Source organism: Atractosteus spatula, chromosome 4 (assembly GCF_055471065.1).
Source record: "Atractosteus spatula isolate fAtrSpa1 chromosome 4, fAtrSpa1.hap1, whole genome shotgun sequence".
Classification (NCBI taxonomy): domain Eukaryota; kingdom Metazoa; phylum Chordata; class Actinopteri; order Semionotiformes; family Lepisosteidae; genus Atractosteus; species Atractosteus spatula.
In genome coordinates, this window is record NC_142709.1 from 43,989,937 (window position 1) to 44,062,025 (window position 72,089).

A 72,089-nucleotide genomic window follows, 5' to 3' on the forward strand; every position below is an offset into this window, starting at 1 on the left:
CCTTAGTGTGTGCGTTGTTTGAGTTATGTCGCATGGTTGGATTCTAAAGCCATCAAAAAAATCAACTTTGTGATTTACTGCTACAATTGATAATTGTCTCAGTAAATGCCCAAACCCTACAGAACTGGTGCCTTCAGAGAGCCACAACGTTACATATTTGGCGTCCCTGAACGGCTATGAATCATTACACTTATAATTACGTATCTTTAAAAAATGTATATTTTTGTATGTATAATGTTAACTGTATGTATAAAGGATTTATATATTTATATATTATATACAGATGCAGCCATTCAAAGTGCGCGTTACAGACACGTACCGGAGGTAATTGGCTACGGCGTCGCGCATTGTGACGCAAGATGACGCGCGGTACCGCGGTACGTGATTGGTTGACCGACAGGGGCACTCGTGGTCCGTTGGTCTGTCGTAGAAAGACTTACAGTAAACGTCTTTGCTGTGCCCGTTGTAGATATTGAATTTTACCACTGAAGGGAAATCTTAGGAGCTGAGCATAAAAAGAATAGGAGCATACTGTAACGCGTGTGAAGGCCAGAAACGATATTAATTTTGGAACATAAACATACAGTATATGGCTGGTCTTGGTACTTTAAAGAAAAAATACACACCAGTATTCCATTTCTCCCTAAACATTTTAAGCATCGAAGTCTTTAACTAAAGAGATACCGGAGTCAACAAGCATACTTTTAGAATTTGATTAAAAGGGAATATAATATGGAATCGCGTATCTAACGAAATTAATAACGATATAATTATATTCATGTACCGCAACACAAGAATAGTACACGCTGTACATTGTCTGTCGGTAATGTTTCTGTAGTGCTTTTTCAGCAGTCTGCATGTGACTGTGCCGGTGGCGCTGTGGGTTAGGTTCCTGACTCCCATGTCACATGGTCTGTGATCGAATCCCACTGGAACCATGAGTTTTTTTTTAACAAACATTTCTTTGAAAAAATGAAACGTTTCCCTTGGTCAGAGATTAAATAAAACCTCACTCGCACCAAACAAATTTATATTTCTAAATATCACAACATGATCGAATTTAAGTCTTTTTAATAACAATGAATAGTCACCTATGCGTTACAAAATAAACATTTATATTGATTTGAATCGCGTTTTGATTTAAATCGTAAACGCGTGTTTAAATATATGTGTTTAAAGGCGATATATAAAAGCGCTGATTCTTATGGAATGTGTTCCGCTGGGGATTCAAAAAATTTATTTTTTTTAATCGCGTATCTAAGGAAAATAGCAGTATAACTTTGTTCATGCACATCATTATACAGTATCTCATTTTGTATTTCTATAAAAAAAAAAATCATTTGCCCAGCCACTATTATTGTTATTGTTTTTATCCTGTAAAGCGCTTTGAGGAGCACAGCTTTCTCACCACTTAGATTACTTTTTGACACCATCCTTACACAAAGCAGAAACTGATTGTATTTTCCGATGACATACTGTACAAGCGCAAAGATTACAGATTTTAATCGTCTTTTTTCTGAACCAGGGAAAATCTGATCATGTTTCTCTATAACAATAATAAATAACTTTATTTTAAATATCACCTTTAAAAGTGGCATCTCAAAACAATACAGTAGATGTAAACCACAGATTACAAGGTAAATACCCTTAATCGTTTATTAAATTTAATCGTCTTTTTTCTGAACTGGTTTCACAGCGAAAGACACCTCCCCCACCTCAAAAACCCAGTAAGTACAGTGCTAGTTAAGAAAGGCTAGGCTCCTCAATGAAATCGCTTTAACATGCTAATATGTTGGTGTAACAGTCCGGGCGTGGCAAGCTTCTAATTTCAACCCGACCACGGCGAAAGGAACCCTTCTTTCATTTGAAGACAATTAACATATTTTAGCCCTGAATGAATTAATAGCAAACATGGTTTACATAAAAGACATTTTTACAAGAAAGTTTAGCCATTGTCACTAATGAAACCACTAAATAAAGACATAAATATAAAAATCTTAAGATTTTTAAAATACATGACTTTGCTAAAATTTATTTGAAAATAAAAACGATTACAAACGCCAGGGGAGAGAGAGAACAGGGGAGGGATGTTGGTTTTGCATAAGGGGCGGGGCTATGGAAATTAGGTCTGTTTGGGAATGTGGAGTTACATGTTCTGGCTGTTTGTGAATTATCGTTGTTGAGTATGGAGTGTTGAGGTATTGATTTTGTGTAATGCTTTATGTTGAAAATTGAGGTGGATTCTGTTTATGATAAAGAAGATAAACTGGGATGGGAGGAGGGTTTGGTTTTGCATAAGGGGCGGGATTATGATAATTGGAGGAATTTGCGAGAGTATAATGAGGAATCAAAAATATATTTGATTTCGTATTGTGGTTGTTATCTATGTTTTTGGTTGGTATTATGTTTAGATGGTTGTTTTTGTTGGTTGGTTGTTATTATGGTTATTAATAATACGATCTATAGTTGAAATCTGAGCCTAAATAAAAAGAAAAAGCAAGTGATTAGGTTTATGAGCAATCTAATTACTTATTCGTTTAAAACGCTATATAAAATAAAGTTTATTATTAATTTGCTGGACAGAGCGGTGAACATTATTATGCATAAGACAAAGATAACGATCCTGATCAGTTTAGAAATCTGTGTACGCTGTAAGGTTTTTACTTCTTAAACTTTTAAAATACACGTTTCGAATAGAAAGAAATCCTCTTCCTGGTACAGTCGCATGAAGAGAGAGGCAAAACAGCCCTACACAACCCTGTCGCAGTACACGAATATAATCATATCGTTATTAAATTCTTTAGATACACGATTCCATATTATATTAGCAGAAAAGCTTAAAACTACCACTTTTTCACACGCTATTTCACATGTTAGTTAAATACTTCGATGCTTAAAATGTTTAGGGAGAAATGGAATACCGGTGTGTATTTTTCCTTTAAAGTACCGATTCCTGGAATCTGACTGGCTGACACCCTTCTGAAGTGGTTCCATAAGATCTGGTATACGGAAAAGAAAGCGTTGATAAAAAACCTGGATTCCCATGTATCTCAGAGAGCGAGTGATCAGCTGTTACACCCAGGTTTTACGCTCTCTCTCTGTTGAATGAATGAAAGCATTTTATTAAAAACGCGTTTGCGTTTGTCTGGGTATTTACCTTGTAATCTGTGGTTTACATCTACTGTATTGTTTTGAGATGCCACTTTTAAAGGTGATATGTAAAATAAAGTTTTTTATTATTGTTATAGAGAAACATGATCAGATTTTCCCTGGTTCAGAAAAAAGACGATTAAAATCTGTAATCTTTCCACTTGTATGTCATCGGACATTAACGAGTACAACCCCCTCTCTGCCGGAGTGCTGGCTGTGACGAATTAAACCGGTTTCACAGGTATTTTCAAAGTAGGAAGTACAGCGTTAACTAGTAGCTAGGCTCCTCAATGAAATCGCTTTAACATGCTAATGCGTTGGTGTAACAGTCCGGGCAAGCTTCCAATGTCAACTCGACTCGATTGGAAGACAATGAACGTATTTTAGCCCTAAATGAATTAATAGCAAACATTATTTACATAAAAGACATTTTTCCAAGAAAGTTTATAATAATACGATCTATAGTTGAAATCTGAGCCTAAATATAAAGGAAAAGCATTTTCAGAGAGCAATCACGCTGTGTTTATGTAGAAAAAGCGATTAGGTTTATGAGCAATCTAATTACCTATTCGCTTAAACGCTATATAAAATAAAGTTTATTTAAAGATGAATGATAAGTGTCGCAGTTTAAATAATTTTCGTAGTAGGGCTTGGACAGATTCCAAGTGCATTTTTGCAATTTACGTTGCATTGTCCAATGTGCTGTTGTAATACAGTTTAGAATACAGTAAGTCTAAACTGTATCAGCTTTATTTATGGGTTGCAATTTAGAAAAAATCAAAAACCGCACTCAAAATGCAATTTAGAGCTTTCTGGCAAGAGGAGACACCCAAATTAATAATGTAACATGCCACTGTTTGTGCATGAACAAAGTTATACTGCAATTTTCCTTAGATACGCGATTAAAAAAAATAAATTTTTTGAATCCCCGGCGGAACACATTCCATAAGAATCAGCGCTTTTATACAGTATATCGCCTTTAAACACATATATTTAAACACGCGTTTACGATTTAAATCAAAACGCGATTCAAATCAATATAAATGTTTATTTTGTAACGCATAGGTGACTATTCATAGTTATTAAAAAGACTTAAATTCGATCATGTTGTGATATTTAGAAATATAAATTTGTTTGGTGCGAGTGAGGTTTTATTTAATATCTGACCAAGGGAAACGTTTCATTTTTTCAAAGAAATGTTTGTTAAAAAATAAAGTCATAGTTCCATGAGATTCAATCACAGACCATGTGACATGGGAGTCAGGAAACTAACCCACAGCACCACCAGCGCGGTCACATGCTGAGGGCTGAAAAAGCACTACAGAAACATTATCGACAGACAGTGTACAGATTTGATAAAGCTATAAAATAATGTAATTAGGCACAGAACAAGTTTACAGCACAGTACAATAATAAGTGCTGACCATGACTTTAGAAGCATAAATTACCTTACACTCAATTTAAACACAAGCTGTCTTTAGCCCTCTAAGCTGGTTCATACAGAAATGTAGAGAACCAGGCTCAGAACACACAGCTTCATTAGCGAATACATATGCAGGACAACTAGAGAAGACGTTTTACAGAGGATGGATTTTTAGAAACATCCAATCAGTGACATCACTGAAGTCAACTCCTAGGTACTGAAACTGTCGTGTGGATAGTTTCACAAGAATCAGACAAAGGTTTAAGCATCGCTTGTTCTAGATAAAACTGCAAAAAAAAACAATAACCCATAATGTACTTCTTTGCGGCTCTGTTTGCCCAAATCATATATTCACAACGTGAAATTAGAAAATAATATTACGTAACCAAAATCCGCAATATGGAAACAGAACCTGTGTAATTGTTGACAGATGATGTACTCGTAACATTTTTACAAGACGAACTACAACATTTAAAAAATGACTTGTATGTACTTGATATCTCTAATCAATCCACGGCGATATAGTTAAAGCAGTCCCCGCACAAAACGAAACTAAAACGCCCTGGGCATACCGTTTGGCGCTTCTTATCAGTTGCTCAAAAGTAATTTGACTGTATGAAATGCATAATATAAACCTAGAAACATATACGTGAGCAGTATTTACAGTACGTAGTATCGGTGTCAAGATATACCTCTCAAATACTGTAAATCAAGTTAAAAATATCTCATGACCGATTCTGGTCATAATGAAACCATGTTTCGTGTATGTTTTCTTTAAAGTACCGAGACCAGCCATATACTGTATGTTTATGTTCCAAAATTAATATCGTTTATGGCCTTCACACGCGTTGCAGTATGCTCCTATTCTTTTTATGCTCAGGCACTAAGATTTCCCTTCAGTGGTAAAATTGCATATAAATATTCAATACTTAAACGGGCACAGTTAAGACATTAAATATACATATACATACTGTATACAGTACAGTTTGCATACGGTAATATGTTTATGTTCCTAAATCAATCTCTTTTATGAGCATGTGAAAGGCATGGTGAATCGATTCTCAAAAATTACTGTACTTTGCATGATTGGAAAAAAATGCGTGATTGCGAAATGCTGTGGTGTTACTTTTACAAAGACGGTCAATGAAAAAAAGAATGTGGACCAGGGCAATACTTTGAGTTTACAGCTTGTCCAAGGTCATTTATTATTGATACTATTAGTAATATCTTCGTTAAAGACTTTGATGGCTACAGCTCAAACATGAGGGGTTGAGCTTTATTAGCTCCACCTTGTGGAAATTCCGGATACTATTATTTTGCTAGCGGTATTTACCGGTAACTCGCGGTAGACTGCGTACAGCGTACCGGAAAATAATGCGGTATCGCCCGCGCATTTTGAATGGCTGCATCTGTATCCATGACAATCCAGGTTGGTATAAATGGTCCCTGAGGCAACAGTTTAGTTTTGATTTTGTTAATATTGCAATCTTCACAAAAGTGAACTATGATATAATTTAATTATAAGTAAACTTTTTATAGGTGATTAGTTGGGGGTGGCAATATAAAAACCTATTCAATTTAAGGATATGATTTATCCACCCAGTTATAAATAGTTGAGTGTAGACATTGTACAAATTTTACAAATGTGTTGTAAAAGACCCTATACAGGAAGGTATAATCCGGAAGTGACTGGCGAAGAGCATCAGAGAAGACACAGCGAGGAATGGACGGGATAACGGACAGGGGGGTGGTAAAGACTGTGATCCAGTGCATGGGGGGAGTGCAGGCAAATGGGTCCGAAACGAAGTCCAATGGGGAAAAACAGGGCGCAGTCCAAGGTCCAGGTGCCGGGAGATCCATCTGAGACGAAGACGATTAAAAACAGAAACAGGGAACTGGGACCAGGAACACAAAGGCTTAAAATCCTAATGGGGCAAGGCGCTCCGAGTGTCACGCTAAACACTAAGGGCTAGTGGAAAAGGTGATCGGACCCTATGCGGCGCCGGAGGAATAAGTGTCCAGAAATCCCAAGGGCGAAAGACAGAATACGAGGTTGGGTAGCCAAGCTAGGTCGGGTGCCAGTAGTCAGGTCGGTAAGGTTTCCAAATCCAAATCCACTAAACAGAGACGAAGACGTAGCCGAGGTGAAAACAGGGTCGGTATCCAGAAGTCAGTTTAGAAGAATGCGTACAAGAGAAGGGTTAGACAATCTTAACAGTGAGCGAGGACTGAGAGGAGGGAACGGGTTTAAATGGAAAAAGGGTGAGCACAGTGCTAATTGCTAACTAGGGCCCAGGTGTGAACGCCGAGAGGTGCACGCGGGGTGTGATTAGTGACACCGAGCCCCGGACTCAGTGGGTCAGGATAGCCGGGGAAAAGGCCTTGCCCTTGGACTGCTCCTAAGCCCTTTGGATAAGCGGGCCTTCAGCTCCAAAGCTGAGCCCAGATCTACGGAGAAGCCAGGCTTAAATAGGGAAAGGGAATTGGACACAGCTGGGACAAATAAAGCTGGTGACAACGAAAAAGGGTAGGAGCACCCTCTAGAGGAGGGATGACGATCATGACAGACATGAAGCACATATTGAATCAGAAAGTAGTGACACAAAAACAACATGAATAAAGTTGCAAAAAGTGCAGTCATTACTAGGAAGCACAAAATTTTACATCTCTTTCTGGTCATTTCAAACAGAATTGTATGGAGCAATAAGAAGTACTAATCACCATTTGAATCACTTTATGATTGGAAGTCTGTAGCCTCTGTACACTTAAATTAACACTTGGCTTCTTAAGACATCCTCACTTGTACCTTTTAATTAATTAATTTCACGTATTAATCGCCCAACCCTAAGATTGCACAACTGAGGTCCTCAAGGGCTACTATTCAGCCTTCTACTTTACCAGATAAATAGGTAATGAGTTCAATTAGGTAATTAAGGGCTAAGGAGACAATGCATATCTATATATTTATCTAATGCATAAAAATGCTTTTGTTTTATTCTTGTACCATGCATTATAATTAATTATGCATACAGCAATAAAACAACTTCAGTGATGTCATGATAGTCTGGTCCAACAATATTGAAGATTGTACTAGCACAACGATTGTGTTGGTTCAAAGAGAAATTCTAGGTTTTTTTAATCTTATATTCCAAAATAAATCAAACACAGCAATGCATTGAAAATGTTTCAAGACATTATTACAAAGATTACAATTAGTCAGACATAGTTTGACATAATTTTCCATAGATTTTTGTACTTGTGTAATGACTGTACTTAGTTTATCTACTTTGATGTAGTGTAAGCTGCTGTGATCTGTGGGTGTTTTTCCTTTCAACTCATCAGAGAGTATATTGATTTCACTGCACTCTGTCAGGTGATGCTGTTGATTTTCCAGCTATTGAACTGAATGAGAAGACCTTGTGCTGAAGGTGTCTCCTTCATTCCAACTTCTGTTTTGATTTGGTTGAAATAAAAGGTCAGAACAGCTACTGAGATGTTAAGACATTACATAATTCTAATGCTTTTCTCTAATTTGTGTAAGTGCAAATTTGTATATATTTTAAATAATTGTGCTTATAGGAAGACAGGTTATGGTAAACTGTGTTGTAATTTGGTTATATTTGATGGTTTGTATTTAATTTTATTCTAAATTAGAAATATACTGTATAATTAACAATCTATTATTTTTTTTTCTGATTGCGGCACAATTATTAATATTTTTTGTGTTCTGCAGATGTAAAGCCTACAAATTTAATTTCTCAACCTCATCTCTCAGTGACAGCACAGCTTGGAGACATTGTCACTTTGGAGTGTTACATACCTTCAGGCAAAGTCCTTCAATTGGTTTGGTACAAGCAGTCTATTGGAGGGAAACCTATCCACATAGCCACAGCTTATTCCAATTCTGGTGAAGCTACAATGTATGAAGATTTTAAAAATAATCTGCGTTTTAAGGTGGAAAAATCAGACAGCAGTTTTAACTTGACCATTTCAAGTCTTGAGCCATATGATGTTGCAAGATATTACTGTGGAGCATTCTACTACAGCTACGTGAGCTTCGGGAATGGAACCCTTCTGATTATAAAGGGTAAGTTGAACAGCTAATGCTATAAACAATCTTGGTTTTTGAAGACTTCACATATTCAAAAATAAAGGAGATACATATTGTTCATTTACAATGCACCAGATGATACAGGAAACTTTTGTAATGATACATTGTATGGGTAAGCCTACTTTAAATTACAGATGATTCATTCAAATAATAACTCAAATAATGCACCAGCTGACGGTAAAAACATGTAAAAGTGTAAAGTGCTTTAAGAATTCAATTTAATGTAAAACATTTAATTAAAGCATCTGCTTAGTGTACTGACTCATGAATTTCTCAGGACAAGAGAAATGGGAAAGATAGGATGATGCAGAAAATTAAAATGTACACATTACAAGTTAAAACAATAATTAAATCAAATATCTTACATAAATAAATTTTTGATTACTATTGAAGCATTTGAAGTCTTGTAAGCTTAAATGTTTTTAAAAAAATAATATGTAAAACTTTCTTCCATAAAAATAAGGATATTCTGTTTTTCATTTTATTTCTAAAATAGGATTGTTTCCCAGCCAACAAAATTCTGAAAGCACTCAGACTTTGAGAATAACCTGATTATATATATACTGTATATAATACATATTCTTATACTGTATATCACTTATGATAAGAATAACTAAAATACTGCAGTTAAAATTCACACCATTCAATAGATTCTTCAGAATAAAAACTTTAGAATCTTTATAACAGTAAAATAAACAAAATTGCCATACTGTATATCTAGTGAAAATGCTATAAATTACAGTATTGAAAATGGGCTATATTACAATATATGAGAGACATGAAAATAACAATATTGTTTATAGCAGGTAATTATTTAGAAAGATAGCACAATTCTTACTTTAGAGTTTGAAAAGTGAACATCAAATCAAATATTAAATACAATGTACAGTAACTGCTTAGCAATTGCACTTTTATTCATAGACATACACATACTATAAATGGAATGGAACAATATTATAAATCATTGCAATGTACTCTACATAATGCAGAATTACTTTAACTCTTAAAGTAAACTCTTAATTACACTTTGGCTTTAAAATAATTGTGTAAAATCACTAATTGTCAGGTTAAATACACAGCGTATACAGTATGTGCAATGCAGTGTAAATCCAGATATTGCACAGATACAGTGAACTGTATGAAAATAATCTATTTTGGAAATCTACAAAGTTCTTCATTTTTGAAGTTGACAGGAAAAGTTTATTGCTAAAAACAAACAGAACACATCAACTGAACTTGGTGCAAACCAAAACTGCCTCAATTATTGGAAAAAATAATAATTTGTTCATCATATTTTAAAAGTCTCCTAAAAGAAATGCAAGAACTCCCTTATTTACATGTAAGTTTTCTGCATTTAAAATTTTTGAGAAGTCTGTGAGGTGGTATGTTTTATTTATTTAGCGATAGCATCAATGAGCAGGAGTCACAAGTACTTTAATTCTCAGCTTGTTTAGACCACAATAGGATTTCTAAAGTCTTTTGTTATGTTAAAAAAAAACATACTTTGCTTTTTTGTTCAGCCATGTGATCACAATGCAAGTTCTAACTTCAAAATGTATGCATACTATTATTATGTCATTTCTATGGATTTAGGATCAGAGACAAGGAACGGGAGTATTGTGCAGCATCCTGTATCTGTCCCAGGCAAGCCAGGAGATGATATGACTCTCAAGTGTACAATACAAATTGTGACCTGTGCAGGAGAGCACAGTGTTTATTGGTTCAGATATGGCTCAGAAGAATCCCTTCCAGGAATAATTTACACGCCTGAAAACAGGAGAGATCAGTGTGAAAAGAGCTCTTGGGCTGGGCTTCCAACAAATAGTTGTATTTATAATCTCCAAATAAGGAACCTCAGCCACTCTAATGCTGGGATTTACTACTGTGCTGTGGCAACATGTGGAATCATTCTGTTTGGAAATGGGACACTGCTGGAAATAACAGGTAGTTTGCAAAATTAATTAAAGTTCTGTACCTTCAGGTAGTATCAATTGTTATCTATAAATTTGCAAAAAATACAAAACCAAAGTGATTGTATTATAAAATGTTAATTATGTAGGTACAGTTATTTTATTATACTATTATCACTACTACTGCTACTACCAAAAGAGTATTCCCATTTATTGATATTTAATTTGGGACACTGCCCTTATGGAATAAATGCTAATACAGTATAACACATCAATTGTTGTGCTGTATACATTATCCTGATTCCAAAATGGGGAACAGTGTCTTTCTACGAATATAAAAAATAGTTGATGAATACTGATTAATTATGTAGGGATGCAATGTTTTCTTTCCTCATTCATAACAAATAAAATATATTTTTCTGTTTTGGGCTCCAATTTACCAATTTAATGTATACTACACTTTAGAAGATTTGGTTACTCAAGAATGCCAGTTAATGCTGTTTTTATTAATATTTATTACATTGTTCAGTGTTCAATAAAATGAAACGTTGCAGTGCACAGATGTTTTTTTTCCTGTTTTATGTAAAAATATTTGGATTTTTTTTTCATAGGAGTTGATCACCAAATCTCACTTAACTATATCACTCTAGTTTTGTTGGCAACAAACATTGTGGCAGTGCTTGTAATCACATTCCTCACCTGCTGGCTGATAAAGAATAACAGAACAGGTGCGTTTTGGATTTACTTGTGCTTGATTAAATTAAAGTACAGTATGTAAATGTATTTCTCACAAAAGTCTAGTAAATCATAAGATTTGTTACTGACATAGAACCTGCTAATGGGTTCAATTTGAACCTTATTTTAATGCAAAGAATTTTTGATTTCTTAAAAAGCTTATACATTGATATAATATATACTATACAGTATATGTTGTTTACCCATCCAATCTGGTAGTGCCAAAAATTTTAAGAGATTAATCTGCAGCAACTCTTTTTCTTGCTTATAAGAGAATGAAATACAGTATATAGTAATGCTCCTCCATGTACACAATACACAATTGGAATATTGTTGGAAAGCAAAGAGTTGACATCTTGTAACCCTGACTCAGGAACTCCTTACCAATTCTATTTAGCTTTTATGGTAAAAACCTTATGGTCATCATGCATAGCAGATACTTTTTCTTCCAATGCTTTTTTCCTATGTTTTCTCTCTAAAGGTACACATCTTGGACTATCTTCAATCAGCACATAAAACAAACCTCAAAAAACACACAGGTACAATATTTATTGTTAATTATTATTTATTATTCTATATTATAAACTCTATACAGTATATCAATAATTTGACATGTATTTGTAACTTTGCAGTAACAATTTGAGAATATCCAACATCAGAAGGCTTCACAAAATATAAATGCAGATACATTACACAAAATCAAACAATTATTTAACTCATTTGTCAACTCAGTTGGTTCCTTTTTCAGAACCAGGACACAGATGTGCTGAATTACGCTGTCTTGAGTTTCACTGACATTGATGTGAGGCCTGGGAGGAAGAGGACAGAGATAGACAGACAGGCTGTATATTCCCAGGTGAAATACGGTAAAAGCAGTGTGACTGAGTACTCTGAAGGTTATTCCTCTGGATTTCCCCTTTGAGGAACAGTTTTGATATGATCTACTGTAATTACCCTCTTCTTTCAAAATCATTAACTGATCAAAAAGCTTAATCTATGATATACAGGGGTTGGAGGAAGAAGACACATTTTTTAAATTACCTCCTTATTTAAAATAAATGAACTTTGATTTGTGATATTTCAATTTGAAAGTGTTATGAATAAAATGTTAAACTCTTCATTGTTTGTGTTGTTTTTATCAATGTTTAGGACTTGGAGGACATATTGTTGTCCTTAGCACATTAAAAGAGCAATGAAATAGCTAGTGTAATAGTGTCGGGTTATCGAGTACTGCCAGGGAGTGAGCGGTGTGCCGGTGTGTAGTCGTGTCATAAGGCGATACTTCTTCGTTATACACGATGACGGGTTTTTCATTAAAGGGAAAGAATAATCCTTCCGTAGCTGTTTCGCTATTTTTCGGGTTCTGAGCTTGATCTTGTGGGGATCTTAAATAGCAACCTTATGAGCCTCAGGTACTGTAGCTGTGGATTTCCACGTGCCACGGAGAAGGGAGTGCAGTGGGAGGTGTGCTCTACTGTCATACTAGTTAAACTCCTTAAGTTGCTATTTTATTGAAATCCAATGAGAGAATAAAAGCAAGTACTGTACACAGTATTGCTTTTATGATGCATTGTGAATGATCTATATTTTTACACTTCTTAAACTGTCAACAAAATGTTTTGACCTGCAAAACAGAATATCAGAAAAAAAATCATTATATCCCATAACAAGACAATACAAAAATATGGGAAATTAACACAGATAAGAACATGAATATTTGTCATCAAGAAAGAAATTATCAATATCCTTCATGAGTTAATGGCTGAAATGAATCAGCACCTCATGATTCTTTGCTCTCAAATTAGCTGGAAACTAAAATACATGATTTCCTACATACAATGTTAGTTTCTGATGCCAAAAATAAAGCTTTTGTATGCCAAACTCTTTCATTGAACGCTGAAGGATGACAAACTTATTCTGCTTGGAAAATTCAATGCCTGAATTGCAAGTGTTGAGTCTGTAATTTGACCATTGTTAAGGAAGAGGTTGGAAGTGTCAACTCCTATGGCATTTCTCTCCTTAACAAATGTACAAATCATGGAGTCCTCTTTATCAACATTCTGCTTCACCAGAAAACCAAACACAAAACATCCAAGGACAACCATGATGAGACATTGTCACCTGATTGACATTGTCATTGTCCAGAAACACAAAGTGTTCACATCACCAGAGCAATATCAGGAACGCATGATTGGTAGATTGGATAACCATGCTATTTTTTCAGTTTTATTAAATCGACTCCCAAACATTGCTTGCAGAAGAAGTGATCAGCACTAAATGATCCAACCTAACCTTTGTGCATGAAGGATTTCATAGAATCTGGAACAAGATAATTCAAGGAATGCCGGGATGAAATTCTATTATCAATTAAGTAGTAACAGTAAAATATTTAGATGGGCTGAAAAGTTTTGTTTTATTTGCAGCCTTTCATAAGTTTATTTTTGATCTCATACACAGTTTTTCTCAAAAGCTGCTTTTTTTCTGGTGAGGGTGATTGCAATCAATAGGTCAGAAGCATAGGGGTAAGGATGGAACTAAATTCTAAGTGTGCTGACATTTCATCACAGGATACTCTCACAGACAATCCTCTTGGATTGTCAGGAAGAAAGCAGAGAACCAGGAGGTGAGCGCCACAAAGAAAGCACCCAAGTCTGGGTGAAGCTGCACTTTCTCTAAAATCTGATACTTTTTTATGAAATATTTCAATATGGTGCTGGGAGTGAGGAGACATCTTGCATGCAGCTCCTCACAGATTTATTTCATGTCGTGTTGTGTGTTATTATTGTGAACTTTATACATACAAACTATTCCTGCAGTAATCTTTTACGGCTAATGTGCTCTTTTGAACATTAGATCAAGAGTTTCAGAAATATGTTTTAGTTTTTTGGACCTAGAACAGCTATCTGGACTACTTTCTTTTGTTTACCACCCACCCGATGCACCTGAGTCAAGACAAAAGCACTGAACATGAACCGAATGATGCAGAACGCGGAAGCAGGGTGGAGGTGGATGCCTCCAGTTAAGGCTGAAATGCCACGGTTTTTGACCTTCACTCCCTAGCATTCTTCTGGTGAATTCTTCTGGTGAATGTTTAATAGCTGGAAAATAAAGTAGCATTAAAGTAAAGTAGCATTCTTCTGGTGAACATCTAATAGCTGGAAAATAAAGTAGATCAGAGTGAGACAGGAGATGTAGATCAGAGTGAGACATCTCAACAGGAGATGAGGGACAGCTGTGTACTTAGTTTCACAGAGACATGGCTCACCCCAAACCTGCCATCCAGCCCAACATATATGGAATATAGTTTACCCATATACCATATGGATCACACAGAATTCTCCAGAAATGGAGAAAGAAGGTGGTACAGTATATGTTTTCTGATAATCATTTCTTGGTACTCAGATGTGGCAATCCTATCTCACTTCTGTTCCCCCGATCAAGAATACCTGATGGTGAAATGCTACCCTTTCTACTTACCAAAGGAATTTTCTTCAATCATCATGACTGCAGTTTACACACCACCACAAACCAACACCAAACCCACACTCAACAAACTATAAAATGTAATTAACAAACATGAAATCGTAAACCCTGATGCTACTGTATATCCATCTTAGCCAGGGATTTCAACCAGGCCAATTTTAAGAAAATACATTCAAAATACTACCAGCATGTCTACTACCCCACTAGTGGTGCTAATACTCTAAACCACTGTTACACTGCAATAATGGATGCCTATTGCTCTTTCCCTCAATCAGACCACCCATCTGTGTTCCTACTTCCTGTTTGCAAGCTGAAACTGAAGCATGAGAACCCATAGTGAGAACAGTACAATACTGGTCCATGGAGACAGAAGACATACGGTACTGCAAGAGAACAAGGTTTAGTCAGTGCTGAGACTGCTTTTGTAGTGGGCTAAAAATTAGATGTTTGAGTTAAAAAAGGGGCACCCCTCTTTTTTGTTTATTTGTTTGTTTAAACTTATTATTTTTTTTAATTTCATGATAATACACACCATGAAAACTCCTAACAGGTTGAGAACAAGCTTAAATGCTGTTTTATAGTTTATCCTGTAGATGAAGTTTGGCACTGGCAGTGATAAGAATTTCACGGGTCTGGCAAGGGTCAAACATCAAAGCAATTAAAGGCACCGGCAGAACATTTTGCACACTAATACGTGTCTGGTTTCCTTATCATTTTCCAGTTCACCCTGACTAAGATGACCTTGTCTGAGACGGGGTAACAATTTGGAGGCTCATCCAGGATTAGCACCACCAAATTAATTGGTGCTAATAATTGAAGAACTGCCGGAACCTGACTGCAAGTTCCTGAGACCAACAAGCTAATAAACGGACATCAGTTATTCAGTCATGGCTATACTACAAGAGCTACGATGGGACATGCAGAAACAGCTTAATCAGCTGGTCAGCTCTGCAAACACCAATGTGCTGTATAGGCTTGCAGTGTCTTGCCAGGAAGAGGTGGGAGAGGATTTGCCAAGTATGGGTGCGACAGAAGTGGAAATCTTTGACTTCCTTGTTGACTTCTTGAGAAGTGAACAACTGCAGAGTCTGGAGGACCAAGGGATGGCCCGCTTGCTTGCCTTCTGTGACCTCATTGGTGAACTGCAAGCACCAAATACAGACACTGTGCACCATGGAAAAGAGAACACAGTGCCAGTGGTGGTGGTAGAGCCTGTGGTTTTGCCACCAGCAGGGAGCATACAGGTAGAGCCAACACCAGTAGTTGCAGCATCCTTTGAGACTGGTCAGACCACTTTCACAATGCCTCTGTCAGAGGTAGCTGAACAGGTACAGTACCTGGTGTGGTAAAATGCTCAGATGTTGTATCATGGTTGCCCCATAGAGAATTTAAGATACATGGAGGTCACATTTCTGATTTTGATTCTCATTTGAGTTACAACATTTGCAGACAGATTGATGAAGGGTAAGTAGAAAAGTTTACTGAGACAGAGGTCATTAGAACAGTGTTTAATCAAACCTGGTACATTTAAAGAGATGCTTATTACCAAAGACAGCCTCAATGTAGCTGAGCTGAAGCATTACCTTTGAGCTCATCTCAGAGACAAAAGTAGCACTGAACTATTTCAGGAGTTGAGCAAATCAAAACAACAAGACAAGGAATTCCCTCAGCAGTTTTTGTACAGGCTAATGGGATTAAAGCAGCGACTTTTGTTCGCTTCACATCAAAGTGGGTCTCAGTATCAGTATGACAGCAAATTAGTCCAAGGCATTTTTTCTTCACTCCCTATATCAGAGCCTGACTAAAAAATGTGCCTATGGAGTGTCAGGAACAGTTCTTTCCGGGCCCTATGTGGACGACACGATCCGAAAGGTGAAGAAACAATAAGGAAAAATATCAAGCAGGAGTCAGTCAGGAGACAGGGGGGTGTGTCCGAGGTGAGCAGGTGTCCAGGGGAAGTGAGTCCGGGGCAAACAATCCAAGCATAAATCCAAAAGGGAAATCCAAAACGGGAGGCAAAGTCCAAGACCAGGGTATCCATCCAAAGAAATTAAAAACCAGAACCGGGTCGGGACCGGCGGAACAAGGAATCAGGAACAGGAAACTAAAACCATAACGGAGCCAGACGCGGCAGGACCCCGGGCTCTCACGAAACGGGATTCAATGAGAGGCGCCGGGCAAACGCCTGCGTCTGGCTTTAAAGGTGGAACTATAGAGGGGCTGGAATAAGGAACAGGTGTGGGGAATAGGACAGAACGAGGAAGGGCTGGAGCGCCCTTAAGAGGAGGAGTAACGATCGTGACATGGAGAGACATTAAATCTGTCATATCGAACTCGAGTATTACTGATGACTTTATCCTAGAGCTGATAACCCAGTCAGTAAGTGAGGAGGCTGAGAGACAAAAGCATCTAGGTCAGACACATTAACCCAAAGTAGCCAGAGCTAGTGCAACACAGCAGGATGATGGTAATGGGCAAAGTGATCTTCAGACTCGAGCAGAAGTTAAAACTAATCGTGACACCATACATGAAATGACTGCACAGGTGTCTGCCTTGGCTAAGATTCTAGAGAAAGTCGCCACTCCAATTGGAAGTAGGGCTCAACAACACACCCTTGCAGCTTCATCAAGCAGCTAGCCAACAAAACAGCCTTTGAAACAAAGGGAAAATGCAAGCAGTGTGAATCCCAGAGCAATGACAGTTGCACTCACTGTTTCAGATGTGATCAAACAGGTCACAGAACAGTTGGCTTTTTCCTGAAGAACACTCAAGTGTTAAACGTGGTGAGGTTACTGGGGAGGGACCGCCAGTGACTGCTGTGCACCATGTATCCCAAGCTATTGTAAACTACCTCAAGAAAGAAACACCAGCAGCAGAAAGACCACACAGACAAGACCATATAACTAAAAATAAATGTGTTGCCCAGTTAATTGGCAGTAGGTGTATGGTAACTTGTCACTTAAATGAAGTCAAAGTTCAGATGCACTTAGTTAGCATAGTGGGGAAGTCATGGGTTGAGCAAACCTTGCCGTGTGTCAGAATCCAACCCCTTGAGGGCTTGAAAAAAATGGCACCCACCTGTTGATCTTGAACATCTCAGCGAGCATGAGCAGCAGGTAGTAAGACAACTGCTGTATGAAGAATCAGATGTGTTTGCTTGCAAGGATGGAGACATTGGCTGCATACCCAGCCTGAAGCTGAAAATCAACCTTGCGGATGACACTCCTGTTCAAAAGTGCTACAACTCTATCCCAAAACCCCTTTACAAAGAAGTTAAAGACTATGTGCAAAACCTTTTGGATAGAGGTTTAATCAAAATATCTGTATCAGCTTAATCCTCGCCAGTGGTCTGTGTATGATAAAAAGACAGCAGCTTGTGCCTGTGTGTTGATTTTCGAGAGCTGAATCGCAAGACTATACCTGATTGGCATCCCCTGCCAAAGATACAAGACATGTTGGATAGCCTGGGTGGCAACTCTTGTTTTTCCATCTTGGATCAGGGTAGTGCCTATCATCAAGGTTTTGTGAGTGAAGAATCCAGACATGTTACAGCTTTTAGCACCCCCTGGGGGCTATACGAGCGGGTCCACATTCAATTTGGACTGACTAATGCCCCAGCATGATTTCAAAGATGTATGGAAGGAATGTCGGAGGGCCTTAGAGATCAGTGCTGTGTCCCATACCTAGACGACGTACTTTGCTACTTTACCGAACATGTGAACCACCTAAAACAAGTGCTGCATAGTATGCGCGAACATGGCATCAAACATCGCCCAAAGAATTGTGAGCTCTTTAAAAGGAAAGTGAGATACTTTGGTTGCTTGGTGTCAGGGGAAGGAATCCAGGTTGATCCAAAAGAGATCCGGACATTGCTTGGATTCTTCAGTTATTACAGATCGTTCATCCAAAACTTCTCCCGGCTGTCAAGGCCTCTGTTTGAACTGCTCCAAAGTCCATCCTATGTAAGTGGAAGTACCACCAAGCCTCAGTCCCACAATGGTAGAGGTAAAGTTCAGAAGTGAGACATCGGTGGATTAATGAACTAACAGATTTTTGCTTTCATATAAAATACAGGCCTGGAAAAATGAACACCAATGCTAACACACAGTCAAGGTATCCCTTAAAGCTCCAACATCATATGAATGAGTATACAAAAACATTGTCAGCAGAAATTGTGTCTGCTGTGTGGCAAGGCTGTAAAGCAGTAAAAGATGACAATATTCTATGATTAGCAGCCTAGCAAATCAACACTAAGAATGAAGATGATGTACTGATAGGAAACATCTCTGTTGTTACCCCAGAAAATGATAAAGAAGCACAAAGAGAAGACACTGCCATTTCACTGAAAGAGAAAGAATGGATTCCAAATGGAAAAGACAAAAAGCACATGAATAGAGAAAGATGACTACTATATGAATGGAACACATTTGAAATGGAGGATGGCGTTCTATACAGGAAAATGGGACAACACAAGCAGCTAGTACCCCCTCAAAAGCTTAAAGGGCTGGTGCTAAATAATCTACATGATGACATGAGGCACGTGGGAGTAGATAAAGTGAACCATCTCACCCGAGAAAGATTCTACTTGCCCTTCATGCAGAAGGAGATAGAGGAATATGTGACAAAAAATGTGCGCCGATGGGCTCCATTTCCATGAGTGCACTGTTTGAGCTTGTGAATGTAGACTACCTGCACCTTGAACCAAGTAAAGGCGGATATGAACATGTCCTAGTCCTAGTTGATCATTTAACACGTTTTGCCCAAGCATATCCAACAAAGATAAGTCTAGAAAGACAGCTGCAGAAAAGATATTCTAAGACTTCATTCCTCGATTTGGTTACCCTGAAAAACTTCACCATGATCAAGGATGTGAGTTTGAGGATAGCCTGTTTCAAAGACTACAACAGCTGTCAGGAGTGATTCGCTCGCATACCACCTCATATCACCCACAATACGATCCAGTGGAAAGATTGAATAGGATGTGTCACACCCAGTACACCTAGAGGTTGCTCTACTTTTCTCCTGTTCCTAGTTCCCTGTGATTATTCATGTCTTTCTGGTGTGTCTTGTTGGTTAGCCTATTTACTTCCTGCTTCTGCTCTGCTACTCGCTCAGCATTGAGGTTCAGATGTCCTGAGACCCTCCTAGCACCAGGTCACATTACACTAACATGTAAAAGGAGCTAAATATGTTAAAAATAAATTGACATTTCTTCTGTATTGATGGATTCATACCCACTCAGTGTGGAAAAGACCACCTCATATCACCCACAATACGATCCAGTGGAAAGATTGAATAGGATGTGTCACACCCAGTACACCTAGAGGTTGCTCTACTTTTCTCCTGTTCCTAGTTCCCTGTGATTATTCATGTCTTTCTGGTGTGTCTTGTTGGTTAGCCTATTTACTTCCTGCTTCTGCTCTGCTACTTGCTCAGCATTGAGGTTCAGATGTCCTGAGACCCTCCTAGCACCAGGTCACTCCTGTCCTTGGCCTGAGGGCATAGGTTTCTATACGGCAATTCCTGAACAGCTGAGCCTGGGCTAACCCCTGTCTCGCCACTACGCATAGGGTCTCTTTCGCTCTCCTGCCATTCCACGGTTCGTCCTTTCCAACGTATGTGACAGGATGCTCCTTCAGATGTTGCGGATATTAGAAGAGAAGAAGAAAAGTGAATGGAAAGACCACTTGCTTCATGAGTGGTCATATTGTGCAATGACAAATAATATAATCAAAGACCAAAACTACCCTGGGAATGCACTTTTCTCTCTTCTTCCTTCTGCAAGAAATTTTAGGGGTATAAAAGCTAGGAACTTTAGGTTCTAAGAAAGCTTCTACCATACAGCCATAACACTCCTAAACTCCACCTTAAATCCTCCCACCCCTACTTAAATCCCCTCTGTTTTTCTAGCTCAAAATTCTGCCACCACTTGAATTTTTCTTTCTGAACTGAAAATACTGCAACTGTTGAATTTTGCATACAGCTGCTTTCTAAATGTTGGTTAAAATTGTAGCTGCTACCCTGTTACTGTCTCCAAGAATTATGATGTTATTTGTTATTTAATTTTCTATGCCAATGTTATGTCATCTTTTATGTCATTTGTCATGTGAGGAAAACACGCAAGTAAGTAGAGTATTTCATTGTACTCAGGTACATATGACAATAAACGTGAACTTGAATATTTCTTTAAAAGTGTTTATTGTGTTTTGTTTCTATTGGACAACTTATTTAGAAAATTAAACTACCTTAACTAACTAGCTGATATAAGTTTGAAAAATGAATCTTTTAACTTGAGAGTTAACTTTCATGTTAAAACAGTATCGAAAACATGCTTCCTGCAGTTAAGAAATATTGCAAAACTAAGGCAGTTTCTTTCCACTCAAGACACAGAGAAATTAATACATGCTCTTGTATATAGCAGGTTAGACTACTGCAATGCCCTACTATCAGGGAGCACCCACCACTTACAGTGAATTCAGAATGCAGCAGCTAGAATTGTTACTAGGAGCATAAAGTACGACCATATAACCCCCATACGTAGCTCTCTTCATTGGCTTCCTGTCAGGTACAGGGCAGACTTCAGAATCCTTCTACTTACTTAAAAGGCTCTCAGAGGTCAGGCACCTGTCTATCTAATGGAACTTATTAATGTATACCATCCAAGACGCCAGCTTAGATCACAGAATGCAGGTCTTCTTCATATTCCAAGCATTAATAAAAAAACAGTTGGCGGTAAAGCCTTTAGTTACAGGGCCCCTACTTATGGAACAGTCTCTCACCCTATATTTGGGATGCTGATGCTGAATACAATCTCAGTATTCAAATCCAGAATGAAAACCTATTACTTCAGCCTAGCCTACTCACGCCTTACATTATAGCCTGCTGCAACCATGGCTGCTGGTGCTGCTATACATGCCATTGTGTGTCTCTATGTTGGCCCACCAGGTAGATACATCTGTTCTGACCTACCTGTCCTATTCTCCTCCCAACATGTCCGGATGGTGCCCGGGCTGGGCACCATCTGAGTTGGATGCTGCATCACTGCCATGGATCCAAGAGGGACATTGTGGATATAACTATCATTTAGGATGATTTTGCTGGTCTACAAAGATCTGCATGGAGTACTGACATACAGAAGACATGATGGATGGATGGATTAATACCTTTATTCATTTTTTTCCTTTTTTAAATTATATAATGTTAACATGCCCAAAGGGGTTGGGCAGCCAGTTGCCCTAGAGGTCCCCTAGAGGTTTTTTGTTCTCCTTAGTAAGGAGTTTTTGGTTCCTCTCCTCCGTTGTCTTCTGGTCTTTTCTGTTTTGTATTCACAACATGTATGGTCACTTGCATTGTTAAGCACCTTGGGGCAACCTTGTTGTGAAAGGTGCTATATAAAAATAAATTAAATTGAATTGTTGATTGTGACACAAAAGAGAACAGGCAAAAAATGAACATACCTGTACCAGGTTAAAAAACAGTTGCTACATTTTGACAATTTTGGTACACTTCTGGTACGAACGAAAGAAGGAAAATATTACAAAACGCAAATGTCATTAAAAGTTGAACAATTTGTGAAATTGTAGCAAATTGTCATTATTTCTCAAAGGAGAAATGGAGAGACATAGCTGGGCAGTTGAAGGTTGTTTGACAGCTGGTGAACTAAGCTGTTCCTCAATGACAGTGTGCAGGATAGCTTTGTGTTCTATGGCACCAACTACATAAAACATAACATCAGAAATATTCAACTAAAGCTTTCTTGTCGAAATGTGCTTTATTAAATATGTATGAATTAAAATAATTTTTATCTGTGAAAAGAAATGCTTTATTTACATTGTGGTGCTTTTTAGTTATAAAAATGAACTCCTCCTTATTGAACTTGTGTTTGCTACAGTAAAATAGTATAATTTAGGATGTAAGTCTGCTTCTTTAAACATGTGCTCCTCACTGTCCACTAAACCTGTTGGGGAGGTTAAGTGAAGACTTTCTATCAAACCCAATTTAAAAAAATCCCTGATCCATATTTATTCTTTCATTCTGAGTTGTGGAGTTGAATGAAAATAAATCAGATTATATGGACAGTTTCCCTGGGGAGTTTTACAGAGGTGCCAAATGTACACAACAGTGTTTTTAAGCTGTTAACCAAACTGGTTGGTTTGGTTTAAAGTGCTTATGTAAATCATGGTACAGTATGTGGAAAAAGAAAGAAGAAATGCGTTCTGATATTGTGATATTATGTTAAAACTACTGCACGACCATCAATAACAGTTTTAATTCTTGATGATTGTAAAACCTGGAAAAAATATAAAAAACATATACATTGGGTTCAATTAAAATAACTTCTGGTTAGGCAATATAGTTTGTGGGGGTTTCTTTATGAGCTGTGGATATAATCGGTTGGTCACATACCAGAGTAAACATTACACTAACATGTAAAAGGAGCTAAATATGTTAAAAATAAATTGACATTTCTTCTGTATTGATGGATTCATACCCACTCAGTGTGGAAAAGACAGTTTGTTTTCATGTATAAGTCTAAGCATAGACTTATATACTGCAGAGAAAGAATGGACAAAAGCTAGAAGTGCTCATTCAAACAATCCACCCACTGCACCACTCAGCTTTCAATGCACATCCAGATCAACATCACCTCACGTGCTGTATAAGTATAAGTCCACTAATCCATCCATTTTCTAACCACTTTTTCCAGGACAGAGTCAAGGCAAGCAAGAGTGAACATGCAAACTCCACACAGCTAGACCCTCAAGAATTGTAGTTCTTCAACTAAAACTGCATCAGTGACTACTGGAAATGTGTAGTGAAGACAGAGAGTCAAAATAAATGCCCACTGCTCACCTCCAAATGTGAGGGGATACCCCCATGACATGGAACACACCATCCAGTGCTACACCAGAAAAGATGAAATAGGTGCTATGCCCCACATGTACAATTTTGCTATTCTCACATATTTCTAACAACTATTTCTAACAATTTAGATCATTAAAACAATTAATGTAATAATATAATTATATCAATTACTAGAAAGAAAAAAGGCAGCAAAAGCGTATTAAAGGGTTTAAGATTATTTATAAAAATAAAACATTATAATTTAAAAATATACATAGTGACATTAAAATTTGTATTTAAAACTAAATACAACAACTTGTCACAACAATAACAACAGCAAGTATTCATAGCAAACATTAAAACATAGCAAGTATATAAACCTAACATAGTCAAAATGACCGTCAGAACTTTTCCAAAACAACCACAAGTGACCGAGTTAAAGACTTTGATGTAGAAAATGTTTATGAAGAAGGTGGAATGTGTTTTTTTTTATTTTTAGCTACTACTATCAGCCATATAAAGTATGTATAATATATTTATATTCCTAAATTATTATTATTTATGACATTCAGAGATGTTATGCTTCAGTTGCTTTTATTGACAACTAGCAAAATTTCCCTTTAAACATGTCTAAGGCATTAACAGTACTTTGATATGGCTTAGTAAGTGTTTTGTTTTGTGCTAGTAAGTCTAAAAGCAGGAATTGAACAACAACCAATCAAAGATTAGTTTCAGACTACTGGCTTAACTAGTGAACAACATCTGATGTTAAACAGGACTCCTCACTCCACTCTGAATTGCTCACTGATCAAGACAGAGGCTCATAGCTAGGAGACTGGGGCCGACAGAATGAATGGGCATTGCGTACTTTTTTTTTACTTTACAATAGATAATTCTTAATGTTCACATGAATCCAGATGCTAAAATACAAGTCATTGTTAAACAGAAAGCTTTTAGGCAAAGCCTCAAAAGGATATTAAAATTGTTATTTTCTTTTTGTAAATTACTAGACTACTGTATGTACTATGTTACACTACAGATAATATATTTGATTGTGTTCTGTGTTCCAGGTGTCATTCCTGAAAATGTAGTTCATCAGCCTCTTCTCTCAGTGAAAGCGGGGCTCGGAGACACTGTCTCTCTGGAGTGTTTTATTTTCACAGAAGAACTCATAAACTGGGTTTGGTTCAAACAGGTCCTGGGTCAGCCTCCCAGATATGTCCTGACTTCATTTGGGAAGTCAGATAAAGCCACTTTCTACAATGAATTTGACAACACGACCCGTTTCACAATGAAGAAAATGTACAGCAACTTCACCCTGAACATTTTCCAGGTGCAGCTCTCAGATGTGGCCACTTATTATTGTGGAGTCCAGAGTTACACTGATGTGCAGTTTGGGAATGGAACCACACTCTTGCTGACAGGTACACAAGAGCAACTGCTACAGTACATGCATATATTTTTATTCCTGTTGTTTTATTTACATTAAGCTATAAATAGATTAGATTAATTTAAATAAGGACTATTGCTTTATTTTGATCGTGTTTTCTGTAAATCATTGTGTGAGGCAAATTAATTAGAAAAGCATTGTGTATGTTTTACTATAATACTGCCAGTCCATGTTAATCAAAAATTGAGAATTGAGATAACATTTCAGATGCCATTTCTGCTTTGGTTGTATGAGTTGGAGATATATTTTATTTTAAAAAATCATAAGAGTTTCCTTATGCTGTATTTTACTTTCTGCTCAAACTGTTCTGTTGGTCAAATATCTCAATAGAGCTTTCATTGATACTGTATACAAGAGATGTAAAGATAGCAAAGTGATAATTCAAGAACATTTCTCAATTATTATTTTTTTTGTCTGAATGATAAAAAAACTCAAACTTATAGTTGCTTTCTTGTTTCATTCATTAACATATTCTTACAGCTTTATTGTTGGGGGCAATAATTGCTCTTCCAGGTTTTCCCAGGATTATGGAATGAAGTAATTAGGGTCTTTTTCCTTTGTTTCAGACAGTGAGTCGATAACCAGTATTTGTGAAGCAAGCTGTGTGTCCCAGCACTCAGGAGAGCAGTTGTGTCTCCACTGTTTCTCAGCTGGATCTCCCCACGAAACTTCAGGAGGAATCCTAGGCTCTGCTAATACAACTCATAGTTCAGGTACCTGTAAATATTTACACTTTGCTATGATACAGGCTTTGCATAAAGAATGACTTTGTATATTCGATATATGTATGACCAAGAAAAGATCAGATTACAGAATGCTCATTAAATAAATTTTTACTTTAGTAAATCTGTGTTTACAATCTAAAATTGTTTTTTGAGCAGCTCAACATTATTGGAATCATTTTTCATGGAGCAGATTTTTTGATAGTTTAAGATTTATGTCATGAGGAGTATGTGACCTGAGCATGCAACTTTTATTTTTTGTTCGCTAGTTACTTTAAGTCTTTGATTTCAGCTTATGTGAGTAATTTGAAAAGATGTACAGTAAGTATGCAATACTTCAGTAGATATTGGCTCTTAGTGTTCAACTCCAAGTAAGCATGTTGTGTTTGCATTTTTTTAATATCAGTTATGACAATTTGGGTTTAAGAAATATACAAAGAATCATGTAAAACATTTCACATATGTTGTTGATTTTACAGGGCAAAGCCAGTGTGATCATCATATTAACATCCTTATGGCGTTGTCTGTAGGGCGCATAACTGTACTATTCATTATACTTATGATACTTCTGTGTCTACAAATCAGAAAAGGGGTAAGTGTGATTCTTCCCATTCTGATAGTGATGATAGTGGTGGCTTTTAATGGGAGTTGAATATTTTTTAAATATGTTTTTGAACAGGGTTATGGTGACACAGTGGTTAGCATTGCTGTCTCGGATCCTGGGTCCAATTTCTGGGTTATGTGGAGTTTGTATGTTCTTTCTGTGTTCATGTGGCCTTTCTGTGGCTGTTACAGTTTTCTCCCACTGTTCAAAATGTACCGGTAGGTTAATTGGCTTCTGGGAAAACTGACCCTTGTGTGATTGGGTGAGTGTGTTTATGTCTGTGTGTCTGCCCTGTGATAAGACTGGAGTCCTATCCAGGCTGTACACTGCCTTGCTCCTGTTTTTTTCTCAGGATAGACTCTGGCTTCCATATGAGCCCGAACTGGAAGAAGTGGTCTGAAAATGGATGTATGAGTGTTTTTAAATATTCTTTCCTTTAAGTTTGCATAAAATGGTCACATATATCTTTAAAAAAATTCTGTTAAAACTGTAATTGCAAAATGAGATTCCATATGTTGAATTTCTTTATTTTAAAGCTACTCATCTTTTGTAGTACCATTTACAGATAATGCGAAGAACAAAGTTTTAAATTTTGTGCAGAATATATCAGTTGTTTTATATACCATATTCTCTGTTCTTTCCTTATACTGTATGTTGATAATGAATAGGTAAAAAGCATATCAATTAAGGTGTGAACCTAAGTATTTCCATTAAGATGGACTTTAATCTCATGCAGTATCAGTATAATACATACTGAATGTTATTTAAAAAATAATTACATATATTGAAGTGCTTATAAAATTATCAAGTCCAACCTATTCTACTGCAACCTAAGGTCTTAGATTTAAACAGTACGCTGCAAATAAACTGCAGTCCTTTTTCTAAATAAGCTATATAATCAAATCTAACTATAAATGATTGTATGAATGGTGATCAAACAAGTTAATGTAATTGCAAAATGATTTCTGAGGCATTTTGATGACAAGCATTTTAAATGAAACTGACAAAACATAGTGATGTTATATGTGTAATGTAACTTCTTAATGACTGACTTCACCATGCTCAAAAGCACATTAAGTGTTTTGAAAACCTTTTCAGGCCCTTAGTTTGCACCTTTCTACAACAATATCTCTGAGTTGGTCTGAAAGCTTCCTTGTCTTAATGGTTTAATTGTACAGAGGAAGATGTATTTGTTCTGAAATAATGTGATCCATTATTTGTGCAGAGTACAATCAAGCACTGTAATTATGTGTCTCATTAAAACTTTGTGAATCGAAATTAATTTAGTTTGCTCCTCAAAAATGTGCGTAATAGGTTGTGTATATAACATAAAATTCTACTACAAAGTGTCAGGACTGCAAACTTTAAAGCAACAAAATGTGAAAAGGGTCTAAATATTTTTGCAAGGCACTCTATATACTTTCACAACTGCAAACTAAATTAAAATTCCTTTAGATATACAATTCTATAGATATGTGCATGTCGTTATCATTTTGTTCTAATATCATTATAGCATAAAATTAATCAAAACTATGGTCTATAATACGCTGGGTTAAAAACAATTTAAAATTTGTATATTAAAAAAAACAATCTATTGATTTTCCAGAAATGCTTTTGATCATGGCAAAGCCATCAAACAGCAAAGCAGAAAGATGGGATCACATTGCTTCTTCTCCACTGCAGGAAACAACCTCAGCATTTTGACATTTTCTATGCATTTCTTCATGTACACTCTTGTATATCAGTCACAATAGTTACTCATTTTAAACAATGATTTATATATATATTCAAAGCAATTAAAATTTGTTATACATCTCACCTAATTGTCTTCTTTGCTGGTTTCGTTGTTCATGAAAAATCTCCGCTTTGGGAATGTCTGAGAAACGGCTGTTTCATAGTCCTGACAAATGCCTTTTCCAGTCCCAAACTTGAGGGACCAATGTTGTTGTGAAAAAAAACCTTAATCCCATCAGATCAAAATACTGGCTGAGGTTATGCATTTCTTAATGGATGCTTACTGTGGTAAACATTAGTAAAATCAGTAATTAAAGTATATTACTTCAGAAATTGTAAACGTGGTAAAATCATGAAACCAGTGATAAAGCATCAAGAAACAATAAAGAATGGGATATGATATAAAAATATCATAGTACAGTTGCTTAAATCCATAAGATACTTTGTAACTGTAGAAATTTTAAAACTTTAAAACATTGTTAAAAGTATATCCTTTCCTTTAGCTTTTAATTTTAGAATTTTAGAGTTTTCTTGATTGATTGTAATTTTTGTTGTGTGTTTTATCTGTAAACTGTTGTACAGAGTTCTATGCTGTTTATAATAGTGCTAATAAAATGTATTATACTTTTTCCAGTACCAAATCTACCTGCTCATGAATAAAACACAGTTATGGTAGTAACTCAAGTGTCTCAAGTGGGATATAAATATTGATGTAGTTTTCCATTTAATTTTAATTTTATTACATTTACTGTATGAGACCAAACACAGTCTTTTTAAGCCAAGTATATTTAGGTACAAACATTAATCTATTTAACAAGTATATTTCTGGAAGAATGAAGCAAAAAGCTAATATGATTCCATGCCGAACAGTGACTATATATCTAACTAAAAAGTGAACACATAAAATAAGATAGGTACTATGAGTCTCTGTGTTCCCCAGAAGAATTATACAGAGGCAGCAGTTCTGGACAAAACTGGCAGAATATGAAACATTTACACATAGATTTTAAAAGCTGCACTGAGATAAATAAAATTGCAATTAAAAGCAGCTACAGGGTATCCCAAAATCATCAATATTATGATAATAAGAAATCATTTCTTTCCATTCTACTTTCACTACTAATTCTGCAGAGTCAGTTGGGTACCTTTCAACCATGTGGTGGGTCAAGCTGCACACAGGTTGTAGACAGTTTGTTGTTTCCCATTAAAGAATGAGAAGCTCTGCTTCTTTTGTAATTCATTCGAGTTTCTTCTTACAGTGTTTTAACATTAATATAATTGATACTTATTCAATTAATTCAACTTCATGCTGACATGTTATGTCACAGAATTTAGTAAGAAATATTATGATGTATTGAAGATATATTCACTTAATTAAGCAAACACACAGATAGACATCTCATTAAGTTTGCTGATGACACAGCCCACGTCAGTTTATTAAAGGACATCATGGGCCCATTCTAAATGATTTTACTAACTGGTGCAACAAGTTCTTCGTAAAGTTAGATGTTTCAAAAACAAAGGAACTGGTTATTGATTTTAGGAAAAATACCACACCCCCTCAACCCACTATAATTGATGGTCAGCCTGTTGAAATTGTCGATGTCTATGAGTACTTGAGACTGGTCATTGACAAAAACCTAAAATGGTACAAATATTGTGATACTTTCTTAGAAAACTGAGCTACTTTAAGATAGATAAAACTATTCTTACACTTTTCCACAAATCATTCATTGAAAATGTCTTAATAATAATCGTAATTGCTTACACTTATATAGCGCTTTTCTGGACACTCCACTCAAAGCGCTTTACAGGTAATGGGGACTCCCCTCCACCACCAACAATGTGCAGCATCTACCTGGATGATGCGACGGCAGCCATAGTGTGCCAGAACGCTCACCACACACATTAGTGGGGAGGAGAGCAGACTAATGAAGTCAATTCATTATTCATTATTAGGAGGTCATGATTGGTAAGGGCCAATGGGAAAAACACCCCTACTCTTTTCAAGAAATGCCCTGGGATTTTTAATGACCACAGAGAGTCAGGACCTTGGTTTTTACATCTCATAGGAACAATAGCACCTGTTTACAGTATAGTGTCCCCGTCACTATACTAGGGCATTAGGACCCACATGGACCGCAGGGTGAGCGCCCCCTGCTGGCCCCACTAACACCTCTTCCAGCATTAACCTTAGTTTTTACTAGGAGGTCTCCCATCCAGGTACTGACCAGGCTCACACCTACTTAGCTTCAGTGGGCTGCCAGTTGTGAGTTGCAGGGTGATATGGCTGCTGGCTGTACTGCTTTACCTGCTGTACTGTTAACATACTGCTTCACTTGCTGGTTTGGCAACATAAGTACTGATAATTTTAATAGGCTGGGTAAATTAGTGAATATAATTGGCAAAATAATCAGGAATAATCAACTTAAGCATCCTTTACAAACAGAGGGTAACTAAGAAAGCTAAAAACATTATGGAGTGTGTGATTAACCTCCCCCCCCCCCCACTTGCGAATTCACACTTCTCCTCTGTGCCCCCAGGTGTAAAACCAACATACTCAGGAAATTTTTCATTCCCAATTCAATTACATTCTTAAACAATGCAAAGTAACTACCCTGTCTCGTGTTTCTTATCTCCTGTAACACCAATGTATTCTGTTCCCTTTTGGTGATGTTTATTTGTCAATGTGTTGTGTTTGACTGTGCCGTAAAACAAATTTCCTCTAGGGGACAAAAAAGCTTGAATTAAATTGAATTGATCCAAATACATTCCAGTTCCTCAGAGATGGACTGTATCTTTTGTCTGCTGCTTGTTTGAGTGGTAAATTATTCTACTGCAAGTGGTATTCCTAACACAGCATAATTCAGTTTCTTTGTCATCTTCATTTACAGCAACTCAGGAAAATACTTTTTTTTTTTAACCTGAACCATCAGAAACCCCTAAAAACCACCTGAAACACCCTGAGCTTGGGTTAATTTTAGGCAGCTCAAAGAATATGTAAAAGCAGACTAAGCAATTGAAATTTCCATCAAGAAAGAAATTATCATGAGTTCATTGTATAAACAAATGAACACTTCATGACTCTCTGTTCTTTAGTTAGATGAAAACCAAACTAACAATGATTTCTGATGACAAAACTAAGCATTTATGTCTGATGGCCTCTTTTGTACAATCCTAAAGGATAACAGGATAACAGAGTTATTCAGCTTGCAGATTTTGAAACCAGAGTTAGAAATGTAGAGTGTCTGTAATGTAAACATTGGTAAGGAAAGAGTATGGCATTTTCTCCTTTACAAATGCGCATATGAGTTTGTCATCACAAACATCCTGCATTACTAGAAAACCAGACAATTGTTCACCCAGGTTTTCCCAGGATTATGGAATGAAGTAATTGGGTCTTCTCCTGTTTCAGACAGTGAGTCCAGTAATAGTATTTGTGAAGCAAACTGAGTGTCCCAGCTCTCAGGACAGCAGCTGTGTGTCCATTGTGTCTCTGCTGGAGCTTCCACCAAAACCAGGAGGAATCCTAGGCTCTGCTAATACAACTCATACTGCAGGTAGCAGTAAATGATATAGGCTTTGCATAATAAGGTAATATATCTTACCTTAGTAATTCCGTATTTACAATCTATAATTGGGCAGGTCAGGACTATTGAATTTTATTGTAATGGAGCAGATCCGTTAAAGTTTTGAAATATTTAGATAGTTTAACTCTCTGATTTCAGCTGGTGTAAATAAGCTAAAAAGAAAGCACAGTAAGTATGCAGTACTTCAGAAGATAGTGGGGAGCAATGTTAAGCTTCAGGTAAGCACAGTCTGTTTGCATTTTTTAATATAATTTGTTAGCAATTTGTGTTTAAGAAACATACAGTTGCAGCTGTTCAGAATGTGTGAAGTGTCATGTGGTATACCCTAACAACTGCTAGGATGCGTCCAGTATTCTCATGCATTAATCTCCCCTTATATATTAATATAGTTTTGATGCCTTGTATCGCAGTTGAAAACCAGGGCGACCAACTAGATAGGGCAAACACATTTCTCTTAAGGAGATACATCACCTGTTTTACATACAGAGGTAACTAATATGATAAAATGTGTACAGTATACTACACTAAGCTAAATGCATGATATATTTAATTGAAGGCCTGGGAAATGTAATGGCAAAGGTGAAAGTAATCTAAGTACCATTCATATTCAGTACAGGCTGGAGTGATGTGCTTTTTTAATGAATGTTTACTATGGTAAACAATGGTAAAATCAGTTAAGGACAGCATGTTACAGTGAATGTTGTAAAAGTGCGTTATAAATATGGCACCAGCTGTAGAGCATCAAGAAACAATAAAGTATGGGATAAGCTTTAATACCATGGTAAAGTTCCACTGTTCAAAATCATTATAGACTCTGTTGTAACAGAAAAATAAATTCTGGATCCCGAGATGAAGTTTAAACAGATGAGGTTTATTGCATGCAAGGAACAATAAAACTGAAGTATTGTTCAAAGTACCGATACAAAACTTCCAGTTTATATAGCCCTTTTCTGCCACTTCTGACGTAGCTCGTTACCATGGTAATGGGGTGAGGTCATGGTGTTCGGACAGTTCGCAGACTTTGGCCAAATGGTCAGTGTTAGGTTTCCTTCCCTGGGGGTTTCCTAGCTTGCATCTGGAATCCTTATCAGTTATCCCACTTTCCTGCCATAACTCTAAGCCTGTTACTTAGAAGTCCAGTCCTCATGCAGAAAGGACTCAATTAACCCTTTCATCACATCTTATGTCTTTCTTCAACTCTATGACAAGGAACATTTGTAATAATGTCTTCACAGCTTTTCTTTTGTACTATAGATTTTAATTTGCAATTGTTGTTTGCTCTTGGTTTATTTGGTTTGTTTTAATTTTATGTGTGCTGTTGTACAGAGCTACAGTATGTGCTATTTGAAATGTACTAATAATATATTCTTCTTCTAGTGTTTTGGGTACTAAATATGGCTACAGGAAAGTAATTCAATTATCTCAAAAGAGTAAATCTCTACTTATGATGGATTCACAGCAAATCACCTATAACATTCTGTGAACTACATGAAAAATGCACTTATTGTAAATCGTTTCCCAATTCTGATACAGTACATTTATGAGAATCACCGTAGTTTTTAATCTAGAATTTTTCTTATGCAGATGTCTTGAAAATCTATTGTTTCCATGCTGAACAGTGACAATATAACTGACTAATGAAGTGCAAAGGTAAAATAAGATAGGTGCAATGAGGCTCTGGATTCTCCAGAAGGATTATACATAGCAGCAGTTCTATAAAGGCTGTCAGAGTATGCATCATTTTAATGTGGCTTCCATAAGCTGCACTGACTTCAGTAAAAACACAGAATGTCTTACATTTAACAGCAGCTGCAGAGTCTCCCAATATAATTAACATTATGCCAATGTGAAAATGCTTTTTTCTCATCCACTCTCACCACCTAGTCTGCAGGGCTTCTAGTGTACTGTTTAATCATATGGAGGGTCAAGCGGTGGACAGGAAGCAACTATTCAGGAAGTAGCTAGCCAGCTTCCTGTGAAAGAACAAGAAGATCTGCTTCTTTTGTAATTAATTTGAGTTTATTTTGCCGGTGTTTTATGTTAATGTAATTCATGCCGATTAAATGCACAATAAATCAATGTGCACATGCAGCACATTATGCAAACCTACCTGCACAGGCACCACAGGACCAATGTCATGAAAAATGGTTGATGGCCTAGAAACACGAACATTTTGAGGGAAGCCTATAAAAACTGTAGGAATATTGTCTTAACTGTTGTGTCTTGATTCAACAACAAAGATGAGAAAACAAGATGTGACAAACAGCCACAAATAATAAGGGTACTAGATAAGAAATACTAAATTTAAAATACAGCACATAGAAAAACTTTATTTAAAATAACTTAAAATCTAAACCCTTTTACAAATCTTTAAGACTTTGATGTTCATCAATTTGATGTTTTTTGTGATACATTTTATGGTTGTTTAATAATATACCTTTTATAAAAAATCAATAATTACTTATACATTTAACCTATATAAACAGGATGCATACCAAAGATTAGGCACAGTTACATTAAGTTCCCTAACATAAATTGAATACTACAGTAAGATAACATGACAATACTGATTATTTATATCTTAATGAAATATATTACTTAATGAACAGCTTTTAGTGGTCTGGGGTTTGACGTCAGTGATACATTTTTTTCACATTTGGCACTGTGAAGACAAAAAAAACTGCCCCTTTTTGTATAGAATACAAAGTGTGAAAAGTTGTTTCCTGTGTGTTAAAAAAATAATTTGATTTTTTAAAAGCTTAGGAATGCAATATTGAAAAAAATGCAATTAAATCTTTTTAGTTCTTTTTAAAAGAAATTATCAGTTGTGTGGAACATGGAACATAAATGTTAGGATTTGCAAAAATGCAGAACAAAAAGCATATGAGAAAACCACCAAGGCATTAGGCAAAGTGTCAGGGAACCTATCGGTAGAATAGGAGGATCCTTGTGCATGACCGTGAATCCCACAGAACGCAGAGTAGCAAAGGGACAATCCAAAAGACAAAAGACAATCCAAAAGACAAGATCCAGAGGCTAGGTCGAAAAGGGAGGCAAATGTGTGGAATCTGGTGCATGTGGGAATGTGATGGGTTCAATTAGGAATGTGATTGTGAAACAATGGGTTTGGGAATGCAAAAGCGTTTGCGAGGGAGAGTGTGGGGCGTGACACAAAGGTCAGGTTGACAAGGGGCAGTTCACAGCAGCCAGTTAGATTTCAGGTTCTTACATAACTTGTGGACAACAGCCACTCTCAAACTAAAAATCGTCACTCTTCTCCTTACTCCTCAAGGGTCACAAATCGCCACAAAGTTACAGGGGCAGACAGAATGATCCCTCTTCTCCTGCTGGGTGTCTTTTACCTCACAGCAGGTAATCCTTACAGTTCACATGTGAGATTCTCCCACTGCAGTAAACTTATTAAAATGATTCTTACCGGGAACTAAAAATGCTGTTTTTGCTGGTCATTTAAATAAAAGTTTGTCTTCTTTTAATTGTAATGTTGCTGTGTATTTTTCAGGTATATTTCCTCAGGATGTGGTTGTCCAGCCCCATATCTCAGTGACAACACAGAGCGGAGATCTTGTCACCCTGGAGTGTACTATTGTCACTACCCGACTCATAAACTGGATTTGGTTCAAAACATTTGTGGGTCAGCCTCCTAGATACATAGTGACTGCCTATGGGAATACAGATAGAGTCACTTTTTATAATGAATTTGAAAACAATCCCCGTATTACAGTAAGGAAAGAAAACAGTCGCTTCACTTTGAGTATTTCCCAGGTGAGGCCCTCAGACGTGGCCACATATTACTGTGGAGCTGTGAGCTACAGTGACGTGCTTTTTGGGAATGGAACTGCACTTCTATTGACAGGTATTATATTATCACACAATCCTGCATAATTATACAGCATTTAATGTAGAGAAAAGGTATATTCTGAAGAGAGAAAATGCAAGTTGCATAAACTGTCTCAGTTCTAAACAATGCTTGAGGTGATTATGCATTGTAATATATAGGAAGCTTTATTGGCATTATTATTTACATAACATTTTGATATTTGGGAAAAAATGCTTCAGTAGTAAATAATGAAAAAAACAATGCATGTTGTTCTGTGCTTCAGACGGTGAGTGCAGGAGTAGTGTGTGTGAGGCAGTGTATGTGTCTGAGCACACAGGACAGCAGCTGTGTATGCACTGTGTGACACACAGGGAGATGGTCTCCCAGAATCCCATCATATCTGCTGGAGCTCCCTGCCACACTGCAGGAACTGGCATATGCCTGGGCTCCACTAATACAACACAAACAGACATGACAGGTGAGGAAACTGACTTTAATAAGGCAACAATGTGATAGCTTTAAAAGGGTTGTATTCATCTGTATTTCTGTCTTACATGTCCATAAGTACAGATGCAGCCATTCAAAATGGGTGGGGTATTTCGCGGTATACCCCGGTGGGCGTGTTGCATCAAAACGCAGTTTCACGCAGTATCACGCGGTATATCGCGTCATTTGACGTCATGCCGGAAAGTATCCGGAATAACCTTGTAAAACCTCCAGGAGGAGCCAATAAAGCTTAACCTCTCATGTACAGCATTTGAGCTTTTAAATTTAAACTGTGTATTACAGCATGTTAATCATCAGTCATTAAAAAGTTGGTGTATTTTATGAAAGCAAGATTGCTCAGTTGGACAAAAGTACACAACCTACCTTTATCGGAAATATTTATGCATCAAAGCCTTTACCGAAGATATTACTAATAGTATTAAATAATGAATGACTTTGGACAAGCTGTAAACTCAAAGTATTATGCTGGTCCACATTCTTTCTAACCGTCATTTTAAACGAAAATACTTTTAATTTTTTCTTTGACAAACACCACAGCATTTCGTTGATCTAACTAACGAGGACAGGACATTAGCTAGCCAATACGATAAAGGAATGACTTTTTTTGCTAATTTCATTAGCACATTTGTACAAGCACTTGGAATCTGTCCAAGCCCTACTTTGTCAGGCATTTTCTTTTACTGCAACGGACATAAAAACTGCCTTGCTTTTAACAGAGTGTTTCATAATTTCTAACTACGAAAATTATTTAAACTGCGACACTTATCATTCAACTAGAGCTCAAAATATCACAAGGATCCTCAAGAGCACATCAAAGACTGTATTAAAAGATACTTGTATCAGATACATGAGAATCCAGGCTTTTTTTATCAACGCTTTCTTTTCCGTATACCAGATATTATGGAACCACTTCAGAAGGGTGTCCGCCAGTCAGATTCCAGGAATTGGTACTTTAAAGAAAAAATACACTCCGGTATTCCATTTCTCCCTAAACATTTTAAGCATCGAAGTCTTTAACTAACATGTGAAATAGCGTGTAAAAAAGTGGTAGTTTTAAGCTTTTCTGCTAATATAATATGGAATCGCATATCTAAAGAAATTAATAACGATATGATTATATTCATGTACTGCGACAGGACTGTGTAGGGCTGTTTCGCCTCTCTCTTCATGTGACTTCGCTAGTAGCCTGCTGGTCTACGTGCCTGATTACTAACCTCCAGGTTCTGTGTTCAAATTCAGCTGGTGCCGTGACTTTTCTTTTAACAAACATTTCTTTGAAAAAATAGAATAGCAATATTATGGACAATTAATTAACTTTTATATTTCTAAATATCACAACATGATCGAATTTAAGTCATTTTTGATAACAATGAATAGTCACCTTCTTCCCTTCTGACAACGGTCCCTGCTTCTGCTTCCTGCTTCTATGGTGTGTGTGTGTGGGGGGATCCCTTTAGATCTCCCTTCAGATTTAAAAGGTTATTAATCATATCTTCGGTGTCGCATCTTACCAGTGCAGCTGATCTTTTGCTGCCTGGGTCAACTATCACAAAGCTTTAGAGAACTTAACATTTCTATTATCAACAAATTGTAAATACGAGGTTTACATTGGCATTATTAATTTTTCACATGGGTGTATGGAGGATTGTCAGCTGTCACTGACAGTAGACCCCCCCTTCCACTTAGGCTGCGCACACGATCTTTTAAATTTTTATAGAGAAATGGAGGCTGTACAGTATGCGTTACTATATAAACATTTATATTGATATAAATCGCGTTTTGATTTAAATCGCAAACGCGTGTTTAATTATATGTGTTTTTTAAATCATAATCAGACAAATGCAACATAAATTGATACAGTATCTTTGTCTTCTAAGTATCTTAATAAACTTTCAGCATAGCTTTCTCCCGGTTTAGATTTATTTTTCTTGGGATTTTGGGATCAAACATGGAAAGATTAGATTATAATCGTTTTTATTTTTTAAATACATTTTAGAAAAGTGTAATCTATAATAAAAAGCTGTACACCACCTGCTATATAGATACATATTGTAATACTTTCAGGTTTGGATAGGACGGACACAAGAACTCAGACTTGCGGAGTTTAAGGAAGTGAAAGCCTTTATTTTTCTTCTCCGTCACCACCTGCTAGCCCGGCTCTCCCGCGCCCCCGCCCGCCAACAGCGCGAGCCAACACAACGCCCGCGCGCCCGAGAGAGAGAGAGAAAACAGATCCTAAACAGACAATATACACTAGCTGAATATTTGACCAAGATAAGAAACAACAAACAGAAACAGACCGTGACGAAGTACAGGCTCAGTGACCACAGCCTAGCCATAGAAACTGGGCGACACAGGCAGACCTGGCTGCCCAGAGAGGACAGGCTGTGCTCCCACTGCCAGCGGGGAGAAATAGAGACAGAGGTGCACTTCCTACTGCACTGTGACAGATACTCTGGGATTAGAGAAACATTCTTCCCTAAATTCAGAAATCTAGTCCCAGAGTTCCCACACCTGCCAGAATCACAACGGGTCCCCATCCTACTGGGAGAGGGAGGAGGGAACTCAGTTGAACTGGCAGCCCAGTATGTGATCTCCTGCCAGTATATGTCAATATTTTATAATATGTCTTTGTTGTAAATGTCTGTAATATGTCTGTAGATTTTATTTTACTTTTATTTTTTGTTTTGTTTAATGTAAATATCATTACTTTCATTTGCTTTGGCAACACTGATTGTACCCATTGGTCATGCTAATAAAGCACCTTGAATTGAATTGAATTGAGTAAGACCCAGGGGTGCAGAAGCAGGAACTATTTACAAGGAAAACGTTTACCTCCCCAGACTGTACGCCCGCTTCACTGTGGGACAGCCGCCCTGACCACTTTCACTCCTGTCCTGCTCTTCCCCGCGCACCCCAGCCAGGCACTCTTCGGCCTCTGCCCGGGGCGAATGTATATTTTGATATTTAGATGAATGGAAAGGGGCACTTTAATGTTCTGTACGGCTAATATTAAAGCCAATACTTTAATATTCTTTTCTGTATGTTTCACAATAGTGGGTACTGGCCTAATTCGGCCCTGCACCCGTTGTTAGGTGTTAATGTGTTGTTGTTAAGTGTGAATTTGTACCTGTTTCCCTGAGGTCTGGCTTTTTTTCTGGAAAACCATAACTCTGGTCTTGTCCAGATTGACTGTCAGCGCCCAGGTCTGACAGTGCTGCTCCAGCAGTGCCAGGTTCTGCCGCAGCCTCTGTTCTGTGGGCGACAGCAGGACCAGGTCGTCTGCAAAGAGCAGGAACTCGATTTCTGTAATTAATGCAGATCAGTAAATCAAGGAACAAAACAATTATTGCTCACGGCTCCTCAATGGGCTTTGACGTGCTAAAGCGTTGGTTTCACAGTCCGGGTGTGGCAAGCCTCTAATGTCTCCCGACTTCGAAGAGAGAGGAAAAACAGCCCTACACAGCCCTGTCGCAGTACACAAATATAATTATATCTTATTAATTTCTTTAGATACGCGATTCTTTTAATACAGCCTTTGCTGTGCTCTTGAGGATCCTTGTGATATTTTCAGCTCTGGTTGAATGATAAGTGTCGCAGTTTAAATAATTTTCGTAGTTAGAAATTATGAATCGTTCTGTTAAAAGCAAGGGAGTTTTTATGTCCGTTACAGTAAAAGAAAATGCCTGACAAAGTAGGGCTTGGACAGATTCCAAGTGCATTTTTGCAATTTATGTTGCATTGTGCATTGTGCTGCTGTAATACAGTTTAAAATAATTAAAAGTCTAAACAGTATCAGCTTTATTTATGGGTAACAATTTAAAAAAAGTCAAAAACCACACTCAAAATGCAATTTAGAGCTTTCTGGCAAGAGGAGACACCCAAATTAATAATGTAACATGCCACTGTTTGTGCATGAATAAGGTTATACTGCTACTTCCTTAGATACACGATTGAAAAAAAGATTTTTTTTTTGAATCCCCGGCGGAACCGGGCATCCATAAGAATCAAGTAATAGGTTTATTCCATGCTGAAAAAAAGAAGAAAGAAAACACATTCCATAAGAATCAACGCTTTTATATAGCGCCTTTAAAGGTGGCTTCTCAAAACGCTTTACAGGATAAAAACAATAACAACAACAACAACATTGTATTTCTTGCATCTTCTTTCTTGAGAGTTTTTTGCCCTCTGTCAAAAAAACCCAAATCACACCTTGCTAATACATTTGCGGTCTTTTCAAAGTATGTGTTATCCCTTGACAAAACAAGGCTCGCCAGATAATGTGAATCGAAACCTGTTTTTCTAGCTTTTAAAGTCGTGCGATGTGTAAGCAGGAACACATCATTATATCTTACATATGAAAAATACATAATATAGCTCCCAAACAAACGCAAACGTGTTTTTAATAAAATGCTTTTATTCACTCATAATCTGACAATTTCAGGAAGACTAAGGAAGGACTAAGGAAATTGTCATCTGTTGTTGAAGCTCTGTGAGCTCGGTGACTTTGAGACCACTTGTTATCCCAAGTTATTTGAATCACCACAATTCAAATAGAGAAAAAAGAGCTGACTGACAAGATTTAAGATGTGGCTGTCAATGTTGGATTAAAAATAACACGTTGCCCGACGTTAGTTGCATTGCTTGAAAAATAATTTTATTTCGAGAGACTGGATAAGTAATTCAAGTGTTTTTTTTTAACTTCCTGAAAAACAAGTAATAATTTAACAATATGTGCAAAAGTTTTATGATATGTCGGTGTTGTGAACGTCTGTGGAGTGTATCTTATTTGCCTGTCCTGGCTGTACTCTCTCTCGCTCGCCCTCCCCCCCCCTCTCTCAATTCAATTCAATTCAATTCAAGGTGCTTTATTAGCATGGCAGATGGGTACAATCAGTGTTGGGTATTTACTTTGTAATCTGTGGTCCTTTTAACTGTTTTTACATCTCCTGTATTGCTTTGAGATGCCACTTTTAAAGGTGATATATAAAATCAAGGCTTTAACTTGCTTTAACTCCGCAAGTCTGAGTTCTTATGTCCGTCCTATCCAAACCCGAAAGTATTACAATATGTATCTTTATAGCAGGTGGTGTACAGCTTTTTAGTATAGATTACACTTTTCTAAAATGTATTTAAAAAATAAAAACGATTACAATCTAATCTTTCCACGTTTGATCCCAAAATCCCAAGAAAAATAAATCTAAACGGGGAGAAAGGTATGCTGAAAGTTTATTAAGATACTTAGAAGACAAAGATATCAATTTATGTTGCATTTGTCTGATTGTGAATCAAAAAACACATATATTTAAACACGCATTTGCAATTTAAATCAAAACGCGATTTAAATCAATATAAATGTTTATATTGTAACGCATAGGTGACTATTCATTGTTAATAAAATAACTTAAATTCGATCATGTTGTGATATTTAGAAATATAAATTTGTTTGATGCGAGTGAAGTTTTATTTAATCTCTGACCCAGGGAAAAGTTTTATTTCTACAAAGAAATGTTTGTTAAAAAAAAAAGTCATGACTCCGGCTGGATTTGAACACCCAACGTGTGATGTGTGTCAGGAACCTAATCCACAGTGCCACTGGCAAGGTCACATGAGGAGTGTTGAAAAAGCCCTACAGAAACATTATCAACAGACAATGTACAGCGTGTACTATTCTTGTGTTGCGGTACATGAATATAATTATATCGTTATTAATTTCTTTAGATACTCGATTCCATATTATATTCCCTTTTAATCAAATTCTAAAAGTATGCTTGTTGACTCCGGTATCACATTAGTTAAAGACTTCGATGCTTAAAATGTTTAGGGAGAAATGAAATACTGGTGTGTATTTTTTCTTTAAAGTACCGAGACCAGCCATATACTGTATGTTTATGTTCCAAAATTAAGAACGCCAGGACGACACCTATTGAACGCCGCAGCGATTGGATGCAGCCGCTAGCTGTTTTTTGGTGTCCGTGCCGGGAAATACGAATCCATATCTGGAAAATTAAACCCAATGTGAGATGCAATGTTCTACATTGCATCTCGAGAACTCAATTGTTACCACAACACAAGTTGATATCAATTCAATTCATATGAGTAATGTATTTAATTTTGAGTAGCTAATATAGACTGATTAACGATAGTATAGCTGAACGGTATACTGAAGCATATTCTTTGTATCTCTTTGAGTTTTGCATCTCTTCCTGATTATATACCTTGCACTTTAATAACCCTCACAGTAAGATCTACCACCTGTATCCAGGCAGACTGTTATATGTTTTATGCACAATTTATGTATTAATAAATGTATCTCGTTCATTGAATCCGTGTGTGTGTCACTGATCGATTGATTTTCTAAAAGCCATAACGAACCACCTTGTGATTGCTGCTACAATTAATAAATTGACCCAGTAAATTCACAACACCCCTACAGACAGATACAAACAAAGAGATACACTCACATCAGACAGCATTGCAAGATAACAATTCTAATTGCTGCTCCAGCATGCCACCCATTATGATATATTTTAGATATCATATTTAGCTTCTCTTTAACCCTATATTTAGTTTAAATGAAGATAAATTGATGCAGGTCCAGAGCAGAATTTAGCCAGGAGATGCAGTTTAATGCCCAAGCAGTCAGTACCTTAGTTTAACATCTTTTAACAATTTAACAAGACCTACTACAACACATTGTCCCTTGTCAGCATACCAGGGCTTTTGTTTACAAACTATTAGTCCAAAGGGAATGATCTCCTTCCCTCTGTTGCCGCTGCACCTCCTTTAGTTCTATATTGTTCATAAAGTCATGCTTTTGATGACTAAAATTAAATGTAATGCTTGCTTAGATCATATACATTCTCAGTAACCACTTAGAATAAGGTTACCTGTATAGTAAGTTCAAATAGTGATATACTGTATAATAAGCAAGTTATGAGTCATTATGAATTGCTATAAACTTACTACTATCCAAATTATTATCTTTTAATATTTTATAATTTGATAAACCTATAATTCTGAAATTATTATTTTAATATTGTTTGTAATGTTTATACTAGCATTTGCATTTATCACCAGAATTAAACTAAATAAACTGAATTAAACCCGTAAATCTAAAACTGCAGTCTTACCTTGCTGTCAGGAAACAAAAAAGAAAACTCTTAACAGAAGACCACCTTCTCACAAAGTATGATGGTAACACTAAGCTGTAACATTTTTACAGGTACTACATTCATTCTGTCTCATTCATATGCTTCTAAATAAAGTGATTCTAAATCAGTTGTTTGATTGACCACCTTAACGAACAAAACCCATTGTAGGCCTTGGTCTACTGTAAAAAAAAACAACACTGTAAAAATGGCCATGGCTCCTTTTTGGACATAAAATATTTTTATTAATATGACATGCATACGACTTATTGAATATATAATACATGTTGGTAAGGCATTGCAGTAATTACATTGTAATATACATGTCTACTGAGACAGACAATGAGAAAAGAAGTCTTTATTTCATTAGAAGCACTTTTTTGTTCATTCAGTGGGTCCCCCTTGGAGTACTGTATATCACAATGCTCTCTTTGAGTTATATTGTGATATATTGGTACATTACCCAGTCTTATTTCATTCTCCCATTATATTTTAGCAAACAACCATGAGAGGGCCAGGTTCCTTTTGTAGATAGTGCCTTAATCTGAAGATCCAGCTGCTTCTTGAAAGCCAATGGTAAAACAGCTCTGGCTGGCCAGTTTGTTCCAGATACCCAACACCATTTAGTGCTTCTTATTGTGAAACCTACATTGTTCTTCTCTTAATTTTAGTTTTTTGCCTGCAGATCCTTATTTCATTGTCACTCCTGCTGCTGTTCATTGGATCGATTCAGAAAATGCATTTTATGCATTTGTGACAACCCCTTTGTAATCTCCTGTGTTTGAGTCGGAATAAATTCTAAATTTAGTTTTTTTAGTAATCTAGTTGCTTTGTATTGTATTAAAGAGTGTAATATCCTGGATATTGAAAAACATCTTCTTTCTACAAGCTTTGAATATATAACAATGATGCACATGAAAGAGAATAAATTATTAATTCCTTGATAATGTAATGTGATATATCCTGTAATAAATAATGAGAGGTATATTAGTAGAGAAATAATACAATATTTTACAATAGAAGTTCTTTTAAAAACAGTAGGAAGAGTCAAGGTATGTTTTTGAGAGAAGGTTGTGATTTCTCTTTCTTCACCATGTTATTCAGGCCGTTATCATGAGTACATCAGCTCTGCTAACAAAAGGAAATGCAGATTTTAAAAATTATGAATGGAAAAATCATGCAGGCAGTACATTATTTTTGAAACTCGGATTCTGAAGATGTGAAAATGGCTGCTGATCCTTCTTAAAACTCTTATTGAATGATCAATATACAGAAGCAGCCATTCAAAGTGAGCGGTACAGACACGTACTGGAGGTAATTGGCTATGGTGTCGCGCATTGTGACGCACGATGACACGCGGTACCGCGGTCCGTGATTGGTTGACCGACAGGGGCACTCGTGGTCTGTTGGTCTGTCTTAGAAAGATTTACAATAAACGTCTTTACTGTGCCCGTTGTAGTATTGAATATTTATATGGAATTTTACCACTGAAGGGAAATCTTAGTGCCTGAGCATAAAAAGAATAGGAGCATACTGTAACGCGTGTGAAGGCCATAAACGATATTAATTTTGGAACTTAAACATACAGTATATGGCTGGTCTCGGTACTTTAAAGAAAACATACACACCAGTATTCCATTTCTCCCTAAACATTTTAAGCATCGAAGTCTTTAACTAACGTGATACCGGAGTCAACAAGCATACTTTTAGAATTTGATTAAAAGGGAATATAATATGGAATCGCGTATCTAAAGAAATTAATAACGATATAATTATATTCATGTGCCGCAACACAAGAATAGTACACGCTGTACATTGTCTGTTGATAATGTTTCTGTAGTGCTTTTTCAGCACTCTGCATGTGACCTTGCTGGTGGAGCTGTGGGTTAGGTTCCTGACTCCCATGTCACAGGGTCTGTGATCAAATCCCACTGTGGAACCATGACTTCTTTTTTTAACAAACATTTCTTTGAAAAAATGAAACGTTTCCCTTGGTCAGAGATTAAATAAAACCTCACTCGCACCAAACAAATTTATATTTCTAAATATCACAACATGATTGAATTTAAGTCATTTTAATAACAATGAATAGTCACCTAGGCATTACAATATAAACATTTATATTGATTTAAATCGCGTTTTGATTTAAATCGCAAACGTGGGTTTAAATATATGTGTTTTTTTGATTCACAATCAGACAAATGCAACATAAATTGATATCTTTGTTCATGCACAAACAGTGGCATGTTACATTATTAATTTGGGTGTCTCCTCTTGCCAGAAAGCTCTAAATTGCATTTTGAGTGCAGTTTTTGACTTTTTCTAAATTGCAACCCATAAATAAAGCTGATACAGTTTAGACTTATTTTAAACTGTATTACAGCAGCACAATGGACAATGCAACGTAAATTGCAAAAATGCACTTGGAATCTGTCCAAGCCCTGCTTGTCAGGCATTTTCTTTTACTGCAACGGACATAAAAACTCCTTTGCTTTTAACAGAGCGTTTCATAATTTCTAACTACGAAAATTATTTAAACTGCGACACTTATCATTCATTCCATTCTATTCCATTATCAGTCTTCCATTTCTCCCTAAACATTTTAAGCATGAAAGTTTTATGAAACGGTGCCCAAATATGCGATTGCTGTATGGAATGAATTTTAATTTTAAAAATTATTTAACACGAAAATTAAGCTGTTTACATCTTCCACCTGAGAACAGTCACCCGTTGCTACCCAACGCAGAAACACAGCCACTAACTAGCAAAGAGAGGACATTAGCTAGCCAATATGATAAAGAAATAAATGATTATTTTGTTTATTTCTTTTGCACATTTATTTGAACATTTCCATCGATTGTACAAGCACTTGGAAACTGTCCAATCCCTAGTTCATCAGGCATTTTCTTTTACGCTGTAGGCATTCTCCTGGTCTGGCGCCGATCTGTGTCTTCTAGGATATAATGCCAGTGAACTCTTCTTTTATGTCCATTATAACAGACGAATCTCCTTTGCTTTTAACCGAGCGTCTAACCCCTCTGATTGGAGAAAAAAGACGTGCTGGTTTGCTATACATACTGTACCAGGAAGATGATTTCTTTCTATTCGAAACGTGTATTTTAAAAGTTTAAGAAGTAAAAACCTTACAGCGTACACAGATTTCTAAACTGATCAGGATCATTATCTTTGTCTTATCCATAATAATGTTCACCGCTCTGTCCAGCAAATTAATAATAAACTTTATTTTATATAGCGTTTTAAACGAATAATTAGATTGCTCATAAACCTAATCGCTTTTTCTACATAAACACAGCGTGATTGCTCTCTGAAAATGCTTTTTCTTTTTATTTAGGCTCAGATTTCAACTATAGATCGTATTATTATAAACTTTCTTGGAAAAATGTCTTTTATATAAACCATGTTTGCTATTAATTCATTTAGCGCTAGAATATGTTCATTGTCTTCCAATCGAGTCGATTAGAAGCTTGCCACGCCCAGACTGTTACACCAATGCATTAGCATGTTAAAGCGATTTCATTGAGGAGCCTAGCTTTCTTAACTAGTAAGTACTGTACTTCCTACTTTGAAAATACCTGTGAAACCGGTTTAATTCGTCACAGCCAGCACTCCCGCAGAGAGGGGGGTTGTACTCGTTAATATCTTAGCACAAAGCAGAAACTTCTTGTATTTTCCGATGACATACATGTGCTCTACTATAAAAAGCAACACTGTAAAAATGGCCATGGCTCCTTTTGGACATAAAAGATTTTTATTAATATGACATTGATATGACTTATTAAGTATATAATGCGTGTTGGTAAGGCATTACAGTAATTACATTTTTATATACATGTCTACTGACAATGAGAAAATAAGTCTTTATTGTCATTAGAGGCTCTTTTTGTTTATTCAGTGGGTCACACATGGAGTACTGTATATCACATGGCTCTCTTTGAGTTATATTGTAATACATTGCTACAATACACAGTCTTATTTCATTCTCCCGTTATATTTTAGCAAACAACCACGAGAGGGCCAGGTTTCTTTTGTAAGTAGATAGATAGATAATACTTTATTAATCCCGTAGGGAAATTGATGTGTTACAGCAGTCCAGCCCAAGACAAGGAAAACAGACATCAGAATAGTTATAAAACAAAAGACAAACAAGATAAATAAAAATAAATACATAGGTGTGTGCAAAATGTGCTGATCATAGTCACTGTAAAAACAATAAAATATGTGCAAAATGTGCATAGGTTTATACAGACTGATTGTCCAAAAAGTACAATGGAGTAAACATGCTGTCCATAGAGGAGCAAATGAAGGGCTAAAAGTCCTAGCCTAGGGCAGCGTTATACACCCTGACAGCTGCCGGGAGGAAAGACCTGCGGAAACATTCCCTTGAACACCGTAGCTGGAGCAGTCTATTGCTAAATGTGCTCCGCTGCCCAGTAACAGTCCCATGAAGAGGATGAGAGGTGTTGTTCATGATGGCTGTGAGCTTGGTCAGCATTCTCCTCTCAGCCACCACCTCCATGGGGTCAAGGCTCATCCCCAGCACAGTGCCAGCCTTCGTGATGAGTTTATTGAGCCTATTTGCATCTTTTGTCATGATGCTGCTGCCCCAGCACACCACAGCATAGAAGATGGCTGCCGCCACCACTGATTCATAAAAAATGTGTAGCAGTGTTCCACACACACCAAAGGACCTGAGTCTCCTAAGAAAATAGAGTTGGCTCTGACCCTTCTTGTACAGGGCATCAGTGTTACCAGACCACTCCAGCTTATCATCCAGGTGTACCCCTAAGTACTTGTAGGAATGTACGCCCTCTATGTCCTCACCCTGGATGGAAACAGGGTTCAGCGGAGACTTATTCCTTCGAAAGTCAAAGGAATAAGAGTAGTAATCAAGTAGTGCCTTGATATGAAGATCCAGCTGCTTCTTGAAAGCCAGTTGTAAAACAGCTCTGGCTGGCCAGTTTGTTCCAGATACCCAACACCATTTAGTGCTTCTTATTGTGAATCCTACATTGTCCTTCTCTTAATTTGAGTTTGTTGCCTGCAGATCCTTATTTCATTGTCACTCCTGCTGCTATTCATTGGATTGATTCAGAAAATGCATTTTATGCATTTGTGACAACCCCTTTGTAATTTCCAGAGTCAGAATACATTTTAAATTTAGTTTTATTTTTTTAGTAATCTAGTTGCTTTGTATTGTATTAAAGAGGGTAATATCCTGGATATTGAAAAACATCTTCTTTCTACAAGCTTTGAATATATAACAATGATGCACATGAAAGAGAATAAATTATTAATTCCTTGATAATGCAATGTGATATCTCCTGTAATTAATAATGAGAGGTATATTGGTAGAGAAATAATAAAATACTTTACAATAGAAGTTCCTTTTAAAAACAGTAGGATTTAAAGAGTCAAGGTATGTTTTTCAGAGAAGGCTGTGATTTCTCTTTCTTCACCATGTCATTCAGGCCGTTATCATGAGTACATCGTCTCTGCTAGCCAAAGGAAATGCAGATTTTAAAAATTATGAATGGAAAAATAATACAGGCAGTACATTATTTTTGAAACTCGGATTCTGAAGGTGTGAAAATGGCTCCTGATTCGTCTTAAAACTTTTATTGAATGATCTATATACCTTTAAACCACAATTTTTATTAAACTTCAGAAAATTCCTTTCTTTCATTGTGAAGTTTATTCTGTAACAATTCCACGATAACAAGTACAGTATGCAAAAACCTGTCACTCTGACACTTTCATTCAGTGTATAAAAATGTATGCTAATGTACAAAATCCTACTCTGGCATTGTCTACTAAACCTATGCTCTAACTATCTGCTCTAGCCATCAATAAATAATATAGAAAAAATAAATTTGTAAATATACATAAGTATTTATTTTCTAAACCTGTTATATAAGACTTAATAAATAAGTTCTGTCAACTTAAGGATCCTGGGTTTGAAATTGGGTAACTTAAATTTCTTTATGTATGCCCTATTATGGGTTGAAGTACTATTTATATTGTATATCCACCTTTTGCCCTGCATCTGCCAGGTAAAGCTGGGAACTGCTAAGAATAAAACAGTTACTGAAGATGGATAAGTTCTCTCTATGAATGCCAGTCAGTTACACTGTTCCCTGTGGTAATGTCAAGCTTTGTGTAAAATTTTGCTTTACTTGAATAATAACTTCTGTTACTTCTGTTCCTAATTGTGTAAAGGTGACATGAGTAATTCCCAGTGATTTGAGCAATGCAGAACTGAGCAATGATTCATTCAATCTTGATTTTCGAAAGCAAGCTGAAACTTAAAATACATTTCAAATTCTTTTTTTCTTAAATTTGTTTTTGCATTTAACTGATCTTTGGAAAATAAGGAATGCTGTTATACATACTGACTATAAGAAAGGTAGCGATCAAGAAGAGGCATTTCTAGGGTGTTTCCTTCAGATTATGCAGTCAAAGTATCATAATTAGTGTACCTCTTTCTCTGCATCTTAGTAAGACCAGAAGTAGGTTTGGATTTTTTTTTCCCTTAATAATAAAAACCTTCTTTTAAAAACTGCATTTTGTGTTTACTTGTGTTATCTTTGTCTAATATTTCAATTTGTTTGATGATCTGAAACATTTCAGTGTGACAAATATGCACAAAAATAAGAAATCAGGAAGGGGGCAAACACTTTTTCACACCACTGTAAGATGGCTCGCTGGATTTGGTTCAAGCAGTCCTTCGGACAGACTCCTCAGAACATAGTTTATTCCTATTCCAATTCTGAAGAGACTACGTTTCATGAAGAATTTAAAGATAAGCCCCGTTTTACAGTGCAGAAGAGTAAGACCAACTTCAATCTAACACTTTCAAACATTGAACCTGGAGACGTTGCAGTATATTATTGTGGAGTCATCTACACAAACTTAATCCAGTTTGGGAATGGAACCTTTCTGATACTTACAGGTAAAAGAAATGGTTTCACTTCTTCCTTCATGTTCGATGACATGTTTCAGATATGAATGTGTTTTATGCATACAGGACTGAATGGCAGAACATGTTTATATTTTCATGTTCATGTATATTAATCTGATAGAATATAATGATACAGTATAATACAGGAGTGAATCCATTATAACTTATTTGTTCCGTATTTATGTTTGAAAAATGTTTTGTAAACTTTCCGTTGATAAAACAAATGGAAAATGTTAATAAATGTTTATTTTAGGATCAGAATCAGTGAGCAGTGAACATTGTGCAGCAGCCTGTATCTGTTCCAGTCAAGCCAGGAGATGAAGTGACTATCCAGTGTACAGTACACACTGAGACCTGTGAAGGAGAGCCCAATGTTTATTGGTTAAGGATTGGATCAGGAGAATCCCTCCCAGGAGTAATTTACACTCATGGAAACAGGAGTGATCAGTGTGAGGGGAGCTCTAAAGCTAAGCTTCCAGCACAGAGCTGTGTCTATAACCTCCCCAAGAGAAACCTCAGCCCCTCTGATGCTGGGATTTACTTTTGTGCTGTGGTCACATGCTGGGAGATAGTGTTTGGGAATGGGACAGTTCTGGAGATAACAGGTAGCTTGTTATTACTCTTATATTCTAATATTCATATTTATTATTAAAACTCTCATTATATAAATTATAGTAATAGAAAATGGATCATTAAACTAATTGTATTAAAATGTTTAGATTCAGAAATAGTTTCTCTTTTTTTTAATAGTGTATGTAATGTGTATTACTAAAATAAGAGTGTCTGAATTTAATGTTGAGTAAATCAGAAAAGGGACATGATCCTTGTAGAAAAAACACTGAAAACATCAGTTTCTACCCTGATGAAATTACAAAACAGGAAACAACGTCTTTCCACAAATATAAAAAGTAGCTTGGTAAAAATACAATAAAGAAAGCAATTATTATCATCATATCCAGCTAATAAATCAGTCAGAAATATGAAATAATAAAAAAACTTAGATATTGTACAAAGATATTGTACCAAATCAGTTGTATTGCCTGTTGGAAGATATTTGAAGAACAAAAGGAAGAAAATTGTCTCTTTGAATTAAATAATATGAAATATTGTACTGTTTATGAGTAAAGGAACAAATGTTTCTATTCAGATTTCAGTTTACGAGTGAGACAGTTTACTGAAGACAAAATATCCAGTCTACGCTAATCTGCTATTGTTATTAATATTTACTAGATTGGTCAAGACTTCAATACATTTTGCAGTTCTCTATCTTCAATATGTTTTCTTCTCTATCATTTTACACTCTCTTTCTCTTTCATAATTCACTGGCTTTTTAACAACAGGAGTTGGTCGTGAAGTCACACTTAACTATATCACCCTAGTTTTGTTGACAACAAACATCGTGTCAGTGGTTTTAATCACATTCCTAGCCTACAGCCTGATGAAGAAGCACAAAACAGGTCAGTTTTGGATTTACCTACACATGATGAATAAAATCCATAATCAAAATAAAGTCTGATAATAATAAAATTTGTTAGTAACTTTTGATCTTTGGCTTAAAGTTTTTTTTTACTGTTTCCCCACCCAATTTGAAATTTCCAAATATTTTTAGACTTGTCTCTCTGGGAACAACCCTGCTACCTGTTTGTAAGAGAATGAGACATCCAGTCCTGCTCCTACAGCATGCCTGCATGCACAGCCAATTTGCCATTTGTAAGCTCCCCAGTCCCTAAATGCAAATGTACTGTAGTAGATGACTGGAAGAGCACAAGGATCTTTACTGGCATCACTGCAAGCCACATGCCAAGTCACGAGACTCATTATTTGTTGGAAAGCAATGTGCAGATGAATCACAAATAACTAATCATTCAAAATAATATTTTACATCAGAGGACTGACACTTATATAATATATTTTGATGTTGCTACTGTGCACAGAGGCTAATTTTTCTCACTCTGTTTTCAACTTTCTCCAAAGATACACATCTTGGTGCATTTTTCCATCAGCGCACGAGAGAAAGCTCAAATTACAAACAGGTACAACAGCAACCTCTGAAAATAATCATTAAATTACTCAATTTCTAACATAAGAGGTTTGAAGTACATGTGTTAATTCATACAGAATAGTTGTTTTAATAATTAACTTAAATAAATTAAATAATTATTAATCATTTGAAACCCTTCACATGTGACTAAACTATAAATGAGCTGAAAATGTTTTCCCTTTCTTTTTTTCTGCCACTTGGACAACACTTCATTAAACATACAGTAAGTTTGCATTATTTTTGTTTGTATTTGAAACAACAACAACAAAAGAATTGTCATACCCTCTGTAGCCAGAGGGCGCTCCTTCTCTGTCCTGTCCCTAGTTTCTGGTCTGCTGTCCTTCCAGTCTCTCTCTTTCCCTTGGGCTATATATTTCCGGGTCTTGCACTCTGCCAGGGCTCTGCATTGACGTTCGGATGTCCTGAGACCCGCCTAGCACCAGGGCGCCCCACGTCCGCTACCTGAGGTCATAGGTTTCTATACGGCATTCCTGAACTCTTTGCACTACGAGCCCGGGCCTTTTTCTCGTCTCGCCGCTACGCATATGGGTCTTTTTCCGCTCTCCTGCTGCCCTCGGGTAGTCCCTTTGGACGTCCGTGACAAGAATATAGAACATTAGTAGACTAAATGTGTAAATTAAGTGCAGTTAAATTACATAACGTTAGGCATTATCTGATTTATGTGTAACCCCTTTTTCTCTTTTTTAGAACCAGGACACAGAAGTGCCGAATTACACTGCCTTGCGTTTTACTGAGAGTGATGCTAGGCCTGGGAGGAAGAGGACTGAGATGGACAGACAGGCTGTGTATTCCCAGGTCCAGTACAAGCAGTGTAATTGAGTGTTCTGGAGGTTGTGCCTGTCTCCAGGGAGCCATTTCAAGATGAATTAATTACTGCCATGTTCTCCTCCACTGGAGCACTGCAAAGGAAGCTAGCCTTACCATGGTAACTGATGATGGCTCTACTCACCTGTCAGTCAGCCGGTTGCCATGGTACACAAACAGACTGGAAGCCTGTTCCACCTGTGTGCCATTTACTACCACCTCCTTCTCAAGTGGATCAGCCCATTTAAGATCTGTTTTGGCCTTTCCCGGGGCCTTTTCTCTGTTATATAGTTTTGCCTGGAGCTTCAGTTGAGTTCTCAAGCTTTTTTACCTGCCTTGTGTTACATGAATCTCTTGATTCCTAGCCTAGCTTTGTCTCAACCTTGCCTTTAGATTTTCCCTGTGCTTGCTCTAGTCTTTCACACTAACGGATCTTTTTAGCATGTCTCAACCGTGCCTTTGGATTCTCCCTGTGCTCCACAACAGTATCTACTTAGATTTAATCCTTGCCTTGCTAGAGCACATCTCTGGGTTGTGTTTGCCCATTTCCCTCGGCTGCTCTTATGTTAACCTCATGTCTCCAGACTGCTGCATTACTCCATTATGAGCAGCAATATTACAATAACCTGCTTGTTTCAAAAATATAATCTGATCAAATAGCTTGATCTATCATGGTATGGGGGTACAGTACACACAGGGCCGTATTCCCCAAAGCACTTACAGGAAAAAATCACCACAGTTATCTTAAAAAATAAATGAACTTTTATTTGAGCTATTTTCACTTGAGAGTTCTTTATCTTAGAGAGTTCTGTATGTGTATGTAAAGATAAAATACATAAAGAATATGTATGTGCTGAATAAATATTGAAAGTCCCAGAAGGAGAGTGAATATGTTTAGTCTTTACATGAACTCCCATTTACAAATTTAAAAAAAGCATTTGTGTGTCTTAAAATATTTATTGGTAGTGTGGCAAGTTTGTCTCCAAATGCTAAGGAATTGAAATTTGATTAAATATGCAATTGAGGTTATTTAGTACTCATCTCACTAAAAAAACATCAATCAACAAAATATCGAGTTAGACTCTCTAAGGGTTCACTATTCACATTCTATACAAATTAAATTTCTCTCCATATTGTATTGACTATTAGTCATCTGCTAAATGGATAGTTATATATAAAAATTTCTGTGGTGGTACTATAAAAGATTTATTATTCTAAAGAAATTGATTATTTTAAATTATTGTATCTTTCAGCTGAGCTGAGATGATATCAAATAAATAAATAATTTTGTCTTTTACACAAGGGTGTCTACTTCCTTACTAATAGTAATGCAATTTCTTTGACTTCCACTGAACACTTATTCTGTATCCCACAAATGAACTGCAGAAAGTTGTTATTTTCATAATTCTTACTGAAATCTCCAATAAAGCAGAGCATGTGGAAAAGGAGGGAAATTAAGGGGGAAACCTTCAACATGATGACTGTTGAAAGCTTGTTTGATTTTTTTTTACAATTCTGAGTAAAAAGGGGGAAATAGCCACATGTTTTCAAGGGTTTAAGAATTTCTTTAGAATAACGTGTGACTTTAAATCAAACCTTTATCTATTTTATCATTTATTTTGGGAAAACATCATTGCTTAAATTATAAAGAAATCTGGTATTAGATTCTTTCACATTCTGAATGCAGTGGTTCTTCTATGGTTGACTATGATCAAATAAAGAGCATAACAATATTAAACAAGCAAGAAAACTTGATTTTACTGTGCACTGTGAAGAATCTGTTTCACACAGAACAAAAGAACACACAGAATGAAAGAAAAAGTAAAACTGTTACAAAATGTGTTAAACCAAAGACAGAGAAAGCACTCATTTACACTTCAATGAAATTAGTGATTTTTAGCAGCCAGCAAATGTTTTTCTCAATATCCTGTGTGGTGGAGTTTGTATCCTTGACTGTATGCTATTGTTGTCCCTGTGAAGTTTCTTTCTTTTCTGAAGCAACCAGAAAACATTATGGTTTAAATACAAGCCATGAGAGATAACCAACTGGTACTAGGTATGGGCTGACAGTCATCAAGCAGGAAAAAATATAAAAAACCAAACTGGTTCAGGTGGGTACAGTAGCTGCATCAGCATGCACAGTCTGCAAAGGAACAAGTAATAGGTTTATTCCATACTGAAAAGAGAAGAAAGAAAACAAAACAGTTTTGGCTGTAGAGCCTTCTTCAGGTGTGAAAAGACAGGGCAGACAACAAAGATCAAATAGCACAGAAGAACAAAAGCTGGGAGAGGGGAAAAAGAGGGCCTTTCTGCTATGGGAGTTGAGAAACCCTTCTTTGACAACAGAGACAGAAAGATCAGTGTGATCATGGTCGTCTGAGGTGAAATGAGAAACTATGGGCTTGGAAAAATCATTTCTCATGTCACCATAGTTTCTATTTTTTCACCTTTTCGACTGCTGAACAGATCAGGAACACTCTCCAGGATGTAGGCATAGATGTGTTAAAGACTACCATAAAGAGAAGAATACACCAGCATAATCTCAGAGGGTTCACCACAAGATGCAAACCACTGGTATGAAAGGCCACAGAAAGGCCAGGTTACAGTCTGCTAAAAAGTACATAAAAAAGCCTTTAGAGTTCTCGGGAAAAGCCTTATGAACAGATGAGATGAAGATTAACTTGTACCAGAGTGATGGAAAGAGAAAACTATGGAGAAAAAATGGAACTGCTCATGATCCAAAGCATACCACCTCATCTGTGAAACATGGTAAAGGTCGTGTCATGGCTTGGGCATGTATGGCTGCCAGTGGAACTGGCTCACTTGTCTTTATTGATGATGTGACTGCAGACGGCAGCAGCAGGATGAATTCTGAAGTGTACAGAAGCCTCTTATCTGCTCAGATCCAACCAAATGCGTCAAAACTCATTGGACGGCGCTTCACCTTGCAGCAGGACAATGACCCCAAACATACTGCTAAAGCATCTATAGAGTTTTTCAGGGCCAAAAAGTGGAATGTTTTTGACTGACCCAACCAGTCACCTATACTATGTATATAGTCCTATATGGTTCACCCAATATAGACGTAAATACCCTTGAATTAAAGCTGACATTCTGCACATTAACCTCATAGTCATTGTTTTATTTCAAATCTAATGTGCTAGAGTACAGAGCCAAAACAGCAAAAATTGTGTCACTGTGTCACTGTCCAAATACTTAAAGACTGCACTGTATTTGCGTGTTGAGTTGTGTACAGCACCACTCACAGTGGAGAGTGTGTGTAAGTAATTGAAAAATAGCAAAGAAGTTCGCCATCAGTTTTTGAGGAGCATGTCTGGAACATTGGACGTGCCTGTTTTCATGCCTAAAGTGGCAGACACAACCCCCAGCATTTAAACAAATTACTGCATTTCCTATTTAGAGTGAAACATTTCCTTTACAACATGTTCAGAAAATAAAACTTAAAATCTCCTAAATAACTAATAAAACCTGACGTTTTCCTAATAATTACACCTCTGCTAGATTACTGCAACATTTTTTATTCCAGTCTTTCAAATCATTGCTTATCTGAAATATACATTGGACACATATCTCCTGTCCTGGTATTGCTGTATTAGCTGATGGCGTATAATGCAATTGATGAAAAAGATGATTTCATTAGAGCTTTAGATTTTTTCATTAGAGCTTTCTACAGTATATAGGTCAGAACATACATTAAGATCTGATAATATTGTAAATATTAATCCTTGTATTTCAAGAGTGAATTACAAAAGGAATGGACAGGTTAATTTTTTAGCTTTCCAAGAGTTTGGAACTCTTTATCATCTTCCATCAAAAGTTCACCTTTTAATTGGATTTATTTTATTAGTCAGGCATTAAAACACCTTTATATGTCATAATCCTTCTATAATTGTATACACAATATAACATAATTTGCCTTTTTCTATGATGTATTTTGCATTTCACTTCTTAATTTGTACTTGTTTTTCATTTCCTATACTTTCTACTCTTTTCTACTCTGGTCTTGTTCTGTGTAATGAATTTCATATCATGTTCATAGTTTTTTTTCTTAATCATTTTCAGGATATCAAAAATCCTCAGTCAGATCTCATTCAGCCTTTTACATTGCACAGTAAAAACTTTTTTTATTTTCGTGATTTGAGGCAAACATACTTGTAATAATCTAGAAATTGTTTATTTTGTGTGAAGTGTGAAGTTGGTACATAAAAATCATATTAAAGAACTGAAGCACAGATTAAATGAAATACTGAACCTCTGGAAAATGTCAAGCATGACTTGATAGAAGTGTTGTTTGGCAAAAGCCGCCATCATGCCCTAAGGTTTTTCATTTGTAAATGAATAGCAACATTTTTAATGTAATTAAAAAGTACATTTTTTAAAAAAAGAATAAAACTATCTATTTAAATATGATTGTATATTATTATTCATTAAATCAAATTTCACAACACCCTTATCTAGTCACTATTCATTCATTTTGTTTTCATGTTTATGGCAAGAATTTGTTTCTTCTCTCTACATTTGCATTTACATGGAATAAATTAGGATGGTATCAATGCTATTCAGCTATGCTGTCTGTTTGGGCAGGGGCATCACTGTTGTGGTTTACATTTCTTTTTTAGCATCAGACACAGAGAACAGATCTTCAAGAGATCCCTTATGTGATTCTAAGAAGGGAGAGCTAGAGTTGTCGATCCAGGGAAGCCGACAGGCCATTATTTACTACATTATACATGCTGATAAATGTCATTTATTTTTGTCTGTCTGGTTCTTTTTGTGTTTGCATGCTTACACATGCTAACTAGAAAAAAAGGAAATTCACCACAGAACAACAGAGTGTTGTTTCAGCACATAGAAGCCATAAACAAAGCAAAGAATGAAAACCACATGCTACAATGTGCCCCACAATGTGTTTACAATCTATCAGCTAAAGAAACCTTACAGACTGCACTTTGATTTTGAGGTTTACTTTAACTGACAGCAAGTGCTTATGTATCTGTGCTACACTTATATGTAAAAGACACTCCACTTCAAAATGACGAAGATCTTAGAAACATCTTGACCACAAAAAAAAATTAACCTAGACATTAAGATCACACAGAACATACTGTACAGAGGCTTGTTTCAAGACTCCCTCAATACAAGATAAAAGCAAACCATTGATACATTTGACAAGCCACAGATTCAGGTGCAGGTGAACATATACTGTAGAGGGTTAATATTTGAGTAAGAAACAGTATGCAACTATTCACATAACTTTGAAAGATAATTCATAAACTCTGAAACACAGTGGTGCTTAGGTCCAGCAGATGAAGAGACACTACATTACGAAGGTGCCTGGCTTCTAAATGGAGACATGGTATAAAAACAGGATGGTAATAAGAGCCCTAGTTAATGCTTTGATGTATATTAAATGACAGCACTCCAGTACTGTGAAGTTGGTCTTCTCTGAAGATGCACAGTGAACATAGGCTCAGAGTTCAGCAGGACACGTCGATTTCACACAGATCCACAAGGAATCATAATTCAATAGTCAAGCTTTGACACTGCCACCCAGTAGAACAGTGAGTCAGGGACAAATTAGGAGAAGAATAAAACAGTCAACACAAAACATCAGTGCTACGGAATAACTGATGTGAAATAAATTTTATTTACCTTCACCTTTTACTGCATAGTGTAGGAAGCTGGAGGTTTTAATTTGCTGTAACAATCGGAAATTCTAACAGTAAATTGCAAGGGTACTTGAAACATTTACGAAACAATAAAACATAATAATTAACAATCTCACACACAGATTCTAAATATACAATATACAATTTATTGATATAACCAGACATGAATAACAAACAAAAATGTAATAGAATATGTACCTGTGAAAATATCTGCTGTGAACACGAATGGCTGATCATTCACTCAAGGATTACAAAGATCAGAGTTAAACTTCAGAGTTAAAATACACATTGACTATAAAATGTTATAGATCTAGATCATAGGTTCTATCAGTTTCATATACCTAAACCAAATATATATTCTCATACACAAGTAAATATGTATTTACTACAGTGAATTTAACATCAAGCTCAAACATGTGTTTGTAATAATCTTGAAAATAATACTTTAACAATTCATTCTCCACATGTTCTTGACTTCACACTGGTAAAAAGCTATCTGGGTTTCCGTAGCAGTTTATTTGTGCTGCGAGGGTCCCAATGCAGGAGAGAGAGAAAGAGCTTTTACCTTGCTTTGCTTAGCACCTTACGTTGACCTCAGGTAGCTCTGCCAAAGTACCACCCTGCTGACTTCGGTCTTCAAAACAGTTTTCTATCTTTAGTCAGTGCAGTTTGTCTTCTTGGGGTTCACAAGGTAAATAAAGGGAAGCTCAATTCATTCTGTGCTATAGTTTTTTTTTAGAATATTCTGGATTCTGACAAAAAGAGAGTCCAACTGTCTAATTTAATTGACCAAGCAAAAATAACACTGGGTTCCAAAAGATTTCTTCAGTTTCATGAAGAATATCTTGAACAGAATTATGCACTTTACTGACTCACTCTCGGCCTGGTGTCTTGGAGAAAATCTTAAGTCCTGTCTTGGGCTGCTTACACTCACATGGTTGTTAAAGTCAGTTTGCCAATTTAGAGAGAAATTGAGAAAGCCATTGGTCAACCAAGAAAAATATGTTCCAGTTTATATGGGGCAACATCACCAGCTGGTGATTGACGGAGATACCATCAGGTCTGGTTCAGGTGCCCTCCCTACGATCCCCAGATGGTGGGTTTTTCTTTTTTCTTTGGGTGATGGATAATGAAGTTTGAAGAAATCAGCCTAGAGACTTGCTCGAGCTCATCTGCGCTATATACTGTATCTTTAAATATATACCACTGACACAGTTTTACAATGTCTTTTATCAAAGGGGCCTCTTTAGCTACATTCCTCTGCATTTAAGGAGAGGCAACAGGCTTCTTTGTCAAGGCACAGAAAGATTATTATAAATCTTTAATAACTCTTAATTCTAAGTGAAATTATATCCTTTGTATAGTAGAGTTTTTCTCTCTGCATAAAAACCCTATAGGGTCACTTAAATATTCAGTATAGGATAATATTAATCTTGAAAGTGTTTTAAAATGTACAGAAAAACAAAAGTTATTAAATGAAAGATGTTCATAATGTATCTTAATTATAATTGTAATTGTTTTTTATTACAGCTTAAAATTGTGTGTTTGTAATTATGGGGGTTATATTTTTAGAAATCAGAAAACTATGTGCAACATTTGTGATGTTCAGTTAGTTTTACTGGCAACCGCGTCTCTGAAGCAGGCAATCCAACTGCAAGAGCTTGGTGATTTCAAGAGGCTGACAGACTTTGCTGAAAAAGAAAGGAAAATTGGTGGACAGGGAAGATTCTGAGAATCAGAGACAGGCAAGGAACAGGGCTGGATTCAGGAAGGAAGGTCATCATGGGGAAGGTGTCGGTAGGACAGAGTTCAGACAAGTTTTGGTATTTGGAGGTTAGGTTTAAGACACAGGTATGGGGTTTTCTAAATATTCTAGTTTGCAAGTAGCATGTCAGAAGACAGGACTGGGCTGGATTGAGCTGAAAAATTAATAGCTGTGTAACTCAAGTGACAGAGAACCTTTCCTGTGGCGCTTGCTTGAGGGAATGCTGCATCCGTGGGCTGTGAGACACTGCCGGTCTCAGTGTGACAACTTTAGATTGTATACCCACTCCCTGGGTTAGACAGTTTTTTTAATAACAGACATTTCGCAATTGTTACATAGTGTATTAAAACCTTTGGGATTGATTGACTGCCTTACAAAACAACACCTTTGTAAGTTATTTGACAAGAGTTATGTAACAAAGACAGTGAGTTGTTGTGACAGATTTCTGGAAATCCTCCAGTAGATGCAAATGAATTTGTGAGTAGACATCTGAGCTTAGTAGTTCAGATCAGTTCTGCTGAGTGTAGGTTAGCAGTGAGCTCAGTAATCTTGCTAAGGCTATACAGGACAGATCCATTCTGTTGAGTTAGCATTAGATCATTTTACAGAGGTAATTCTAAGAGAGCTGCTCAGGGTAGGTACAGTAGGACAATGGAATACAGAAGTCAGGATAGGAATCAGGACATAAGGACTTGTGATGGTAACAGCACTTTTTCTCTGCATGATAGGAGCCAGCAAGAGCACCAATTTAAAGGTAGAGAAGTCAAGTCAAAGGAGATAATTTGTTGTCATTCCTGGTTGCTTGGTATCCAGTTTTGTAATTCTTTGTGTTCCAATGATAATTTGTCCTTCTTCCTGATGCCTTGATAGACTCTTTTTTATCTTAAAGTGATGTCAAATACTCTGTTTCTGTTATTTCAAGCAAACATTTTCTTAGTTCAGGTAGGTAGCTGCGTCAGGATGCGTAGGCTGCAAAGGAACAAATAATATGTTTATTCCATGCCGAAAAAAGAAGAAAACACAACTTCTTGGGGTGTAAGAAGGCTCCATAGCCGATACATTTTCTTATGCATGTTTGGGTTACTGGGGAAGTTTTTGTAAACCACAAAAAAATGTAAAAAAAGGCTTAAAGCAGTTATTTTGTGGAATGGCTACACAATTTGCAGTGAGATATGAGACCTATAGAACGTCAAATAGAATGGAAACATCAGAGTTAAAACTGAAGCCGCTTCAAATTCTCTCCTAAACAGCGCATCCCCAGCTTGAAACAGAAACCAGAGCATCATAAACTGGGTCTATTCTCAACCTCCCGAACAATGAATAGTGCAAAATGATGCCTCTCAGACTGGTTCAAATGAAGGGAGACTAACTTGAAAATAATAATATTGCTGGTTAATTATTTAGCATGCTTAAAGTCATTAGCTGGTGCATAAACAATAGGTAGAAAACATAGCACTCCTGCTCATTTACAGTACAGTTACATTATTACAGCCATTAGTAAATGCATAAACATTAGGTACTTTACTGTGCTATGTGCAATTACAAAACACAAACTTCTTGCTTGTACTGCAAGGGATCACTGTATTTATTTTGAGAATCTCAATTTGAATAACTATATGAAATTTATGAGGTACTGATTGATGTAATCTGATGTTATTAATTCTTATATTTATAATCTCTGTGTGAGCAATTAACCATTATTATTTGCATATAATTACTCTGGTTTATTTGCTACACATTTTAGTGTTGTATTTATAAATTGTATATTGTATATTTAGAATCTATGTGTGACTGCTTGTTATTCTGTTTGGGTGATTTCTAACTGCCATAATGGCACTCTCACAATTGGCTGTTCCCATTACTAACTGTTTGAGTAAATTAAACACCCTTACACTGCTACAGATGTAAAAGTATGTCTATAACCAGTGGTTAACATTAGTGCTACCAAAGTCTGCATCAATTATATCAATAATAATAATAATTGCATTTATATATTTTTTTCATCCCAAAGTGCTTTACATATAGGAGTGAATCCACTTCATCCACTATATCACTTTTGTGAATGCAGCAGTCATTTACCAGGACACTCACTAGACAGTAGGTCAGGTACAGAAAGTGAAAGTGAGAAATTAATTCACAAATTTAATTTAATTAGGAAATGTTCAAAAGGCTAGGCTGAATTTCAGCCAGAACTTTTAGATAATATTTTAAATTTTCAAAAAATTAAAGACCAAATACTCATGATCTTATCTGGACAGTGCCACCAGCAATACAGCATCTCCTCCATACTAGTAGCATCTTGTAGCAAATGTGTGGAGCATTTTGAGAATATAAGATGCACCAAGAAGGCAGAAAATTAATGGAAATGCTGTAACATGATAGAAAGGCATTAGAACAACAAGCACGTACACATTCTCTGTTAAAGTGCAAGTTTTAGTTTTCCACGTATTTCATTAACCTCCTGCAGAGATAAAAGAACAACACCGCGTCAATTAATCTCTGATAATAAGACCCATTTTTACATAGAATAAAACTGAATTTGAGACTTAAATTAGGGTTAATTTAAATATCTGTCAGAGCTAAATCAACAATGAATTATTAACTGAAGAACAATAAAATGAATAACAAGAGCTGGCCAGTTAGTTGCACTTTTTGCTGATACGCAAATAGATTTCACAAATCTATTTATGAAAATTGCATAATTCAATATGCTGTAACTATAACAAACTGACCAGAGAGCCTTGGAATATGATCATCTGTATTTGCCCATATGCTAATGGATGACCTAATTGATGACCTTGGCTCACTTGGCTCACTTGAATTGGGGTGATACAGTATATTGTAGATCAGATCACCATTCAGCAAATCTGCCTAAAAATTAACCAGGATTTCCATTTTTCTATAGAGTGTCACTCTTCTTCAGTCTAAATATACAGTAAACTGTACAGTAAAATATACAGTTTACTGACTAAGAAGAGGGGTTCATCTGTTTGATAATTCAGCCAGACTGAAGTGAAGTCATTAATATACATTAATTTAATAAGGCCCAAAATTAGATGACTGGTATCTACCCCTCCTGCTATTTAGAATAAATGCAAAAAGGTGTTGCAAGCTTTTAATTAAATACTGTATGTAAATTAAATGTGTTAAATAATGTAGATCACCTGGATGAAAACATAAATGATACTAATGAAGGACTTATTTTGCAATCTGACATTTACAGCAGTAGTAGGTGCTCTCAATAGTATGTGTGTAAAATTTCATTACAAGGTTATAATGTTATAGACACAGCAATAAGCAACACAGTCAATGTTTTACATCTGAGACATTTATTGTGCTGAATTACATATGTTTTGTACACCCTATTAAATGATGCTGTGTGAACGGCCCGCCTATCTTACAGTGCAGTGTCCTCACCCTCCCCTATTTATTTCCAGTGTGTTTTCTGGGTTCGGTCATCACAGTAGCAGCTAGAAGACCTCAGGAGAAGACAGCATGTTTGCAGCTTCTATACTATCTCTCACTCTATACACAATAAGTAAGTTTGGTTCAATATTATAAACACAAATGTTAAAGAACATTCTTGAAAACATTTTTATTAGGGTGACCTTCTGTTTGTTTTAATAATTAATTGAAAATACAGTGAAAATGCCGAACTAATTGAAAAATCAATTTTAGTATTCCAAATCAGTGAGTATAAATTCAGCACTGACAATGTTTAAATAATTTGTCAAAGTTGTCAATGATTACTTAAGACTTAATGATTTATAGTATTTCACTGGATGTACTATCCTCCCTGTAAAATATAATCACTATATAAAAACTGATTACGTAAAGAAAATAAATTATTTTGGTTTTCTTTAAAATATTTTTCAGACTTTAAAATGAAACATATCAACAATACTATATATGTTCTACATATATTAAAAAGTGCATTATCTTTATTGATATTATGCATTGCAATTTGCAATTTAGATGTAAGTTCTGTTTTATGAATTAATTTCTTTGTCACTTAGCTATGCCAAATCTTAAAATATATGTTTTTATATTTGAACATTTGCGATTGAACACTTTTTAAAACAACTTGTCTGAAAATAAAAAAGTTAAGCCTTCTTTTCAGTTTAAATAAGTTGTTCTCTCTTGTTAGTAGTTCTAGGTGTGGCTCCTGGAGGTGCCGTCTCTCAGCCATCTCTCTCACTGACAGTGAAGCCTGGAGACACTGTCACCTTGCAGTGCTGTGTTCTGATGAGAGACCCAGGTCACCTGGCCTGGTTCAAACAGGACACAGGTCGGGCTCCTCTGTGTATACTGTCCACCTACAGCAATGTGAATGGATCCACAATTCATAATGGATTCAGCATAAATCGTTTTAAAATACAGAAGAGCAGCAGCAGTTTTAACCTCAGTATCTTGCATGTTGAGTTCTCGGATGCTGGGCTGTATTTCTGTGGAATGATCCCCATCACACATATGGAATTTGGGAATGCAACTCTTCTACAGTTTGAAGGTAAACAAATTATCATTAAAATTTATTTGACTGATGACTTTATCCAAAGAATTTGAACCCACAACCTAAAACACAGATATCTACACACAGCTCGTCACTGTTGTGTCATAACATGCTTTTGGATTGGCCTTAAAAACACATGCACAATGTATTTTATAAAATTGTACTCCAAAATTTAGTTCCAGTTTTGCATATCTAAAAATAAAAAGTAACCATACAATATATCATAATGAATATTATATTGATGGCATAAATTGTACAGTGAACATTACTGCCTTGCAGCTCTGGGGATCTGGGTTCAATTTCAGACCTGGGCTGTGAGATGTGAAGAGGTTGTGTTCATCAGTTGGGCCAATAAGTAGTCGGGAATTGAAACAAGAACACACCTTAAGCAAGTTACACTTAACAAAATAAGTCTTTATTTTACAGAGAAATAATTGAAAAAATAAAACAATTTATTAACTTCCTTCTAATGGGTTTATTCTTTAAAAATAACTTATACTGCATACCAAGGAAGCTGGTCTGCCCTGATAAAATAAAAAGCACAAAAACAAAAAAACACTTGTCACCAACACAGTGAAAAAAAAATTATCTCATATCCAAAACAAATATACATTTCTTCTCAAAGTCAGAAAAATAAATCTTGCCATTTCATCGTTAAAAAAAACAACAGATCCAGTCTTGCCTTCTTAACAGTATAAAAATAGATACGAATAGACTGTCTCAGCAATTGGTCTTTCTTTTATTCCTTTTCTTAGTAATCATTATACTTTCTTCCTTAAATTCCAAAACAAAACTTGATGTGTTCACTTTTCCTCATCACCTTTCTTTCTCATCTAAAGAATACTATCGTGGATCTCTTTCTTATTTCTATACTTTTTTTGTACTTCTTTTGAGAAGATGGAGGTCGCTTTGAGTTGGCCATTCAATGTCCAGTGTTATGATTATAGCTTCAGGACTTCAAATTCTCACCAGTAGTGAGAGTCTTGTATCAAGGAAATGTCTGCTCATTCTGAGAGATTAAATAGTGCTGTGACCCTTTGTCTCTTAACAATTGTCTCTACAATTTGATTCACTGATTTGGGTTTTGCATGCCTCAAAAAACTGGTAATCTACAGAAAAAGTGCTCAAATTACTATTTGTTCAACAATCTTGGGATCCAAAAGTTCTTCAGGCCGTAGTCATTTTCTGGCCATGTGAATCAAATCAAACATTTGAGACCTTGGTGGTTTCTCCAGTTGGTATACCCAGCTATGTAACCTTTGGGCTCATACAGCAGTATTCACCCCCAACCAGGCAAAGATTTCTTTTTTTAAGGTCATCAAAGTTTTCTGTATCTGGATGCTCCAAATTGAAATAAGCCTTCTGTGCTTCTCCTACTAGCAATGGGGCTAATATTCCAGCCCACTGTTCCCAAGGCCGTTTATTCCTGATTGTAGTCCATTTTGAGATATCCTTCCACATCATCTAAAAGTGTCATCTTCTGTAGTCCTGGATTACTCATATTGGGGATTGGTACAGTAGTAGTTTTAATTAATGGTTAGTAGTAGTAGTAGTAGTAGTAGTAGTTTCTTTGTGTAGTCAGTTCCAGTAATATTTCCATTCTGGAAAAAGATGCCTACAGGAGAAGACAGGGAAAACTTAGTTCATGGGTTTCTTCTTCCTTCCTTTCTATAACAGTAAGCACTCAAAAATACTAAAGTATCTGTAGTACCCAAGGTGCTATCTGCGCAGAGTTTGTATGTTCTCATGTGTTCGCATGGGTTTCCTGTAGGTAGTCCAGTTTCCTCCCACAGTCCAAAGAAATACTGGTAGCCTAATTGATTTCTGAGAACATTTGTCCTGGTGTGTGTGTGTTAGAGTCTGTTCTTGCCCTGCAATTGACTGGCATCCCACCCAGGTTATATCCAGCCTTCTGCCCACTACTTGGTGAGATCCCCTTGTGACTCTGTATTGGTTAAAGTGGTTAGAATTTTGTTGGACAATGATGACATGCAATTTATAAAATAATCTTTAGAAAGAGGGGTGACATTTTAACTTTACTTTGTATTTGTAATGTTGTTTATATTTAAGTTTATATTGTTTATATTTTGTGTTTATAGTTAAGTTTTCTTTATGTAATTGATGTTCTTGTTCTTCTTATTTTTTAATGAAAAAGCCAATGAAACTGCAGCTGAGAAGCCAAATCCAGGTAATTGTCTCTGCATATCTATTCTTATTAGCACTTTAGATTTTCCAAATTTTGAAATGCAAGGAAACAAGTTATTAATATAAAATTATTTATATAATTCCTTAACAATATAAGTTTACAAAGTGTTTACACCATATGTGAGAACACATTTTTATTAATAGAATTCAATTCAATTCAAGTTCTTAGCAGGTTAATGAAACTATTAATATCTAATGTGCTGTAAAAAATTCATGAATGGCAATTGCAGTGCGTATTTGTCAGTTTTTCTACAATGTCTTTAGAGTGAGTACTTTCGTATTAATTGAACAGGTCCATGTGAAGGGTATGGTCTTCTTACAGTCCTGGCTCTGGCTGGTGTGAGTGCCGTGCTCTTGATAACCATCATTGTCCTTATTTACCGACTGAACAAGAGAAGAACATATAATCACAGTACAGGTATTCAGTCTATTCAGGTTTGAATTATGCAGTACATGGCTTGAGAGCAATGCTTCACATATGAACAGGATCATATCGAAATGCATATACTGTATTGATGTGCTATAGAACCAGTTCACCTTAGAAATAAGAAACAGGAAAGGTCAACCATACAGCAGTACAGTGAGCATCAAATGTCAGCTGGCTCAGAACTTGATGAGACATCAATAAAATTGGGCACTCCATGTTAACAGTAACACAATGTGAAACTGCCTTCACTCAAGCTATTTATTCTACTTTACTTCTTTTGAAGTATTCACAATGAAACTAATGACCATTGTAGACAAAATGTTAATAAACATTCACTTAGATGTTTTTCTGCTTTTAGAATCGGGCCCACCCAATCAGCAGTTTCTGTGTTTAATAACTTGTATTCAAAGAATACATATGCAATTCTTATTGTATTCTCGTCAAATTAAGGCTCTGTTTGATGTCTATGAACTCCACTTCTTTAATACTGTTCTATTTCTACTATTTTATTGTAATCACACACAAACAAGATATAACTAAATATAGGAAGACCTTCATTGTTCAGATATAAGGTGAATAGTTTCAAATAAACTCAGTGTGATGGCTGTTGTAACCTTTTTAGTAACAATGCTTACATTAATGCGTTTTTACATTTTTTTCTTGTGCAAGAACTTGTGAATTAGCAATTCTGGCACAGAAGTGTATAGTTATTGATTAGAGTTATGGAGATTTATTTTCATACACCTAGCTTAGTATTGTTGTTGTAACTAGGGTGTTGTGTGCTTACAACTGTCACATAAATGTGTGTAGAGTTCCAAAAAGTAGGAGACTATGACCTAACACTGAGACAGTTTGTATACTGTTTACTTGTTGAAAGTATCCATAGGTGTCTTCCAGATTCCTTCATATCCCAATGGAATAGGAACAAAACTATAATATAACAGAATGATTGACAAAATACATAATGTATCTTACTTAAAAATATATAAAAATGTTGTTATATTGGAATAATAGCAGTGAACAGAGCAAAGTTATATATGTCAGAAAAGATATGTGTTAACCTGTATTCTTACTTCTCTAAATTTTTATCTTAGGACACGTTTCTGAAAATACCCATCAGGCTTCTCATTCCCAGTCTCAAGATGATCAGGTAAAGATTTTTTTAATCAAATTATTTTAAAATCACAGAATAATTTATAACTGTATGTGTGAAGATGTCTCCAAATAAGAGCCAAAGAATCTATTCTAAAATGTCATTAATTTTACTATTGATTAGTGAATTATATTATGTTATTATTAAACTATATGCTATTAAGTATAGGAATAGCACACCTATCCTACAATTGCTACCTTGCAATTTTTAGTTCCTGGAATTGATTCTGGACAGTGGTACATTCTATGTGGAGTTTGTTATGCTCTTTCCTCATGGGTTTTCTCTGGGTGCTTTAGTTTCTACTCACCTCCCTATAAGGTGCAAGTTTAATTTGAAAACTAACTGTTAATGATTTCTGTGTGTTTGTCCTGCAATGGACTGGTATTCTGTCTAGCACGTACTTAGGCTCCAGGATGCTGTAACACTTGTAGTGTGCTCTCACGAGGCACCAGTTCTGTAGGGGTTTGGGCATTTACTGGAACAATTATTAACTGTAGCAGTAAATCACAAAATTGATTCTTTTAATGGCTTTAGAATCCAACCTTGCGATATAACTCAAACAACGCACACACGCAGGTACTAATACACGAGGATACATTTATTAATACATAGAATATGCATGTAAACCTAACAGATCTTATCGAGAGGGTTATCAGAATACAAAAGGTATATATTCAATCAGTTACGAAGAGTTACATATATCAAGAGGACATACGTTCAGTATATCATTCATTTAGACCGTTTCGTAAATGAACTTGGTTATAACTTCTACATTGGATACTCAAAACAAGTACATAACTCTTAGGAATTAAATTGATATCAACTGGTTGGGATAACAATTGAATTCTCGAGCTGTAATGCATTGAAGTTGAATACTCATCCAATATCTGGGGATTCAGATCTCCTGCGGGCTCTCTGGCTCCGTGCCAGGCTGTGCTGTGCGGCTTGCGACGGTGCGCTGCTGATGCTCACTGACCGGCTAGTTAGTGTTGGCTTTAACTAGCAAAGTTTGTGCACAGGAGAAAAGATGACTGTGGGTCCCAGCAAGTCAGGAAGAGGACCGGTTCGTTCCTGATGAAGCGCTAGTTCTGAATAGTGATTCAGCTGTCCACAGTTCCGACCTGTTCACGAGGCTTGCTGCTGATGCTAACCTCGGGTGGATCCTCGGGTTACTCTCTGGCAACCTCCGCTCTAGACTCTTAGAACAGAGGAAAGTTCTGGCACTCGGACACACTGACCGTTCCGTGGTTGTCCGGGATGAGTCTCAGGATGGTCAGGAGACGCGCTGTGAGAATGTCCTGCCCTTGGGAGCCTTTCTGCTCCTGGGCCGTCCTGCCCTGGAATTGTCTCGCACCCCTGGAATTCTCCTTAGAATTCTCCTTAGAATTTCTCCTACAGGCCCTCTGTGTTGCCTGTTTTTACCTGGAGGAACTTCAGCTCATTCATTGGCTGAAAGTTTCATGGGCATCAGAGACCCATCAGAGTGGGTTACTCGGCCCTACCAGTCCCTGATTGGTTGATCAAGGTGAGATATGAGTCACTTACTCCTGACACTTAGGAATGCAGTCCAGATGTCCATCTGGCACTCCCTAGACAGATAGATGCCAATGGATGACCATTGATCATGATAGCCAGGCTTAGCTAAGTGCATCCCCATTTGGGAGCTGTCCCTTATCAAAAGAAAACATCTTTAAATCAACCTGCATGAATAGTTTCTCTGTGGCTGCACCACAGAGATGAAGAGAGAGATGGGGCCTCATTTGGGAAAGCACAGCAACACTTAATTCTGTCTTATTAACAAGCATTGCCGCTACACACTAAATTAATGGATATTCATTATAACAGAAAATCAGTTTTTGTCCATACTTATATGAATATTTCTTGAATATTGAATATTGGTGATTCTTATTATGTAGTTCTAATTAGTTATTATTGCTCTGGCTTTTTCTGCAGAGAGGAGGCAGTGATGTGCTCATGTATGCTGCCCTGGAATTTGACCAGAATAAACGGAGTACTGGGAAAAAGAGAAGAGAAATGTGGAAGGAATCGGAGCATGTCTCAGAGTATGCTGCTATTAGAACTCTGGCCGGAAGATAAGACATATAATAGACCACCTCAGATATAGACGATGAGATTTACAGTAGATACAGCACATTTGAGAAAAAAGATCTGAAACAAAACTGCAAATCTGCAACGAACAGGCAAGATTATCAAGGACTAACTGATGTACACATACAGTATATACATGATTTACAAATGCATATAAAGAAATTATAACACTTTAGAAAAAAGTTGCGATATTAAGTGTTTATAAATGCTGTATTAATAATGAACTAACAAGGATTCATAGTTTATTGAAAATGAACAAAGTATTAATTAAGGATTAACAAAGGTGTTCTTAGGCCTTTATTAACTCTGATTTTCATGCTTTGTAAATGTTTTCTCAAAGATTTAACACAGACTCATAGATTATAGAGCGAGACCAACACATTAACAGATGTCAATTTTTGTTTTGCTAAACATGAATTCTATGCACTGTAGAAGAGCAGCACAAGCTGTCTCTGGCACACCTAAATGCTTTATAGAACACCCTTTGAAGAGATCCACAGCTTACTCAACTACAAGATCACAACTGAAGGTATACTAGATATTTTTGCTAAACGTAGATGTGTTGAAGAGAGTGTGCATGCAGTTCCAGGCTGTTGACTCCGTTCATCCAGGACAGTGGTAGAATTGCAGTATGGTCTTTTATGAATGTGCTGTTACAGTATTCTGCCACTTATAACCATCAACCACATTCAGACTAAGCCTTATGAACAAATTTCCTATTTACTAACCACACATTGGGTTGATATATATTATTAAGAGCCATTTGTTAAGGCTTTACAAGCCTTTTACACATTGTTTGCAGCACTTCAAAGATTGAACCTATTCATGCTTATTAATGCAAAATAATGTGCAGTAGACTATTAAAAGACATTAATAAAGCTCTTGTTCCCAGCATATTAATGTTTTTACAGTACCCCATGTAAAGTGTGAACCTATTCATGCTTAATGATGCAAAATCATGTTGCAGTTAACTATTAATAGACATTAATAAAGCTCTTGTTCCCAACATATTAATGTTTTTACAGTACCCCATGTAAAGAGTGTACCCATTCATGCTTATTTATGCAAAATCATGTTGCAGTAAACTATTAATAGACATTAATAATGCCTTCATAAACCACACATTAAATGTG

At 36.4% G+C, this 72,089-nt stretch overlaps 4 protein-coding genes across 4 annotated transcripts; all 4 read left to right on the top strand.

Annotated features, from left to right (window-relative positions):
* The first annotated feature begins 6,296 nt into the window (after positions 1-6,296).
* Positions 6,297-12,308, top strand: LOC148836356 (uncharacterized). The gene is made up of 6 exons (XM_088914142.1): positions 6,297-6,417; positions 8,307-8,660; positions 10,278-10,628; positions 11,206-11,322; positions 11,811-11,868; positions 12,078-12,308. Exons 1-5 carry the CDS (start codon positions 6,297-6,299, stop codon positions 11,843-11,845), a joined length of 978 nt encoding a protein of 325 aa, XP_088770268.1. The 3' UTR covers positions 11,846-11,868; positions 12,078-12,308.
* Positions 12,309-24,439: 12,131 nt separating this feature from the next.
* Positions 24,440-28,798, top strand: LOC148836357 (uncharacterized). Its single transcript, XM_088913647.1, has 4 exons — positions 24,440-25,080; positions 25,673-25,819; positions 26,308-26,420; positions 28,039-28,798. Exons 1-4 carry the CDS (start codon positions 24,564-24,566, stop codon positions 28,048-28,050), a joined length of 789 nt encoding a protein of 262 aa, XP_088769773.1. The 5' UTR covers positions 24,440-24,563; the 3' UTR covers positions 28,051-28,798.
* A 6,287-nt stretch (positions 28,799-35,085) lies between these two features.
* LOC148836358 (immunoglobulin kappa light chain-like) lies at positions 35,086-53,112 on the top strand. Its single transcript, XM_088914143.1, has 5 exons — positions 35,086-35,128; positions 35,277-35,657; positions 50,510-50,836; positions 52,206-52,264; positions 52,981-53,112. Exons 1-5 carry the CDS (start codon positions 35,086-35,088, stop codon positions 53,110-53,112), a joined length of 942 nt encoding a protein of 313 aa, XP_088770269.1.
* Positions 53,113-64,999: 11,887 nt separating this feature from the next.
* Positions 65,000-70,960, top strand: LOC148836359 (uncharacterized). The gene is made up of 5 exons (XM_088914323.1): positions 65,000-65,059; positions 67,218-67,250; positions 67,560-67,685; positions 68,789-68,844; positions 70,801-70,960. The coding sequence occupies exons 1-5, from the start codon at positions 65,005-65,007 to the stop codon at positions 70,942-70,944; spliced, it is 414 nt and encodes a 137-aa protein (XP_088770449.1). The 5' UTR covers positions 65,000-65,004; the 3' UTR covers positions 70,945-70,960.
* Positions 70,961-72,089: the final 1,129 nt, after the last annotated feature.

What these genes read in the sequence shown, in the direction of transcription:
- LOC148836358 (XM_088914143.1), top strand. Translation starts at nt 35,086, where the DNA reads ATGATCCCTCTTCTCCTGCTGGGTGTCTTTTACCTCACAGCAG. An exon ending in ATTATCACACAATCCTGCAT is followed by an intron (nt 35,658 to 50,509) that starts AATTATACAGCA and finishes GAGCAGTGAACA; the next exon opens with TTGTGCAGCAGCCTGTATCT. An exon ending in GACAGTTCTGGAGATAACAG is followed by an intron (nt 50,837 to 52,205) that starts GTAGCTTGTTAT and finishes CTTTCTCCAAAG; the next exon opens with ATACACATCTTGGTGCATTT.
- LOC148836357 (XM_088913647.1), top strand. Translation starts at nt 24,564, where the DNA reads ATGAATCCAGATGCTAAAATACAAGTCATTGTTAAACAGAAAGCTTTT. An exon ending in AACCACACTCTTGCTGACAG is followed by an intron (nt 25,081 to 25,672) that starts GTACACAAGAGC and finishes CCTTTGTTTCAG; the next exon opens with ACAGTGAGTCGATAACCAGT. An exon ending in TAATACAACTCATAGTTCAG is followed by an intron (nt 25,820 to 26,307) that starts GTACCTGTAAAT and finishes TTGATTTTACAG; the next exon opens with GGCAAAGCCAGTGTGATCAT.
- LOC148836359 (XM_088914323.1), top strand. Translation starts at nt 65,005, where the DNA reads ATGATCCCCATCACACATATGGAATTTGGGAATGCAACTCTTCTACAG. An exon ending in AACATATAATCACAGTACAG is followed by an intron (nt 67,686 to 68,788) that starts GTATTCAGTCTA and finishes TTTTTATCTTAG; the next exon opens with GACACGTTTCTGAAAATACC. An exon ending in CCCAGTCTCAAGATGATCAG is followed by an intron (nt 68,845 to 70,800) that starts GTAAAGATTTTT and finishes CTTTTTCTGCAG; the next exon opens with AGAGGAGGCAGTGATGTGCT.
- LOC148836356 (XM_088914142.1), top strand. Translation starts at nt 6,297, where the DNA reads ATGGACGGGATAACGGACAGGGGGGTGGTAAAGACTGTGATCCAGTGC. An exon ending in GGGCGCAGTCCAAGGTCCAG is followed by an intron (nt 6,418 to 8,306) that starts GTGCCGGGAGAT and finishes TGTGTTCTGCAG; the next exon opens with ATGTAAAGCCTACAAATTTA. An exon ending in GATAAAGAATAACAGAACAG is followed by an intron (nt 11,323 to 11,810) that starts GTGCGTTTTGGA and finishes TTCTCTCTAAAG; the next exon opens with GTACACATCTTGGACTATCT.